This window comes from Lissotriton vulgaris, chromosome 6 (genome assembly GCF_964263255.1).
Source record: "Lissotriton vulgaris chromosome 6, aLisVul1.2, whole genome shotgun sequence".
In the NCBI taxonomy this organism is placed as follows: domain Eukaryota; kingdom Metazoa; phylum Chordata; class Amphibia; order Caudata; family Salamandridae; genus Lissotriton; species Lissotriton vulgaris.
This window is the reverse complement of record NC_141694.1, coordinates 522,330,314-522,402,402: the sequence shown is the minus strand read 5'-3', so window position 1 is coordinate 522,402,402 and position 72,089 is coordinate 522,330,314.

Genomic DNA, 72,089 nt, shown 5'->3' with positions numbered 1-72,089 from the left:
TTCTATCTGGGATGACACTTCACTTAATGTCAAGATTATTAGCAATTGCTTTTCAACGAATTACTGTTAATTGGAAGGACATTTCAGAAATTTCTTATAAGGCTTGGTGGTACAATGTTTGCCATAATCATAGGTTAGATAATGCGTTTGTGTATCCTCCTCAAATGGCTACAAAACCTGCTTACTTGTGGTCACCTGTTACAACATTTATCAATGTTTGCGCTTAAAGATGATTTTTACCTACTCCATCCCAACAGGAGGTTCCCAAACCACCCTCATGCCCTGATTGTATCACAATTTCTTCTTTTACTTACCTTATGCATATTTGCCCATTTTATGCACACTTAATATATCGCTTTTTGCATTATTAGTCCAATTCTTTACTTTTGTAAGCAACAAATTTGGGTTTAATGCTTCAAAACTTGTTTTATTCATTTTGTATGGTCACCTTGTTAACTTTTCAATAAAAAATTTGAACTCAAAGGATATGAAGACAGTTTCAAGTAACAATAACAGTGAACAACACATTATTTTTACATCAAATACCTTGAGAGATCATTTTTGTTTGTCAATACCACATCACTAAATATATTACACCTACGCATCAAATGCCACCACAAATCATTTAACGTGTACAACACACTAAACTGCATACCATATTTACCAGTTCAAAACAGCAAAGACAAGCACATGCTATTTGGTACCCTGGTCTGTGCTCCCTTGACAGCCATCCGCTCATTTTTATCCACCCTAAAAATTCCTAAAATTTTTAAGACCTCAGCCAGAAAATATAATTGAAACTCAAATTGGACTGATCTCTTAAGGTAATCTAGATAACCATATTATATGATGATTTCATTTCCAGACAGACAAAATCACTTCAGAATTCTAGCCCCTTATTTACATTCATCCAAATCACTATTGCATCATAGGCTATCGCTAATGGAAAAGGTGACAACAACTCAGACCTATAATTAAACAATTTTTAAGTGAAGACATTAAGGTAGAAGATGCAAAATTATGTTAGAATTAGAAGCCACGTTGTTTCAAGGGCATGTGGTTTATTGCTTTGGTAGCAACTGTTGTCAGTGGAGTTATGTTAACAAAGGTGGACATGTTTATGGAGGGAGCAGGTGAGCTGAAGAGTAGTATAGTGGACTGCATAGACCTACTATACTATCCACGAGTGTGACAAGACAAACATGACTCCAGTCCTTCCACTGAAGCACTGGGAAGAAACATCAAATATTAATTCTGCTATCTCAGAATATGGAACAGCTACAAAAATGATTAAATGACTTGTTTTGATATTTATCAAAACCCTAACGTAATGCTAAAGTCAGATTTTTAATACATATGAAGTAAAAGCTGCTTTTAGAAAGTTAAATTCTTCCTGCCAGAAGCTCTTGGTGGATAATTTTCATGAGCCGTTAAATGCCACCCAGAAGGTGACTAGCACTGTTCAGGTCTGAAGATTGCTGCAAGAGAAAATCCAATGACCTGGGGGTGGGGAAATGTTTGTAATATCAGTTGGGTTGTGACTAGAATAGAGTTTACTTCAAAGGTGCAGTCCCTTTCACAAACAAATATCAGATGACACCTAAAATGGAAAGAATCCTTCCTGTATTCTCCCAGTCAGTCACATACCGAAACCCAGTGTAGGTAAAGTTGCCCCCAGAACTGGATTGGAGTGACCGACCACTGGGGAAGAGATATTTATTACCCTGGCCACACCTCTGGGTGGGCATGCAGGCTCCACACAAGAGACATGTTTCTATATCTTGGATTTATTAAGTTAGGGGCACTGTGGGTAGTCACCACTATCTGCAAGCTAATGTCAAGCATAAATGAAGCACCCTCGGACACCTTCTTCAGAAGAAACTGAAACGGTGGAAGAACAGAAAAAGGACTGTATCTGCTTTATAAGACGTGAGAGGGGACTGGGCTGGATCTGCTCCCAATTGTACCGCAGTCAAAGCAGTGGATTCCAAGGGTCAGTTGTCTTACCACTGTGTGGCTACTAGGACATGACAAGCTGCAAGATATCTTATTCCTGAAGTGCCCAGATGACAAGAACCAACTGGACCTGAGCTGATCTCTCCTGGTGGCCTCTGCTTGTGTGAATCATGAACCCTCAAGAGTTATTCCCGAGATTCTGGGACCATTGCCTGTCACCAACTAGACTTCTCCTACCACACCTGAAAACCTGGGACTTAAAAAATGTTTTTACCCCAAGAACTCCAGAGGACCTGGACAAACCTGTGAAGCTGATCTGCCCAAGGCATAACCTTGTTGGCCTGATGAAACAGGTTTGTCCCCATTCAGAGCTTCTCCACAGCAGCAAAACTATTTTAGTGGACCTCAGTGAGAAGGCATCTGGCCCCGTGGAGCCCTCATCAGACACAGCCCGCCGACTTTCTCTGATGGAAGATCTTGAGCTCCCGGAAAGAGACTAAAGGCTAGATGTATCAAAAACCCAAATTGCGATTCCCAATAGCGATTTTTGCCAAATCGCTATTTGAGAATTGCCAAAACGCTATGCCGGAAAAAAATCGGTAACATTTAACGATTTGGTCAAATTGGCAATTCAAAATACAGAATCGCACTAAGAAATTTGGCATTTGCGAATTTGCAAACTAAGCAATTGCAAATTAGCGAATCTGCAATTCTGGGGCAGTTTTATGACGTCACAAGCAGTAAGTGAGACTGCCCATGCTGTTTCACAGTGCCTGAGGCTGTGAAAGAGGCTGAGAGCAAGAGCCCACCACTCAGAAGCCCATCAGGAGTGATAAGACAGGCACAAAGTCACTTCATGGCCACACCAGAGAAGGGAAAGGAGCCTGCAGGTCGGAAAAGAAAACATAAATTCAGTGAGAAGGAATAGGAGGTCTTTACTGAAGAAATGGTAAAGAGCCATGAGCAACTGTGAGGCACAAAATCACTGCACATACCAGAGTCTGAGAAGAGGAAGATCTGGCTGGCAATACAAGCCTAAGTGAATGCCTTTGGGGTCACACAGTGCTCAATTGAAGACCTACACAAGCGCTGGTACGACTTGCGCTCAAGGGGAAAATAAAATGTGGCAAAAAGGCTTGAGGACACAAAGAAAACTGGTGGAGACAACACCCCTGAAAGACTTGGTGGTGTCTACCCTACAGCTAGAAAGCATCAGTGGCATAGCAGATCTTGACAGCTCAGCCACAGATAACACCAGAGAAGGTAAGATGCATGTTAAAGTCCCCCTGAGCCATCACTCACCAAACTGCCCACACCTAAATGACCTAATGACCCTGTAAGTTTGCCACTCCAGTCCACATTTTTAAGACCCAGCAATGTATCATGGGGGATGTAGTCCCAAACATTAGATAGCAAAGCAGTGACACAGAGAAACATATCTGCAGTGTACTCACACCAGTCAATGAGCAAGCTAAGCACTGTATTTTGATATACCAACTCATGTACATTTAATGGAAAATAACAGAAAGAAGGAAACACAGTAAATGGTTCTCTTGTATTCACAGGAAAACATGTGCCACAGGCAGAAGACGCACAAATTGATGAGGCACCTGAGCAACAGCAACATGCAGGGGAGGAAGAGTCAGACACAAAAACACAAACAAAACCTGCACCAAGACCACGTAGGTACACTATGGCTTCACTACAGGAGTTGGAGGGAGGAGTGGAAGCCATCCAGGACGATCCACAGCCAAGGCCTGAAGAGCAAGCACAGCGTCAAACTCATCAGTCGTGTGTGCAGCGTAGCAACAGCAGTAGCCTCAGACGCAGAGTGAGGTCACAAGGGGGAGCAATCCACTGTCTTCTCTGGGCTGGAGGACTCTTGGTAAAGGTGCAGCGGCATCAGGAAGGTGAACAACACTGTTGCAGTGGGTCATAGGGCTAATGCAGGGATTATCAAGGACATGACTGTAGCAATCAAAGAGCTATGCACCACCAAGCAGAGGGAACATGGCTCTAGGTGCAGTGAAATGCAACGCCTATATAGCCGTATGGATAGGTACACAAAGGCAGTTAACAATCTGTGCAATACCACAGCTGTCCTTACCAGATACACTGTGTCGATGCAGGCAGAAATATCCCACTTCAGCTAGGATGTTGCCTGGGAATTTGTGCAGGTCACCAATGCTGTTGAACAGCTACAGACAGCCAACATAGCTGGCACAGGTATACTGGGTGCTGGGGACATTGAGGAGCCCTCAAGCCGTGGCTACATCACTCCACCGGTAACCTAGCCCAAACGGCAGAGTGTAAGGCTAGGGACAGCATCAGAACCCTCATCAAGGGAGGGCAGTGTGAACATTGACCATTACAGTGCTGCGTTTGGGCACAAAAAATAGTTAGTGCTATGGCCGAGGCATGCAAATGGGTGAGGTAACCGATGACATAAGATTAAAAGGGTTATAAATGTTCATGGAGTGTATATATGCCATAATGAGCAACTCAAGGCACACAGTGGTGAGGATTTGGGTGCTGTGTGCACACATAATACCTGATGTCAAGGTCCATAAACACAGTTGTGAAACAGTCATGATTTGTTTTGTCTCATTACTCACCTAGAAATAGTTGTGTGCGATCTCATCACATCTGAGTCTCACATCTGCTGCACCTACACCACCTGCCGCTCTGCGAGTTGGCCGTGGGTCATCATCCTCCTCTGAGTCAGAATCTGCAGTGTCCAATGGGATGCCATTTGTTGTTGCTAGGTTGTGTAGCATGGCACAGGTAGCAACGATTTTACAGCGTATCTCTGGCCTGTACTTTTGTGTAGGCAGCAAAACCTACTCTTAAGCAGTCGGAATGTCCGCTCCACCACATTGAGCATTGACTTATGGGCAGCATTGAATCTCCTTTCACTTGGTGTTGCCGGATTGAGATGTGGTGTGAGTATAAATGAATGCACTGCCTATGCGCTTTCACCTACATGAGAAAGGAAAAAACATTAACCACCGGCCAATTTCAACAGATCCAAGGAGTACATCAGAGTGAGTGACATGCATTTACCTAGCAGGTATCCTTCTCCAAATTCTCCCACAGTGAGACATGTATATATTCCACTATGCATAAAGATGTAAGAGTCATACGTACTACCAGGAAATTTGGCCACAATGTCAGTGATGATGTGTGAGGCATTACATATGACCTGGACATTGAGGGAATTAAATGATTTCCTGTTCTTATACACATATCCATTAGCTGAGGGGGGACAGATTGCAACATGTGTCCCATCAATGCACCCAATCACATGTGGGAATTGTGCCATCTGGTAAAAATCAATTTTTATCTTCTGTATTTCCAGTGGCGTAGTGGGAAATGTGATGTAATGGTGCATTCTCTAAACCATTGCATCCAGGAAAGAATTGAAAAAGTGTGACACTCAACTATGGGAGACCCCTCCAGTTACATCTATCACCCACTGGTAACTCCCTGATGCCAGTAGGTGCAGTGAACACAGGACCTGCACATGTGTTGGAATATTTCGGCTCCTGCGGGTCTGATGCCCAGTATTGGATGTAGGTAATCTATCAGGTCTAGTATAGTAGCTGAATCTAGCCTGTACTTCTCAAGTATTTTTTATTTTTTCTGCTGAAATAGGGTAATGGCACTCTGTAAATACTTTCCTGTCTACTCCTCCTTTCTGTACTGCTGCTTGTATCTATGTAAACAACAAAAGAGTGTTCTCTGGTGTTTGAGGTACCACAAACAGGAGCAGGAGAACAGGAAACTGGTGTCACTTGGATCAGTTAAGAAAGCCCTATCTCACCACCTAGTGGTGACAGCTTCATCATTGGGCCCCACTAAAGAGGCCGAGTGCCTCTTTAGTGTGCTTCGACACCAGAATTACTGCGGAGCAGGTTTTGTGAGTTCGGGCGTGCAGTGAACTTAAATTATATTGTAGTGAGGGAATTAAAAAGATGTCATTAGTGTATCAAAATTATTTATTATCAGATCACTAGGACATACATTTAAAATTAAGTGTAGGAAAGTAGTCCACAAATAATTGTGTGGTTGTTTCCAGGATTAGCTATTTATCGGTCAACATGTTTCTGCCTTTGAAAATGGTGTAAAGTTACCAGGCATTCATCAGGACGTATAAAAAGTGTACTAAACCCTGGCGGTATGGGCACGCTAAGGCCCACCCTTACCTAGGGACGTGAAGAGTGAAAATTTGTGAAAAAAGTGAACAAAAGGGAAGAGGGTTCTCTTCCCAATACTCCTAATTTAGGAGGCTTCAGCACTTATATGGTGTTTTCATGGTACACCATGGGTCACGGGAGGGAGGTGGAAGCGTATTTTGGCACACCGCCCTTGATGCTAGGCACCAACTGTGTACCTGCAGAACCCTCAAAACCGGACCCCGACGATATGTTTGGTGATGCCACTGCGGCACTGCCAAGCATATCACAAGTTTCCTCACCGCCAGTGGTCCTATGCGATGAAACTGTTTGTGATGAGGAAACAAAGGGAACCCTACAGGGACCCCTCTGGCACCTGTGCATGGGGGTGCATGCAGGAGGGCAAATAATGTGCCCCCATTTGCCTACACCCCGTTCCTGCATGGCATTGACTGTCAGCTCAGTGCCTTGCCCTGCTGAATAATTCTAGCCTCTACAAAAAAGACTAAGTCCTAAGGTAAAACCTCTGACTGAGTTAAACCTGAAATAATGCATAGGAATTGTCCCAAGGTCCCAGTCTACTGCGTCATCTGGCTCAATAAATTATTCGTTATTTATATAAATTGGAGTTGGATTTTAATAGCGTAGTGTTTCTTACTTTTTAACTGTTTATAAATTCTGAAAAGATTTTACATTTTCTTGACCTTCAGCCTCCCTGCACTTTGCCAGAGCCACCAGGGGATAAATTAAAGTTTAACTTATTGAAACCTTTTAAATGACCTAACAGGATAGTATCTTTATTGGGGTGTAACCAAGACTTTGGCCATTCTATATGAATTCTTTTGAGCTCTGGGTGACCCTTTATTAATCCTGCCTTCAGTTTGGGCAGTGAACACCTGCTGACTGCCACAACTAGCCTTGAGCCCTTGCATAAGCCACTAGAGAAATAGCACCCACTGAGCTGCTGGTGTGTACTACGTATCGCTTCACCTAAGGTCAGCTGTCATGACTCATGAGGCCTTGCGAGTGGGGACGAATATAGGTGACAACTTTATGACAGATGGAGGATGAAAGGGCTGCCCCATTGGTGTGGAATGTCACTCTGAAGAGATAGCAAGTGGCTTTGAAATGGACAGTGCGGCCAGGAGATGCCAGCATTTGAATTTAACCCATTTGAAGTGAGGCCTTCCTGCACCTGGGTGGCACTGGGAGACAGGTGGAGTGAGCCCATTGAGATGGGGTGTGAGCTTTAGGCACTGCTCTCAGGCCCTCATGTGTAAATGACTTACCATTGAGGCTCTCCAGTGATGCCACAAGGCCGCAGGGGCTGCAGGCACACCTTTGCTCCTCAAGGTAGAGCGTTCTTCTGCACACAGTGCTGTAGCCCAGGGCTGTAGCCTGATATAGTGATCGGAGCTCTGGATCCTCAACCTCCTCGCTATCACATAAAGGGCTGCCATTGTGAAAGATCCCGAGGCACTGTGGGCCTATTTAAATAGTGTGCACCTGGTTTTCACCTGCCTTGAGTTGGTGGTAATTTGCAAGTCACAAATAGCGATTTTTGATGGAATCGCTAATTGCGATTTTTCATGCATTTCTTTACGATTTCTTAATTGCAATATTGCAAATAGTGAGTCGCAATTTTGACTTCGTAAAGTTCTAATTCTCAAAATTAAAAATCGCAAATTTTGGAAATGATATTTTTGCAATTTTCTATTTTGTGATCGGGTTTTGCTTTCATACATTGCACACTGCAATTTTGTGATCTCAAACGGCCAAGTTCTGCGAATTTCACTTTTTGCGATCGCAAAATATATTGAGCAATCTGGCCCTAAGGTCCCAAATCAGAGATTGGCAGTGCATGCAACCATCAAACCAGTGGTGGAGGTGCTGTGGTGGTCAGCGACTGCCACACCAGCAGTCCAACCACTGTATTACAAGTATAGTGGTCAGACCTCCAGAGAACCACCGCTAGGGATCCACAATCCCTGACGATGTCATAGGGGTTTGAGAGAGTAATATGTTTGGTGATGCCACTGAGGCACTGCCAAGCATATCACAAGTTTCCTCACCGCCAGCGGTCTTATGCGATGAAACTGTGGGCGGTGAGGAAACAAAGGGAACCCCACAGGGACCCCTCTGGCACCTGTGCATGGGGGTGCATGCAGGAGGGCACATAGTGTGCCCCCATTTGCCTACACCCCGTTCCTGCATGGCATTGACTGTCAGTTCATGCCATGCAGGAAAGTGCATTGGCGATACCGCAGCAGTAACATTCTAAGGCTCACAAATGAACCTTTGCACTGCACCACCGTGGTGCCGACATTCCACCCACCTGCCAGACCACAAAGTTACTTAATCTGGTGGACAGCGGCCTTCATCTTCATCTTGACTGGATGAAGGTGACATAACTATTTGACTGGCAATAGTACTAGGTATGAAATTCACATTTTCCAACTCTTGTATTTTACCTGCAAAATCATCAGCTTCACCAGGACCTTTTCCAACATCTGCCCAAAATTGTGCAGCCTTCCTCAGATACAGCTCAATGCCTTGCCCTGCTGTATGATTCTGGCCTCTACAAAAAAGACTAAGTCCTAAGGTAAAATCTCTGACGGTGTTAAACCTGAAATAATGCGTAGGAATTGTCCCAAGGTCCCCCTCTACTGCGTCATCTGGCTCATTAAATTAATCGTTATTTATATAAATTGGAGTTGGATTTTTATAGGGTAGTGTTTCTTACTTTTTAACTGTTTATAAAATCTGGAAAGATTTTACATTTTGTTGACCTTCAGCCTCCCTGCACTTTGCCAGAGCCACCAGGGGATAAATTAAAGTTTAAATTATTGAAACCTTTTAAATGACCTAACAGGATAGTATCTTTATTGGGGTGTAACCAAGACTTTGGCCATTCTAGATGAATTCTTTTGAGCTCTGGGTGACCCTTTGTTAATCCTGCCTTCAGTTTGGGCAGTGGACACCTGCTGACTGCCACAACGAACACTGAGCCCTGACATAAGCCACTTATGAAATAGCACCCACTGAGCTGCTGGTGTGTACTACGTATTGTTTCACCTAAGATCAGCTGTCATGACTCATGAGGCCTTGCAAGTGGGGACATATGTAGGTGACAACTTTATGACAGACGGAGGATGAAAGGGCTGCCCCATTGGTGTGAAATGTGACTCTGGAGGGATAGCAAGTGGCTTTTAAATGGACAGTGCGGCCAGGAGATGCCAGCATTTGAATTTAGCTCATTTGAAGTGAGGCCTTCCTGCACCTGGGTGGCACTGGGAGACAGGTGGAGTGAGCCCATTGAGATGGGGTGTGAGCTTTAGGCACAGCTCTCGGGCCCTCATGTGCAAATGACTTACCCTGAGGCTCTCCAGTGATGCCGCAAGTCAGCAGTGGCAGCAGGCACACCTTTGCTCCCCAAGGTAGAGAGTTCTTTGGCACACAGTGCTGTAGCCCAGGGCTGTAGCCTGATATAGTGATCGGAGCTCTGGATCCTCAACCTCGTCCCCCTGTGGGAGCACATTTCTTGCCCCCCTCTTTGTATCATTCCTGGAATTGCTTCTGGGTGGATCCAAAGGCGTAGTTTCTGATGCACCGAGTCTGGCCCCGCGGTGACTGACAAACCCCAAGTGAGTCATTGTGTCCGTGTGATTTGCCCCTGGAGCGTTCAAGATACAATCTTTCACCTGCCAGAGGTGAGGTGGTGCTCCGAAGCCCCCTTCCGTGGATCATGAGGCTGCAATAAATACACAATCTGCTGTGTTTGTACTGCCTGCTTCTGACTTCAACTGGGATGTCTGTGGGGGTCGTTATTTGACATCACATTTCTGAAGGATGCCCTGCTTCGTCATAGTCAGGGTTGAATGTTAAATCATTGCTTGAATTGAGTAGAAGATTGTTAAGACTAACTAAAGGTAGCAAGTACCCCCAAAAAACAATATGGTAAGGTTGATGACGACAGCGCCCAACACTGACACCCTATGCCAAATGGAATCTACCCAGGAGAAACACATGGGAAAATCTGATAAAGATCTACACGCGGTTCTGTATACCAGTAAATTTACTTGGAGAGAATCATAGAAAGCTGGCAGATTGAGTTGATGATAATGATTCTGTGAGAACCTCAATGTGCATGTTGGGGCAGAAACGTCCTAATTGTACTGTCTAGATTTTGGTTGTCTTAACCAAATGCAGTTCCTTTGTCTGCGCCATGAAATAGGTCTGTCTCACATATTGTGCTCATGTTGGACCAGGAGGGTTGCCGGAAGCACTAGCGTCATAGCGGAGAAAGGCTACCGCCTTCACCAAGAGCAAAGCAGCCCTAAGTACCAACTGTTTACCTGTTCCCATTTGGAAGTTACAGTGGATTACATGTATTAGGGCAACCCCAATGTTATCTTATGGGAGAAGCAGATCTTGCAGTAGTGCAAAACTAATTTAAAGGACTGCCACTACCAGGACACTTAAACCGTAAAATTACATGTGGCACTTTTTAAATGCATTGGTTATGTGGGCTGTTTAGAGACTACCCTAGGGGTGAATTATGTTTATTAAAGTTGCAGATTTGAGCCCAGCAAAAGGTTTGTTTTGCCAGGTCACAATGGCAGTTTAAATCTGCACAGACAGACTCAAATAGCAGGCCTGGTACTGGGTTGCAAGGCTACTTAAGTGGGTGGTGCAAGAAGTGCTGCTGGAACACTAATATATTTTAATTTTTAGACCCTAGGTATCTGCAGTACCTCTTTATTAAGGTCTTATAAATAAATTAAATATGCCAATTGGGGATGAGACAATGTTATTATGTTTCAAAGTGTGAGCACATGCCCTTCAGCACTGCTAAGGGGTGATAACATGCATAGAGTGCTCAGACCAAGAAAACATGATAAAAAAATATGGAGAACTAAAGCAAAATGTTTGGAGAAAGAACACCCTAAGACTGACAGGTCTAATAACACCCATGAATTCTTTTTTGGGTCAATCAGCTTCAGTCTTGCTTGCTGTGACAGACATCATTTCAAGAAGAAAGAAGAACAAGGGAAGTGTACACTTCAAAAGAATCAGAACCTCAGCATAAAATGACCTAATCGCATGTTGGTGTCTAGAAATGGACTATGACACAGGGAAGTGAGACCCCAGACTTTGTCATCTACCAAGCAACCAGACAGGCTAGGTGAGAAGGTGCATGCTAGACCTGACATCCTTGGTGTACTTTCCTCCTGACTCTTTGGACTCTGTGCACTTTACTACTACTAACCAGTGGTAAAGTGCTTATACTTTCTGTTAAAAACATGGTAACATTGGCTTATACCCAAATTGGCATATTGAATTTATTTTTGAGGCCCTATTAAAGTGCACTACATGTGCCTTGGGCCTGTACATTAAATGCTTCTAGTGAAACTGCATCACCCACTTAAGCAGCCCTTTAAACATGCCTCAGACCTACAATTGCAGACCCTGTATGTACAGTTGTATCCTGCCATGGTAATCTGGCAAAAATATACATTTTGTCAGTCCCAAAATTTCCTTTTTAATACATACAAGTATCTCTTATCACATGACTGGGTGTAGTTAGCAGTTGGGCTTTATATATTCCTCCTAGACAGTCACAAACAACGGAAGTGTGACTGGTTTGGCCATCACTGGCAGGATGGGAGTGGGGAGCTGAGCCCACCATCACTTATACCTGAAAAGGCTGTGCCATGTCTCCACACAAAGGCCTGCTTACCCCCTGTATTTTCTGGAATCAGGGCGGAGGAAGACAGGGCATCTGTGCACTTCAAAGGAATGTCTCTAGAAGCTTCTCCCAACTTTAAAGGCCACATGTGCAAAAAAGAAGGACCTCAGGAACCACCACTTCAATGCACTTCTGGATCATTGGATACTCTACAAGGAAGAAGGACTGCTGTGCTGCTGGAAAGAATGCCACTCTGTTCTTAGGGAACTGCTATCCTGCTGTGCTGACCTGCTGCCTTTTTGCCTATGTGAGAAGGAGCGGACCTGCATCTCTTGAATCCAGAACAAAGTGTGATTTCAGGGGCTAGATGACTTGCCTCCTGATCGGAAGCCTCAGGGACATAACAGGCATAAAATCTCCTTGCATCGGTAGCTGGACACGTCTATTTGTGAGTCTTCCCAGTCAAGTGGTGCCACCCAAGTCCTACAACTTGGACGTGGTCTTAAGGGACTTTGACAGGCTCTGTGGATCCAGTGGAACTGGTGCATTTCCTGTGCTGCACAACCACAAGCAGAACCAACAAATCTACACTTCTGCATGGATTGGAATGTTGCAAAGACTCACATCAGCATTGCAGCCCAAATTACCTTCGGAACCACCACTGTGCAATTCACTCTCAGTACAGGCCCTCATATCGCTCATCAACGGCATCCTCAATGACAAAGCCAAACTCAGTATTGCAGCCTCGCAGTTCCTCAGAACTGACACATCCCCGACTCTGGACTTCACATCACAATTCCTTGTCAACTGCATCCCCGACATTGACACAACATGGTCTCACACTGCAATTTTGCAGCATATCAGAACCAACGCATTGCTTTGGTTATGCAACACATCTTCAACGCGGATCCATGCAATGCTCTGCAACCCATGATTTTGGGTGCTCTGTTCAATGTGACTAATTGGCTGCCTGTATCTGGCCTGCGCTCCATCGTGATCAGCCTGAACTTGTGACTTTTCCCCAATCTGGCACGACCAAACATCCACAGTTGGCGCTTTATGCCTTTTGGAGCTATTTTCCCTAAAAAAAGTTTAAATTCAATATTTTCGGGTCTACTGATTAGATTTTTATTATTTGGCCTTGCTTTATTTATTCAATTAAGTTATATTGTTTTAACATGGTGTTGGAATTGTTTTGTGTGTGATGTTTTCACTGTTTTACTGTTTGAAATGTTGCACAAATACTTTACACAGTGCCTCTAAGTTAAGCCTGACTGATCTTTGCCAAGCTTCTAGGGGGTTGACCGTAGGTTAATTTAGGATTGCCTTATCCTGACTGGATTGTGGTTGCTGCTTGAACCTGGCTCATACCCTGGTCAACCAGTAAAATTGTTTCTAAACATTTTTAGTCAGCAGTGAAGACAGGACTTGTGTTTGTGCTGTGCCGTACATGGATTTAATGTACAGTACCATCACATATCTAAGTCAAATTTGGGTGCTAAATACTCCCCGAGTGACATTTTTGCTTTTTCTAAATAAGTCTTACTCTACCTGACTTAACGCGTCTGCCATCTCATCTGCAAATATATTATTTGAGCTAGCCATCCTGGAGGGCCGCATGAATTTTGCCAGGAGAGGGGGTTGCCCACCAAGAGCACCCTAGTCATCAAGTAACCCAATTTCTAACAGGGAATCTCTGCAAGACTATTGTCTGAGATGAAGACTGGTGCCAAAGGCCCTGCTAGTCTCCCTTCTAGGTGAGGGGACTTTCCCAGGAAATGAAGACCACATAATCTAGAGTCTGGAGCACCAGTACCTGCCTGCTTGGCAAAACCACTGTGGTCTGTGAGGAAGTGGAAAGCATTGGAGGGAGCGAGGTCTGGTGGGAAGTCATACCAAGAGGACTCCCTAAGGGAAGTGTGAAGAGAAAGCCTGCACACCGATCTGGTCATTGTCCATGTTTTGGAATGGTTCAGCAAACCACATATTCCAGGAGAGGTCCAGCGTGATGTGAGCCATGTAAGAAGTGCTATGCAGGAAGCACTAGGTCTGCACTGTCTTAGTGCAGGGGCCCTAATGCCAGAGGGGACCAGAGTTGATCTTTTTGGGCCAAGAGCATTAACACTTGTGTCTGTCTTGATCGGCTACCATGTATGGCAGAAGGTGCCGCTATGGTGAGGATGATCACAGCGGAAGACTTTGCACTAAGACCATATGCCAGGAGCACCTATCGATACCACTGTGGCAAAGAGTTTGGGTTGTTGCCTGGACAAAAAAATTGTGGCTGGGACTGGAAGGTCAAGCCCACACACTAAGGCCAGTACCTGACTGATTACCGAAGGACTACTAGAGCCCCAACATCAACAGGATTGTGTTATTGCTCATGAATGTCGTTATTCCTTTGAATGTGTAGAGTTGGAAATAAAATACTTATTTTTCCTATAGAAGTAGGTATTGGACTGGACACTTACTTATCGTTAAGCCTGGACATAAAAATTATACTCTGCTTAAGGAGTTTGAAGATTTTTTCGCACTCCGCATACAGTGGGGAGCTCCAAAAAACTCCACATAGTAGCGCAAAGCAGAGTTTTTCTCTCCCGCAGCTCACCAACGTTAAGTTGGTGAGTGTGAGCGAGGACAATCTTACTCCAGACTGCCTCCTGACGAAATTTCTCAACACAGGCAGTTGCAGTTGGTCACTATCGCTTGCATTGGGAAACTTTCTGCTCACTTTGAGGTAGCTGCAGCTCAAGTAGAATATCTATCTGAGCAGCAGAAAGAAACAGCGCCCGCTAGCACAACACTTGCTGCTGTTCACACTGATTTTATAGCACTGGACATTCACCCAGTGCTTAAAATCAGCAAAAGCAGAGAGATGTATCGCACTCCGCTGCTTACAAAACTGTGCAAAGGGCGGCAGAGGTTTTTGGTCACTTCACGAAGTTCTGCATAGCAGAACTCTGCAAACTCTGCCAAGGTCTACTTATTGTTCAGACTGTGTGTAGAAGGGACACTTGGCCCTTTTGCCATAATTGCTCATGATTCATATTAGGTCACGTCCTGGGACATGAAGAGTAAAATGCCGCAGCCACCGTATTTTAGGCCATTAGCCCCTGCATGCCCCATCGTTCTTTGAAAGGGGTTCTGAAAGTGCCCAACATTGAAAGATACCAGACCCAAATACAGATATTTAATTCTGAAATGGGGGAGCCTAAACAGATCCCTCATGGGGGCACTCCCGACATAATACCATTTGTCTGATTATGATGCTAGGACACACCGAAGGCCCAAACATGGAGCAGCTCATTGAGAAGAGCTGATGGGAACAGGTCCTCTTTTCCAGCTTGCCTAGGGGCTGTGCCATTCCCATAACTGTACACCTGCATAATTAAAAGGACAGAGACCTACTGCTGCCCCTTTTCAGAACCAAGGGTCCTTGAAGAGGTGATGTGACTCCTACATGGCTTCTACTCAGCAACTAAGGGCCTGATGTAGAGGTTGGCAGAACTGCAACGGAGTGGGCTTTTTTGACAGTCTTCCCTCTGCCTACCTGGCAGTCCATCAGCCTGATTTAGATGCTGCATTTCATTGCCCCAACTCCACCAGAACTTGCTACCCACCCCTTCGGCGGGATGAGCTGTAAGAGGCTGCAGCCAGGATTAATGCATCTGTATTTGGTTCTGGCTTATTTCGGAGGGAATTTCAATGTGAATCCCTATTACTTTGAGTTGGCAGAAACGTATGAAAAGGTCTGTGGTTTCCTCCTTTTCTTCTCCTTCGTCCAGATGTCCCATGTCTTACTGCACCTTGAGCTCGATGGACCTACACCCCATTACAAGGACAGGAAGGTAAGTGTTAGTGTTATATGCTAGTATACATTGCATGGTGTGTGTGTGCTGGTGGGTGCAGTGCAGAATGTACACATAATCAATCAGCCAATCAATCAGTATTTATAAAGCACGGATACTCACCCATTAGGGTATCCAGGTGCTTGCAGGCCTGGAGTCTTATCTGAACAGCCCGGTCTTAAGGGCCATTCGGAATTCCATAAGTGAGATGATGGTCCGGAGGTGTTTGGGGAGGCTGTTCCATGTCTTTTATGCAATATGGGAGAATTAACGTCCTTCAATTCTGCTAAAGTAGATGCGGGGAGTATGGGAAATTGAAAGGGAGACAGAGCATAGTCTTCTCTATGGTTGGCACTGGTTAATATAGGTGGGTCCTTGGTTGTGTAGAACCGTGTGTGTTATAAGCATGAGCGAATTTTGCGGATCTCGCGTTCGCGAATTTTGCGGATTTGCGGATTCGCAATCCGCAAAATCCGCGAATTCCCGCGAATTTGCGGATTTTTTTTTTTTGTGTTCGCCCGTGTTTCTGCCAGTTCGCGAGGGTTTTGTACACTTTCGCAAATTGCGAACTTACCTGTCGGGTCGCAAGTTTCGCGAACTTGTTGTTTCTACGTGTCCAGCCTGTTTGGGACACTCTTCTTCATCACTGCCACTCTCTGTCACCACTGCCACTCTCTGACTACTCATGCCACCCTCTGGCCCACCCATGCCACCCTCTGTTTCATCACCACACCCTCTGGTTGTCCAGTGTACATTATTTTCGGCAAAGCAAAGCACACCTTCCCTGCCTCAAGTGACCTGAATTAATTTGGGGCTGATTAATGTGTCACAGAATATTTTTTTAGCTGGCACCTGCTTCCTTAGTGCGCCCTGATTAGTGATCTTTTGCACTTGCTAAGTGCTTTCATTGTTGCAAAATTAGTTACAACACCTGCCCTGCCCCAACTGACAATAATGAATTAGGGGCTGATTAATGGATTTTAACTTCCAGCCTGGCTCCTGCTTGTCTCCCTTAGCTGTAATTCAGGACCTTTGTGGCATATGTGTAACTATTCTGAGGTTCAGAGCAGGGTCACATAATAGTTTCAACTGGCAACTGAACTCTGGAGGGGCCCCTCAGGAAGCACTACAGGAAATGGCTACTAATGATGAGCCTGAACTTTTGAACCTGGTAAGTAGTTACTTTCAGTTTTGCTAAAATCGTATTTCTGCAATTTTGCACTTATTCGCGGGGCGCGAACTCACGCGAACTCACGCGATCAGCGCGAGCAGTGCGAGCAAAATCCGCTGCTCGCGGATTTGCGGATTTTGCGGGAGATTCGCAAATCTCGCGGATTGCGGATTTCCCGAAAATCCGCAAAATCCGCGAGCGGAACGGATTTTCCGCCCACGCCTAGTGTGTTAGCAGCTTGAATTGGCATCTCTTCTGTATGGGGAGCCAGTGGAATTTACTTAGTTAGGGTGTGATGTGGGCACGTTGGGGAAGGCTGAGGATAAGTCTAGCCGTGCTATTCTGTATGGTCTGAAGCCTCTGTAGAAGGTGCATTGCGATTCCTATGTAGAGGGCATTGCCGTAGTCAGCTGGTGATGTGGGCATGTGTCATGGTGCATCTTGTGTTTGGGTACCCATTTGAAGATTATTTACAGAGTGAGGAAGCAAGCGGAGGTAATGGTGTTGATCAGTGATTTCATGGCGAGCTTGTTGTCAATGATGATTCTCAGGGTTCTGGCGTGGTTGGAGGGAGTGGGTGCTACCACCACCAGAAGTCATTCCATGTGTTTCTGCTGTTCCCAAAGACCAGCACTTCTGTCTTGTCTGTGTACAGCTGTAGGCAGTTGATCTTCATCCATCAGCGATGTCTGTCATGCATGTGTAGAAGTTGGTTCTGGTGGTGGTGGAGTCATCAGTGAGTGAAGGAGTTGGGTGTTGTCTTCACAGGAAATTATGTTAAGACAAGGGATCTGACGAGGTTGGCCAGAGGGGTTATATATGAGTTGAAGAGTGTTGGTCTGAGGGATGAGCCCTGGGTGACACCGCAGGCGATCTCCTGGGGTTCAGAGGAAAAAGGTGGGAGGTGGAACCTCCAAATTCTTCTGATGAGGAAGAAGGAAATCCATCTGGGTGCGTCCGCTTGGATGCTGACACGGTAGTGTGTGGTGGGATACTATATCGAAGGCTGCTGAGAGGTTGAGGTGGATCAAAGTTGCTGTTTCTCCTCAGTTGAGGAGGGTTCGAATGTCATCAGTGGCTATGATCAGGGTTTGGTGCTGTGATGTTTCAAGTAGCTGGTTCTGCTCCCGGTGTGTCATGAGTTGATTTTGATGATCTTTTCCAGTACCTCTGCTCGGAATAGGAGCAGGAAGATTGGCCGGTAGTTTTTGATTCGCTGGGGTAGGCGGAATGGTTTTTAAGTAGTGGTCTAACTTTGGCATGTTTCCAGGTGTTGGGAAATATTGTGGTGGTGACAGTGTTGTTGAGTAAGGTGGTGAATTCCTGTGCAATCCTTTGATTTCTGAGGTGGAAGGTGTAGTGCAGGAATAGCACTTGTTACGATGCATGCCTTTACAATTCATGCCATTACAACGCAAGTCGTTACAACAGCGGGTTGTTACATCGCATGAGATTACAACGCAAGTTGTTACAACAATTTGCTGTAAGGGGGGCGTTGGAGTTTGGAATAGTATAACTTACTATTCCAATTCCAGTGTGTGCAACAGTAGGGAAGGTGGTGGATTGAAAATCCAACAATCCAAAACCTTCTGCCCCCTACAGCAAGTTGTTGTAATGACTTGCGTTGTAATGGAATGCAATGTAACAACATATTGTTCTAACAACTTGCATTGTAATTGCATGCGTTGTAAATGATGCATTGTAAACATTGTTTACCATAATGCGGGCATGGGTCTGTGGGAGCTCCCAAGTTGAATGGTTTTATAATGGAGGTGGTGTCCTGGCTTGAGAGGGTATTCCAGGTGTCAGTGTATGCAATTTGTGTTGGTTGCGATGGTGTTGTATCTGTCAAGTAAGTCTGTAGGTGTGGGTTGAGGTATGAAGTTTCTGTATATGGTTGGGGGAAGTTGTAGCACAGCTCCTGTAACTGTGTGATGTTTTTGCTGGCAGCGCGGTTAAAGTATTCCTTCACTATGTCAGAAAGTTCCTTGGTGTTGCTGACGCTGGTTTTGATGCATGCAACAAAGGCTGTCTTCTTTGTTGACCTCGCAAAAACAACAGTTGATGGACAGAATGCAGAACAATGTCATACATTCACCCCAGTACAGAGATCTGGGCCTAAATCCATCATTTTTTTGCACTCCACACCACCCCAGTTCAGACATGGCCATATGCAAATCAGCCTTGACCCTGTGCCTCATGGGAACAGTCCAGCCCGAACTGCCAAACCATGTCTTTCCTGGACCAGAATCAAGCATCCTAGGACCAGTTTCTGGCTATCAGCCGTCTTCAGCCAGGATAGCTTGACTCCAGTGGTGTGTAGAGCACGGGACTCACGTCTGAGCATACCATCCCACTCGGGGTGACAATGCAAAAACAACAGTTGATGGACAGAATGCAGAACAATGTCATACATTCACCCAAGTAAAGAGATCTGGGCCTAAATCCATCATTTTTTTGCACTCCACACAACCCTAGTACAGACATGGCCATATGCAAATCAGCCTTGACCCTGTGCCTCATGGCCTCTTGGGAACAGTCCAGACCGAACTACCAAGCCATGTCTTTCCTGGACCGGAATCAAGCATCCTAGGACTGGTTTCAGCTATCAGCCGTCTTCAGCCAGGATAGCTTGACTCCAGTGGTGTTGAGAGCATGGGACTCACGTCTGAGCATACCCATCCCACTCGGGGTGACAATGCAAAAACAACAGTTGATGGACAGAATGCAGAACAATGTCATACATTCACCCCAGTGCAGAGATCTGGGCCTAAATCCCTCGTTTTTTAGCACTCTACACAACCCCAGTTCAGACATGGCCATATGCAAATCAGCAGTGAACCTGTGCCTCATGGGAACAGTCCAGCCCAAACTGCCAAGCCATGTCTTTCCTGGACCGGAATCAAGCATCCTAGGACCAGTTTCTGTTTAGCAACAGTCTTCAGCCAGGATAGCTTGACTCCAGTGGTGTGGTGAGCATGGGGCTCACGTCTGAGCATACCCATCCCACTCGGGGTGACAATGCAAAAACAACAGTTTATGGAAAGAATGCAGAACAATGTCATACATTTACCCCAGGTCAGAGATCTGGGCCTAAATTCATCTTTTCTTGCACTCCACACCACCCCAGTTCAGACATTGCCATATGTAAATCAGCCTTGACCCTGTGCCTCATGGGAACAGTCCAGCCCGAAAAGCCAAGCCATGTCTTTCCTGGACAGGAATCAAGCATCCTAGGACCGGTTTCTGGCTATCAACCGTCTTCAGCCAGGATAGCTTGACTCCAGTGGTGTGGAGAGCATGGGACTCACGTCTGAGCATACCCATCTCACTCGGGGTGACAATGCAAAAACAACAGTTGATGGACAGAATGCAGAACAATGTCATACATTCACCCCAGTACAGAGATCTGGGCCTTCATCCATCGTTTTTTGGCACTCCACACCACCCCAGTTCAGACATAGACATATGCAAATCAGCCTTGACCCTGTGCCTCATGGGAACAGTCCAGCCCGAACTGCCAAGCCATGTCTTTCCTGGACCGGAATCAAGCCTCCTAGGACCGGTTTATGGCTATCAGCCGTCTTCAGCCAGGATAGCTTGACTCCAGTGGTGTGGAGAGCATGGGACTCACGTCTGAGCATTCCCATCCCACTTGGGGTGACAATGCAAAAAACAGCAGTTGATGGACAGAATGCAGAACAATGTCATACATTCATCCCAGTACAAAGATCTGGACCTCAATCCATCGTTTTTTAGCACTCCACACCACCCCAGTTCAGACATGGCCATATGCAAATCAGCAGTGAACCTGTGCCTCATGGGAACAGTCCAGCCCGAACTGCCAAGCCATGTCTTTACTGGACCGGAATCAAGCATCCTAGGACCAGTTTCTGGCTATCAGCCGTCTTCAGCCAGGATAGCTTGACTCCAGTGGTGTGGTGAGCATGGGGCTCACGTCTGAGCATACCCATCCCACTCGGGGTGACAATGCAAAAACAACAGTTTATGGAAAGAATGCAGAACACTGTCATACATTTACCCCAGTACAGAGATCTGGGCCTCAATCCATCGTTTTTTGCACTCCACACCACCTCAGTTCAGACATGGCCAAATGCAAATCAGCCTTGACCCTGTGCCTCATGGGAACATTCCAACCCCAACTGCCAAGCCATGTCTTTCCTGGACCGGAATCAAGCATCCTAGGACCGGTTTCTGGCTATCAGCCGTCTTCAGCCAGGATAGCTTGACTCCAGTGGTGTGGAGAGCATGGGACTCACGTCTGAGCTTACCCATCCCACTCGGGGTGACAATGCAAAAACAACAGTGGATGGACAGAATGAAGAACAATGTCATACATTCACCCCAGGTCAGAGATATGGGCCTAAATCCATCTTTTTTTGCACTCCACACCACCCCAGTTCAGACATGGCCATATGCAAATCAGGCTTGACCCTGTGCCTCATGGGAACAGTCCAGCCCGAACTGCCAAGCCATATCTTTCCTGGACAGGAATCAAGCATCCTAGGACCGGTTTCTGGCTATCAACCGTCTTCAGCCAGGATAGCTTGACTCCAGTGGTGTGGAGAGCATGGGACTCACGTCTGAGCATACCCATCTCGCTCGGGGTGACAATGCAAAAACAGCAGTTGATGGACAGAATGCAGAACAATGTCATACATTCACCCCAGTACATAGATCTGGGCCTTCATCCATCATTTTTTGGCACTACACACCACCCCAGTTCAGACATGGACATATGCAAATCAGCCTTGACCCTGTGCCTCATGGGAACAGTCCAGCCCGAACTGCCAAGCCATGTCTTTCCTGGACCGGAATCAAGCATCCAAGGACCGGTTTATGGCTAACAGCATTCTTCAGCCAGGATAGCTTGACTCCAGTGGTGTGGAGAGCATGGGACTCACGTCTGAGCATTCCCATCCCACTTGGGGTGATAATGCAAAAACAGCAGTTGATGGACAGAATGCAGAACAATGTCATACATTCACCCCAGTACAAAGATCTGGACCTCAATCCATCGTTTTTTAGCACTCCACACCACCCCAGTTCAGACATGGCCATATGCAAATCAGCAGTGAACCTGTGCCTCATGGGAACAGTCCAGCCCGAACTGCTAAGCCATGTCTTTCCTGGACCGGAATCAAGCATCCTAGGACCAGTTTCTGGCTATCAGCCGTCTTCAGCCAGGATAGCTTGACTCCAGTGGTGTGGTGAGCATGGGGCTCACGTCTGAGCATACCCATCCCACTTGGGGTGACAATGCAAAAACAACAGTTTATGGAAAGAATGCAGAACAATGTCATACATTTACCCCAGTACAGAGATCTGGGCCTCAATCCATCGTTTTTTGCACTCCACACCACCCCAGTTCAGACATGGCCAAATGCAAATCAGCCTTGACCCTATGCCTCATGGGAACATTCCAACCCCAACTGCCAAGCCATGTCTTTCCTGGACCGGAATCAAGCATCCTAGGACCGGTTTCTGGCTATCAGCCGTCTTCAGCCAGGATAGCTTGACTCCAGTGGTGTGGAGAGCATGGGACTCACGTCTGAGCATACCCATCCCACTCGGGGTGACAATGCAAAAACAACAGTGGATGGACAGAATGCAGAACAATGTCATACATTCACCCCAGGTCAGAGATCTGGGCCTAAATCCATCTTTTTTTGCACTCCACACCACTCCAGTTCAGACATGGCCATATGCAAATCAGCCTTGACCCTGTGCCTCATGGGAACAGTCCAGCCCGAACTGCCAAGCCATGTCTTTCCTGGACAGGAATCAAGCATCTTAGGACCGGTTTCTGACTATCAGCTGTCTTCAGACAGGATAGCTTGACTCCAATGGTGTGGACAGCATGGGACTCACGTCTGAGCATACCCATCCCACTCGGGGTGACAATGCAAAAACAGCAGTTGATGGACAGAATGCAGAACAATGTCATACATTCGCCCCAGTACAGAGATCTGGGCCTAAATCCATCTTTTTTTGCACTCCACACCACCCCAGTTCAGACATGGGCATATGCAAATCAGCCTTGACCTGGTGGGAGGTCGTACTCCTCCATGAGCTGTTCATATGGGCAAAGTTGTCCCTCTGCGAACAACCCCTCCGCTTCTTTGATCTCAGACTCTGTCCATGCACACAGCATTGCGCGTGTGAAATAAGTGTCCCCCTTAAGCCAGCCGACCAGCGGTAGTCGCAGGCAATAGCATGGAGCCTTAGCCTCAATTTGATGGATCCGTTGCATACACTGGCAGGCCATCGATACCTGCAATGGGTACATCCGGCGAGGTTTGGTGCTAGGGAGCAGCAGGCGACGAAGCTCGGGAGCGGGGACAGGGCCCTGTGTTGTGCAAGTCTCCCCGGTATGCCTGCCCGCCGTCCAATACGACATCCACTGAAGCTGCGCTGCTAGGAAATACGACTCGAAGGCGGGGCGCCCAGACCCCCCTGGGTGGTGGGCAGCTGCAGTTTGTTGAGGGCTATTAGATGGTGACCAGTCCCCCACACGAGTGCACGAAGGAGCATATCTAATTCGCGGAAGAGGCTTCCAGGTGGGATCACTGGCAGATTGGTGAAGTAATACAATACTCTGGGAACGATGATCATTTTTGCTATAGCCACCCGACCGATTGGTGAAAGCGGGAGGTTTTTTCAGAAGCCCACCCATGACCTAATGCTGGCTAGTACCTTACAGTGATTGATCATGTAGATGTCAGCAGGAGAATGGTAGAGGCAAACACTGAAATAGCGGGGAGTGCCCGTGTCCCAGGGCAGGTTCTGCACGCCGATTCATATCTCCCCTGGTTCGAGGGATTGGTGTAGGGGATAAACTGTGGATTTATTCCAGTTGACCTGGAGGCCAGACGCCTCTGCATATTCCGACAAGACTGTCCATATGGGGGTCAAGTCCTCAGTGATATTTCGGATATACAGAAGGAGGTCATCCGCATACATGGAGATGCAGTGGATAGTGTCCGCTATAGAGATGCCCCAGGCGGTTTCCTCCCGGCGTAGGCGTATCGCCAGGGTTTCCACTGCCAAGGCAAAGATCAAGGGTGAAAGGGGCAGCCCTGTCTGGTACCACTTTCAACCCGCAGTGGGGACGAAATGTACTGACCGAGTCTGACCCGAGACGTGAGAATGGTGTACAGCAGCCGAGTGTATCGTAGCAGGGTTGGTCCTATTCCCGTCCGGCGAAGGACAGAAAATAGGTATGGCCAAGTCACAGTATCAAAGGCCTTTTCAAGGTCGAGGATGATGAAGGAATTTCACTAGCAAAGGACGAGGTTCGTTGTCGGGTGGTGGTTTACCGGCTGGGACCCGATGGGCTCCCCCTATGGAGAAAAAAGCAGTGAGGTCCTTAGTTGGGGTGAAGGATTTTACCCAGGCCTCCACGTATTGGATGGGGTGTACCCCTTCAACGCCCTCTGAGAGACCCAGCATGCGTTTGTAACAGCGCCAAGAGCGTCCTTCCAAATCATCCATATGTTCCTCCATGGTTATCAAATGATCCAGGGCTGTTCGAAGTGTTTGCTGCTGCGTCTTCAGGGTGGGCTGTATATCCGCAAGGGCCCTCTCTCCCTCCCTCACCTTATCGGCTAGTTTCGGCTGGTCATCGCGAATGGAGTTTATGTCCGTAGTGAGAGTGCCCAGGCGCTCTTCCATTGAGGCTTTGGAAAGTTCGATGGCCGCTAGGACCCGGTCCAGCTTGTCAGAGATAGTTGGGTCTGGCTGGGGCGTGGGTGTTTTAGAGAGGGTGCTGGTTCGGGGTTGATTTTCTGGTGCCGTTTCCGAGACCGACGTCTGCTGAGTGGCCCTTGGCTTCCCCATGTTACTGACCCCAGGTGTCTTTCCCACTTTCGGCAGGGTCGATCATGGGGGTGAGGCCCAGGTATTGCGCTCCTGGGGGTCAATCGTCCTGCTCGTAGCCTTTTTGTGATGGGGGCCTAGTGCCCCCGTAGGTCTCCAGCACCCCAGCGGGGCCCGCTTCGCCGCACCACCAGCCGTGGTACTTTGGAGGTGATCACAATGCACAGTTGTTCCCCGTCCAGTCTGCCACGCAACCACGCACGTGGGGGAAGTCCACCAAGGAACGCGGTAGCGTTCGCTCCAGCAACCCCTGAGGGAGTCAGCCACAGAGAACAACTTGGTCACGGCCTGGTGGTGTTTGTCCTGAGTGTGGGTAACCTGGGTGCCAACTCACTGAGTCAAGGAGGGAGGTGGAATCTCGGTGCTGTCCTGTTCACTGGGCCTCGGCCGCCATATTAAAGTCAGGCAATGGTGGGCTGTGGTCTGGCCCCCCAGATGGTGTGACTGAAAAAGGGGGGGGCCCGGAGGGTAGCTCGGAGGCCAGTCTCGCGCGCCGCTCACCCTCTAGATCGCCGCACCTCAGATCCCTTGGGTGATCTGGCTGCTGTGCGCGGGCGTCGTCACTCCGCGGGTGCCACCTTGGAGTCAGGCAGTCCTGGGCACACAAATCGCGCCGCTTGTAGGGCAGCTGGATATGGGCTCTCGTGCTATCTGCCCCCGGATCCGCTGCCTGTAGATAGTGGGAGACGATCACTGTCCCCGCCGAGGGTGTAAAGCCTCGCGATGGTGCCGCCACTGCAGGGCCGCCTCCGACAGCCCCGTCCCCGGTCTTGGTTACAGTTCGTGGCGGCAGGGGATGAGGGGACAACAACAGGTCTAGTCCCAACACCGCGCACCCATCGGGTGCACTCGCAGCCAAAGATCATCTGGGCAGGCTGCGCTCCGCAGGTCAGTCTGGGCTAGGAATGGGTGGCCACCATTTTGAACCAAGGTCTGAGGGCTGATGTCGTTGGCTGTATCTACGTGGGTATCGCAGAGTGCCACTGTTTGCTGGCTTCCCCTGGTGCAGCTGCGTTTCCGCTGTCCGGGGGATGTTTTTCCCCCCTGGTCGACGAGATTTGATGACCTTCTGGGCCGCCTGGCTGTGAAGCCTCAACAGATAGCGGCCGCCTTCGTGGCTTGCTAAGCCACTCCCCTTCAAGACTTGATTCGTGATGTAGGCCTGCATGCAGAGTTGCAGACAGGTTGAGTTCTTGTTGGTAATATTCCTTTCAGAAGATCTAACCTACAGATTGTTCGAAAGTTTGACTTTATATCATGGTACATTATGTGTACTTGTAAAGTGTACTATCACCCCTGTGAGCAGTCTGGCGCTGAGCATGTGTTCATGTGCATAGCACTGCATATGGTACATGGTTAATTGAAAAGCCAGGTCTTCAGTTTCTTGTGTAATTCAAAAAGAGAAGAGGAGGCTCGGATGTGAACTGGCAGGCCATTCCATGCATAGGAGTGATGTAAGGGAACACCTGTCCTCCAGATCTGGTTCTGTGTATACATGGAATGTGTGAGCCCTGTGAAGCGGAGGCATCTGAGTGGTTGATGGAAGGAGATATGACTATTAATGGGGTATAAATTGTGTAGTGCCATGAAAATGTGTGAGAGGAGTTTGAAAGTAGTCGTTTGTGTATCAGGAACCAGTAGAGCTCCATGAGATGTGGTATGATGTGAGTTCTGTATAAGAGAGTGAGGAGGAGTCTAGCAGAGTCTGGACAGTTTTTTTATTTTTCTAATGAGTTGTTTGGTGATCACAGAGTAGAGGGAGTTCTGTAGTCACACTTGCTGGGAACTAGGGCATGAGTAAAGGTGTTTCATGTGTGCTTGGAGTCATTTGATGATCTTCCTCAGCTTCATCTGGAAGTGTAAGCAGGATTCAGTGACAGTAGTGACTTGTGTGGGCATGTCCAGTTTGCTGTTGATAATTATTCCAAGGTTCCTAGTGTTACAGATTGCAGGAATCGCTGTTAGCATGAGCTAAAAGCCATTTTGTTCTTGGCAGCCATTTTAGTTAGCCATGTGCCTTTCATGTGCTTCCTCCCTCTTCTAGAGCCATGCACATGCTCAGAAAGTCCTGTAGCTGCCAGAATGCACTTTCTCCTAGTGTAGAACTGTCAGGCTATTCTTACTGAGATAAGCAGTTTAGTCCCTCCTCCCACTCTGTTGAGTGCATCCATATATGAATCTATGTGCACACTTGCACTGCCTCCTTTTGAGTCTTCATGCAAACTCAGCAATAAATTGGTCATAGGAGGCCCCTGTTCTCTGTATTCCTTAGACTGTCTCCTACAGTGACGTAATTGGCTCCCTCCCCAGTGGCAAGGCTACTGGTGAGGATGGGCTCCCTGCGGAATTGTTTAAAAAGTTTGATGGTATTCTCCGCAATGAGCTCCTGCTACTATCTAATATTCTATTACAAGGAGGACCCCCTCCGGACTCTTTTCGCACTACTGTGGTTGTTAGTATTTTAAAAAAAGACAAGGATAAGAGAAACACGAACTCATATAGGCCTATAAGTCTTCTTAACACAGACTATAACATTTTTACGAAACTCCTTGTGAACCGGCTGAATAAAATTAGAGGGCCTCTTATAGGTGTAGATCAGTGCGGTTTTATAGCAGGAAGACACCTCCACACCAATACTAAATTTCTACTGGAGGCTTTGGACTATTTTAAGACTAATAAGGTGGAAGCACAGATTTGGCTTTTAAATGCCGAAAAGGCTTTTGATCTAGTCTCATGGGATTGTCTTTTTGCGGTTTTACACAGTTTCGATTTTCCGACAGTTTTTATTTTCCTCCTGAAACAATTATATGAGAACTCTAAAGCACAGATTATTATTAATATTATGAATGTTGGGACCTGTAAAATTAACAGAGGCACGCGTCAAGGCTGCCCCTTGTCGCCAATTTTATTTGCTTTATTTATTGAACTATTGGCGATTGCAATCAGGGGGAAAATGACTGACACAGTACCCGTAGTCGGCATGACAAATATAAAATTATATGCCGATTACATTGTCTTGTTTCTAAATTCAAAGCCTAAAAGTCAAGTAGAAATTTTAAAAATCTTTTCTGAATTTCAGAAGTTAGGGGGGTATAGAATAAATGTTAATAAAATGGAAATCCTTTTAGCCAACTGCACGGTAGACACTTTATCATCAGAATTTAGGCAGATTTTTAATAGTAACCCTAAGAGATATTTGGGAATATTCATCTCTAAAAGTTTGGAAGACTTACATACGCTTAATTATATACCCTTGTTAAAAAGGATTGGTTCAAAATTAGATCGTTGGAACCATTTAACCGCTATCAATAATGGGACGTGTTGCTCTTATTCGTATGTCTATTCTACCATTGTTTAATTTCCTTGTTAGTGCAGCCCCATGTCCAATTTTAAATTTCTACTGGAGGCCTTGGACTATTTTAAGACTAATAAGGTGGAAGCACAGATTTGGCTTTTAGATGCCAAAAAGGCTTTTCATCAAGTGTCATGGGATTGTCTTTTTGCGGTTTTACACAGTTTCAATTTTCCGACCGTTTTTATTTTCCTCCTGAAACAATTATATGAGAACTCTAAAGCACAGATTATTATTAATAATATGAATGTTGGGACCTGTAAAATTAACAGAGGCACGCGTCAAGGCTGCCCCTTGTCGCCAATTTTATTTGCTTTATTTTTTGAACCATTGGCGATTGCAATCAGGGGAAAAATGACTGACACAGTACCCGTAGTCGGCATGACAAATATAAAATGATATGCCGATGACATTGTCTTGTTTCTAAATTCAAAGCCTAAAAGTCAAGTAGAAATTTTAAAAATCTTTTCTGAATTTCAGAAGTTAGGGGGGTATAGAATAAATGTTAATAAAATGGAAATCCTTTTAGCCAACTGCACGGTAGACACTTTATCATCAGAATTTAGGCAGATTTTTAATAGTAACCCTAAGAGATATGTGGGAATATTCATCTCTGAAAGTTTGGAAGACTTACATATGCTTAATTATATACCCTTGTTAAAAAGGATTGGTTCAAAATTAGATCATTGGAACAATTTAACCGCTATCAATAATGGGACGTGTTGCTCTTATTCGTATGTCTATTCTACCATTGTTTAATTTCCTTGTTAGCGCAGCCCCATGTCCAATTCAGGTCTCATTTTTTAAAAAGGTGGATGCCATGTTCTCCTCTTTTCTATGGGCAAATAAAGCACCGAGACTAGCACTTAGCACTTTGTATCTCCCGTCCGCACAAGGAGGGTTGTCTCTACCAAATATTAGAGATTATTATTTTGCTACTTTCGCACATCACAGTTTCATGTTTTTTTTTTTAGAAGATCATGAAGCAGACTATTTTTTTATGAGAAAGATGTTGTTTTAATCTAAAATCTATGATCCAGTAAGAATTACGAAATACCCAAAGAAGGTACGTTATAAGTCTTTATAGTGGTTATTTAAACAGAGAACCTAGCTCCTGATATATTATGATATTTTTGGAATAAGTAGCTTGACTAACTTGTTCAATTTAGTTTTTGGGGAGATGGGCTGTCTGGATAAAAATACTGTATGACTTTGGAAGGAAAACAACTTTGAGACAATTGAGGATTTTCTTACAGGTAATAGATGGAAATCTTGGGAGGAAATTTCTGGGGAGATTCACCTCTCGAATACAATTTCGAAATGGTCCTTTATTGCTCTCTATGCTGAGTTCAGAGAGCTAGACATATGTAATTTATTTCATGAAAGTGCCATAACGGAAGCGCTGAATATCGTGAAGCAAAGGAAAATTAGTGTCTGGATAAAAATTCTCAAGGATGATGCTTCAATTGTATTATATAATGAGGCCAGAGATAGGTGGAAAAAGAGGGAAGACATTAAAATTAATAAACTCAATTGGGATAAAATTAATAAATTTAACAAATGTATTTTTCGAGGTGCCAATTTTAAGAGAATGTAATTTTATAGCAAATGGTTAATTTACAGAACGCCCTCGTTTCTTCATAGTATATACCCCCAAGTTGAGGATAAGTGCTTCCGCTGTGAGGTAAAGGGCACTTGGAAACACATAGTCTGGGAGTGTTCCAAAATACAGGAGCTTTGGAATGAGATAGGAAAATACCTCAGTAATTTGACCAAAGCCAATATTACTTTTGATGAACTAACTTTAGTCTTCGGCTGCTCTTTGAAGTCAACTTCCCATGATGAATCCTTGTTTATAGCATCATTGGTAGCAAAATCGCTTATTTTGAAGTGTTGGAAATCAGAGAAAGTACCATCGCTAAATGCATGGAAAGTAAAATTAGCAAGGATTCAGGGAAGGGAAAGAAAGTATGCATTGAGATCAGGGGCCCTTAAAAAATATGATAAATACTGGAGTATGTTCGAATGTTAGATTTAATATTCTGGACATAGATTTTTAATCTCTTTCTTAGTCTGTTGTACTGTCATTACATTGCACTATGCACATTGCACTTTTTGATGTATTCTTAAATTTTAAATTTGAATATGATTCTGTATTTAAATGAAGTTACTTAGTTTGTGTATTGGATTTTATTTATATTGCACTAGGCACTTTACTAATCTTATTGCTCAAAATTGCCATGTATTGTCTATTTATTGTCAATGAACTCTCAGTAAAAAAATAAAAAAATAAAATAAAAAAATGCATTGTCCTGTAAACATTAGTAGAAGGCAACACAGTCTATTTATTTTTTTAAAATATAGGATAAATGAAGGTGGAGAAACTTTCTTTAATCCTGTTATTAAACACAACTATTTTGCCCAATACGTTTCAAGTGAAGGCTCAAATTGGACACATATTCTCATTGACACATTTGACAGATGATTTGTTTTATCTGTGTGCTAGCTGTTTCTAAGTATACAATGTTTTATAGATAAATCTGCCTCTCTGTGCAATAGTAGATAGTTCAATATTTGTCCGCAGGCCAAGCGTAAATCAGAAAGGATTACACATGTAGGCTTCACTTAAGGTAAAGGTATTTCAAACTACCTGTCCTAAAACGTGTTGTTACCTGAACTAAACATCTCACATCCCTATTTTGTTACCTAACAAAGTGCACCCAGATTATTGTTTGTAGGCTTATCGTAACTTTTTCTTACTCCTGGTGCTTGCTGTGCTGCTCTGCTGACTCACACTTACGGCAGGGGCAGAGGTTCACTTTCAGAGGGAGGGATGCGCAAGTCAAATGAAATCATTCAAGGACACAGCTAACTGCAGGCATCAGTCATCCCTCTGTGACAGTAGTCACTGCTGGTACTCTGCCGAGGGCTTCATGCTAGGCAGAAACTGCAGAGACATTTCTTTTGACTGGGCCTGGGGCTCAGGAGAGTGCGCCGCTTGTATGCTGCCTCCGGTGCTGGTTTATGGTGGCTGCAGAGTCTTTTAATGAGGGCTAAGGTCAGTGCTCCCCCCTATTTTCACCAGGCTGCAACCACTGTCTGCCAGGTTGGCCCCAGGAAGACTAAATCATATTCCGACGCTTAATCTATGCTGCACCAAAGAGCACGGCTTACTCTGTCCCACATAGCTAAAAGGTGACACTTAACCCTAGCAGCTGCAGGCACTCGAAACAACAAATTTAAGCTGCTGCCACCAGTGTTTGCGCACCCTGTGTGGTCATGATAGCCAGGCATGCCTTGCCAGGAATAAGAGGAAAGGCACCGCCCCTCTAAATCACATGTGGGCCCTGCAGGGTGATGGTCCCTCAGGAATGGAGCTAGTTTAGTTATTGCTGTGAAGCACGCTGTGTCAGGCCACGTGGTACCTCTGAGGCGGCAGCAGGGCAGAGAGTCTCACCTTGATTGAATCACGCACTGCTCACAACGGGATGACGTCACCCACTTTACTAGAATGAATAAGAGACCAAAAGGTCTACAAATAAACATAATAACAATGATAGAGTACAAAAGCAGGAATCAGGATGCGAGCTACTGGTAGGTTGTTGACGAGCTACCGGTAGCTCGCGATCGACCGGCTGGAGACCCCTGGACTAGGTGGTTTTGGGATTTGCTTTCTGCTTAGGGTTGGAAAAATGTTGATAGTTCTGTTTGTAATAATAGTCATTACTCTCTCCTACTATCTGTATGACCCAATGCTCTGTTCCCTTTGTACTCCTGCTTATACCTTATATGTATATATCCGCTTAACAATGTTTAGAATGTAAATGCCCACCTAGCAATGGATTAGGATATTGATGAATTTATGAGAATAAATGTGCAAAATATTTTCTATGTTCCTTCTAGGTCATAGGAATGTCTTTAGCTTATGCTAATAGGACCATCTGTTAAATATTGCAAGAATCGCTGTTAGTGTGAGCTAAAAGCCATTTTGTTCGTCGCAGCCATTTTAGTTAGCCATGTGCTTGCCTTGTGCTTTCTCCCTCTACCAGAGCCTTGCACGTGCGCAGAAAGACCTGTAGCTGCCAGAATGCACCTGCTCCTAGTGTAGAACTGTCAGGCTATTCTTACTGAGATAAACAGTTTAGTCCCTCTTCCAACTCTGTTGACTAAGCAATTCTTATGCATCCATATATGTAGCAATGTACCCACTTGTACTGCCTCCTTTTGCGTCTTCATGCTAACTCATCAATAAACTGGCCATACAAGGCCCCTGTTCTCTGTACTCCTTAGACTGTCTCCTACAGTGGCCTGAGGGTACTGTATGACGCAGTCTCCCTCATGTGAGGTTATTAAATATTTCCTTTGATATTGCAGCTTCCGTGCCAATTTCTTCTTTGTTGGTTTAAGGACCAGGTGCATCAGCGAACCCCTTAAAAGGTTTCTATTTCTTCACTAGCATGGGTTCTAATTGTGGGTGTGGGCCCGAGTTCAACTGTTCACCTGTCAGAGTCTTTTGTCTTGTCAGTGTTGAGTTTATACAGTTGACTTTCTTCCAGTTAGTGACTTCAGTAAGGCACAATTTGAACTTGTTTTCTGTGTTGAAGGTCTTGTCTGAGAATTGGAGGACAGGATGTTGATGTTGGGTGCACAAATTATGTTGGCAAGAGGGTTCATCTATGCATCGAAGAGGGAGGGACTGAGTGATGTACGCTGAGATGCTCCTCAATTGAGTTTGCAGGCTACCAAGGAGTAATATGCCCGCTACCAGCTTGTGTTCTGTCCATTGAGTTAACTACTTTCATTTTAGATATATATCATTTATCCTCTTGATTTAATGTAAATCATCTCTTGATGTGGTACAGTAAGGGGGGTGGACCCAGTGGAAACACAACAATTGTGTCACTGTCAACATCACCTGATAAATTGATTAAGGACAATATTTTGAAGTATATTTAGAGTATTTTAATCATACTGAACATATAAAGCATCATGTTCAAACCATAGTACATTGGTCAAAAACCGTTTAGTGTGTAGGTGTCCTAAAGAAAACGGGGATGAAGGCGGAAGGGGTTAAGTGCATCAAGGTGCAGAAGTGAAAGTAAGTGATGGAAGGAGCATCCAACAACATAAAAAGCCTGTCCAACTTTTTGGTTGATCTGCCAGAGGACGGCCTATCCCTGATAGACGAAGCATAATTAGAAAGACGAAGAAACTGTATGATTTATTCACACCACTTAACAAACTTTAAATTTAGCCAAGTCATTTTTGACCCTTCACCTTCATGTAATTGTCCCTCTTTGAGACTGGATCCTCCCTTGCTGTCCTCTCCACCACAGTGGTTGATGAATTTAGGGTGCCCCCCTGTAAGGAGCAGAATGTTCCTACCACTATCTTGGCTCAAAACGTCGACAATCTTTTATGTTTTGTACTAAATGTGGACAATAGTGATGTTTTCATCCTCTCCTCCTCGTCTGTCATTAGGTTTTTGTAAATAATTGAGCCTTGCTTAAGGTTGGACCGGCTTTTTATGTTATTGAATGTATGCACTACCCATGCCCTCCTTCCATCACTTATTTTCATTTCTGCACCTTGATGCTCTAAATCCCTTCCACCTTCTTCCCCTTCTTCTCTTGGGCACCTACACACTAAACTGTTTTTGACCAATGTACTATGGTTTGAACATGATTCTTTACATGTTCAGTATAATTACAATACTCTGAATATGCTTAGAAATATTGTCTGTAATTAATTTATCAGGTGATGTTGAATAGTGACACAATTATTGTGTTTTCCACTGGGCCCACCCCTACATTTTACCCAGGTCCCAGTGACTGTTTGGGTCTACCCCATTATTGTATAAAACCATCTCATGATGTCAGGTTCAATAACTGGCACAACAGCTCTCCCTATGCTGAACTGTATATGCATTTGTTTCCATCATTCCAAGGTTTTTATCAACTATCCTCCCTATCGGATGTTGACAATCATTTGATGTCAAGTACTTTATCTGTCACAACAGATCTCTCTACAATTAGTGATGCTGATATTTGTTTCTGTCACTCCTATTCTTATTTTTATTTCTTCATTATTTTTTATTTCAATCTATTACATGGTTGACCACAAAATATTTCATTACACATACCCATCGAACAATGCATAGTAAAAAATTCAATATTTCATCTTAATCGAATGGGTGCAAAAGAGATAGTTAAAATGATCTAATAGGTATGATACATAGGGATAAGTTACATAAGCCTAAATGTTACTCTTTCATATGCTCAATCATAGGGCCCCAGATCTTTAGACCCAATTTCCGTCTACGTGGCCACTTGAGAGAGTTCAGACTATACTTGAGATTATAAGTAGCATAAAATCCAATTGTTATTGGCTCATCCCCTATACCTAATAACATTGTTATTGGCGTAATGTTAGTTTCCGCCCCCATCACTCCTATTCACTACAATTCGAAATACCCGTTTAAGGATACTTGTGACACCAAGTTCTATTACCACTGCTATTCCTCTGTCTATTTGTTGCAAAGTATGAGTTGATTGAGGAGAATTACTTTCTTATTTATAAAATGTATCATATTACATTTCACAGCGAACTTTTATTGAGTAGTTAATAAGTTCTCATAGCCACAGATTAACCAGTCCAGCTTCCAGGATAGGTGATCATTGATTGATAATGTCTGGTCAATTGTAGTAATTCGTAGTGGATAATATCTTTTTAGTATGTGCAGGTTCTTCATTCTCAATAATATTATAAGCAGCAGTTCTCATAGTTGGTCTGAAACTGTGATATGATTCATACATATGACACTTAAAATCAGTGTTTTCCAACCTTTTACACCAATCTTTGTGTGCTAGTAGCTTTCATATTTCAGTGAATTAATCTCATTTCATTTGCGCAGTGTTGATGTTTAGTTACCGGATGCTAGACGCCCAACTTATTTCTGTTATTGATTGGCAATCTCTGGATTTAGCATATATTTTCAATATGTGCTAGTCATTCATCCCCAAACCCCATACGCAGCTGTTGTCATTGTTCTTGCTGAACAGTGATGGTTCATACTTGTGGCACTTGAAATAAGCATTTTTAAACCGTTATACCAATATTTGTGTGTTAGTAGCTTCCATATTCCAATAAGTAAATCTCATTTCATTTGTGCAGTTATGATGAGATTGTTCCATTTTAATTACTTTAGTTTAATTTGACTTTTGGCCTACACTCTCTGTGACCAAATGGAAAATGTACCTTTTGATATTCACTAAATATTCTTAAAGATTCATCTACCATCAGAATCACGGTATTCACCTTGCTCTATATTACACTGTAATATACCATTGTGTTATGTTGTTGTCAGAGATGCAAATGTAACTCCACATCCACATTGTTTCCCCTTGACCCGTCTATACCGAACAACACAACACAGTTTGGATTTTCAGCTCCTCAAGAGTAAATCCTGGTTGCTCGTCTTGGACATTTGGGGACATTTCATAATAATTTAGACCTTTGTTTCTCCTCTCATGGATATGTCAGAAGTAGTTGATCACAGAGTAGCCGTCACCCTTGTTTGACATTGCTGTCAATTGTTGTAATACTCTCCCATTCACTTGCTTGGTAGTACTCCCAATGTACTTTTACCAGAATGGAATTCCAAAACATAGATGGCAAGGTCAGTGCCACAAGTGGTTGTAGCTGTGTAGTTGCAGTTAGGTCTGTGTTTTTTAAGGAAGAGCAGTTTGATAATATAATCGAATGTTTGGCAAATCTTCACAAAAGTTCCCAGATAAAAAGTTTATTCATCTCAGCTCCTTCCTGAAAACCTTTAGGGTGAATCATCAATTGGGGGACAAGGAAATGGGGGTTCCATAACTTTAATTTTGAATTTTAATTTAACTACAACAGATTTAAAGCAGCTACAGAAAAAAAGCCGAACAGAATTACATCATATTAGATAAAAAGTCAGAACCTTACTCAGAAAGCATGGTTCTCATTATTTGGTGTAAATCCATTCAGTCGTTTTTGAGAAATTTGTTTTTAAATAGGTGCTTGAGTGGTGCTATTGGGGTTAAAAAGTTAGGTATATCTGGAAGATTGACACTGTAACTTAAAATAAAAAGAACTTGGGCCCCAGGTGGCAGCAGGAGCTTTTTTGAGGGCTTGGTCCCTATATCCTGAAGAAAAAAAAAGGTATTAAGGGGCTCGGTATGGAAACACTGACCATCTTGCACCTGTGGATTGATTCCCTGCTGGGAACAAAAATGCATTTTATTTGTGCTGCAATTAGTGCGGTAATCCCATGGGATGCAGCGCAGCCCTCCCGTGAGGTACTGGAGTGCTTCTGCTGTGCTTCCATGGTAGCGGCACTCAAGCTTCATCCCCATGGTACAGTAGAACTAAGCAACATATTTGGGTGGATCTTGGACTCTCCTGCTGTACCATGGTTGTGAAGCTTGAGCTGCAGGACTTTGGTACTGTGACAAAATTTCAAAACATAAATATGTAATATTTTGGCTGTGGTCCACATGGAGATTGCCGTTCTTGGTGGTTTGCGTGCAGGGCTTTGTCAGAGGTCAGGCCCACAGCCAACCTCGACTGAACACAACCAAATGGCATAAAATAAACACGCAAAGCGGGAGATTGTCTGCCCTTGGGGAGTTGGGAACATGCTTGGCCTCAGTGGCCAACCCCCTGTTGTGCAAAGTCAAAGGCTGTGAGCAGTCTAGGGCTGGGTGCTTATGAGTGGTTGGATTCAGGGCCTGACCAGGGGCCAGGGCCTGTAGCCAACCTCTTACTGTGCAAGGCGCTTCTTGATTAACTTTCTGCCCTGGCTCCTGCCCTGTGTTCTCCAAGTGTTTGCCATTATGCTGTCCATGTATTTGCCAGCCATGCACCCCATTGTGATCTTGCTGTCCTTCCACTTGCTGTCTGTTGTCTTTTTGCATGCTACTGCCCCTCCTGCTTGTGCTCCACGGTCAAGTTGCTATCCCTTCCCATGTTGGAATTCCCTAACTGGTCTTGTTGAAGTCCTGCACAATTTTCTAAGCCCTCTTTTTTCCATGTGCGATCCTCTGTCCCTTCCTTCCTGCTCTTCATGGTCTGTTGTGCTGCCCTTGCCATATGCCCTCCCTGGCCTGCTTGCTGCACCTGCCCCTACTCCCACCTGCCTGCCACATGTTCTGCATGTGCATTTCCTTGTCCCTCTGTCACCCACCCTCTTCTCTCTGGTCAACTTTTGCCAATGCTCCCCTTCCTCGTCTTCTGTTCCCTGTGAGTGTGCCCCTACTCCCTCCCTCCTGCCTTATATGGTCAGCTTAGTTTTCCTGCCCATTCCACACTGTCCCTTCGATTATGTTGATGTGCTTGCCCCTACCCTCCTCCTGTTTGCCCTCTATTCACCATGTGCCTGCTCTTGCATGACCTTCCTGCCCACCATGGCCCATCAGGCTATCACTGCCCCTACCACTAGCCTCTGATCAGCTTGCTACGAATGCCCTTAGCCCCCTCCCACTCTTTCCCCTCCATCCTGAGCTACATCAACGATTATGCTGCTACTGCTACTCTCACTTGCCCTCCATGATTAGCTTGCTGTCGCTACCCCACTCACCCTGCCCTCTGTTTTCTGAGTCCATACCCCTGACTCTTCTCTCCTGCCTTGTATGGTTCATTGCATTGCCACTAACCATACCACATGCCCTCTATGGTTAGCTTGTTGCCCCTGCCCACTATCTTGTCGCCTCCCTCTTGTGCTGCATATTCTGTTGTGGTTCTACTGTCCCTCTCACTGGCTCTCTATGGCTAACTTGCTGACACTGACTCTGCTCCCTACCTTTCTGACTCCATTGTCCAAGGAGACCGTGGCCAGTTGGAACCAGCCGGTAATCCAAATGAACGGCCGTTTATACAGTATGGATTACGACACACAGTTTCTGGCAGGGTTTCCATGCCGGCCTTTCCGATGTGGAAACCCTGTTGGAAAGAGTGTTTGGAGGCCCCTAGCAGGGCCACCTTTTCCTTGTGGCCTCTGGGTAGGGCCCCTATTAATCCCTTCACCCCATGTCAGGAACCTAGAGGATAAACACAATCTCACTTTTCCCTATGGGAGCATGTACTACAGCTGCTAAACAGCTGTAACACATGCTCCCATAAGGAAATGAGGGAAGGTGATCATCATAATCAGGCAATCGGGACTGCCGACCTGAAGTCAGTAGGTCGCGTTTCCGCCACGGTGTCGGTCGGAGGAAACTTCGACCCACAATGCAATAGACCCCTTAGAGTTGAAATGGTGTCTGTAGTCCTCCCTTTTATTTTGCTTTTGCTTGTGCGACAATAGTGAATGTAACCTCTAAAAGTCTAGCTCAGTATTTTCCCTCCTGTTGGTACAATTGGAGTGGGAATAATAATTCTATCCTCTTCAAGATCCAACAATTTCTTTACAGTTGTGTAGATAAGAATAGTAACTTCAAAGTGCAACACTTTCTCTACTTGCCTTAGGAGAAAATGGCTGCCTACGAAACACAAACACACTGACTCCACAAAATGGTGGATGGTGCAAGATCAGCAAAGGAAGCATTGAGAAGAAAAGCTAAATGGCCACATATGACACACATACACACTGATTCCACAAACTGGCTGTCACACATGGCCAGCAAAGAAGGATATATGGAAAATACACAGAACAAGGCTGTCCTACCATGGCTGGAGCCTCTCCCCCTCCACCTACAAAAACATGCAGGATTATGGGGAAAGAATAGCACAAATATACAGCCTAAATATGACTAGGCCTATCAATGGGCTCTGCTACACTACCAGTCAAGCAACAACAACAATGTCAGCAAATTCAACCGAACACCAAAATGGAAACTGAGAAAATATTACAATAAACATTAAAAATTCCTCAAACGCAACCATTAGGCAACATTTACCCCCATAATATACTTCCAAAGGCTGTAAAAAACAATTACTCAGCCATCTCACACCAACCCATGCACACAAAGGTGGTGGGCAAGCACATGGGGAAGTATAAAGGGAAATTCCCAGCTACATTGGTCTCGACCTGAGAAGATATTCTTCAATGATACACCAACAAGATCATACAAATAAAAAAGTTCCTCAGTTTGACTCAGCCATAAATATGCCTGTAATATATATATATTTTTTCAATGTAATGTACCAAATACATTAAAAAAACATCCAAGGCCTATAGCAGACTAAGCTCCAAAAGTAAATTACATGACAGTATAAGAAGACATCTGGCCAAAATCACAAAAACACAAGCAAGAAGAGGAAACACCATCACCAAACGTCCATTATTCCCGAATCTTACAGAGACCTCCCTGTAACCTTCCTATCTTAAACTCCAGGTCATCAGCAAAAAAGAATCAACAAATGAAAAAAGGAACACAAATAGTGGTTCCTGGCAATAGAAATTTTTTGCAAGAAACTGCACTGATATTACTTCATTTTCCCAAAAAGTAAAGATTCCTACTTTCAAAGTTGAATGGATACAGAAGGGGTTGCAGAGATTACAGAAGCAGGAAAAAGAAGGGTCATGCCTTCCCTCGTAAATCCAAATCCAAAATGATCAAGACAGAGGTGGACAAAGCACAGGAATTAATCTTAAGGAAGAGGAAGCTGTATATGTGTGACTCAGTCATGGGACATCATCTGTGTAAAGCAACATAAATACCTAAACAATATGCATTTTGCACTCAAACATTACTGGAATGGTCTGCTCATGTGAACAAGTTAATGAAAAATGACTTTCAAGTTATATGTGATCATGCCAATGTTAAAGGAGCGTGGTCGCTTGTATGTTAATTGTGTTGTTGCTATGATACTTTTTTTTACCAAACAGTAATCTCCTTTACAAGAAATTGTATAATGGTTTTAGACCAGGTGCCATGTATAATTATAGCAACATGAAGATCTTGAGATTATGGTTGGGCTTAGTCAGGAGCAAGAAAATAGGGGTTGATACAGAATATAGGGATAATTCTTCATAGATGGCTTAAGCATTTTAACAATTGTAGAATTTGTCTGCGACAGGAAAATTCACATATCAACTGATATTTAGTGCAAGAACAAGTTTAGCTACGGTCTGGTAATTTTCTAGCAATATCAAAAGTTGTAAGAGAGTGGATTTTTGCATTCCCCAAGCAGAGTTACCATAGCCTGTGTGGTGGTTAGCAACTGACTTTATGATATATAATATGTAAGTGCAACACAGCACCCTGAAGTTCTCACAAAGCAGCATGGTTTACACAAAATAAAACATTGAAACAATTGTTAAAATATGTCACATGTGCTGCAATTCTCTCACTAATAAACTCACCATCTCTTTGTTAATAATTACTTTTGAGTTAGGGGTGCTTGTTTTTCTATGAAAAGGCTACAGGAGCATGTTCTAAAACTATAACTGCCAACAATATCTAGACTTCAAGGTATAAAAATATCACTTACCTTGTCCCTTTGTTTTTGTTTCCAGAAGTGCTAGAGTATTTTGAAATCAGATTATCTCGTTAATGCCCCATTGTTTTGTTAGGTAATTCGACATACAGCGAAAACTGATACTTCATGGTGCAGCATTTATTGAGTGCAGTATTCCATCCTCATTCAGAGTTCCAAACCTCAGAATGGGAGCTAATGCAGGAAAACCCACATCATTTTCTTATCCAAGTTATAAAACTCTCAATGCTGGCAAGTGATTTCACCTAGTAAAATATGTGTAGGGAACGACTGTTCTATTTTCATACAAGTGTGAATGCCAGTGTGAGCATAAGTGCAAATTACCCATGATATGGATGGTGACAGCCTTTCAATGAGGCTCTATGTGTATCGAAACCAGTAAGGTTACTAGCCCAACTAGATGTTGACAATGATCTACACAGAAAGGGGCCCTTTATGATAATTTGCTTGAATGACCAGTGGTGTTTATTCTTTGATCAGATTATTGGATTCACTACCATTCCTTCAAAACTCAGGGCCTGATTCACAAAGGGAGTTATGACTCATAAAGTTACAAGTGCAGAATCTCCACAATTTTGTCGGAATCTCTGCACTTATGGCAGAATTTACGCACTGCTGTGCTCAGAAAGGAGATTTTCCCACAAGTATGGTGATTCCTGCACAAAAACAATCCTTTGGGGTGTTATTCTCTGTCTAAGTGTGCTGCTTAATGCAGCGCACTTAGAAGGAGAGAAAAACAAGACGAAATAAAGAGAAATCTCCCGATTGTACCTCCATCAGGAATGCGTACAATTTTTACAGATTCACAGGTTTATTTGTCTTGGTTACTCCAGAGTTACCTTACATTACTACAGATTTACTATGCCATGCATTGCCACACAAGGTGGCTTTGCGTAACAAGGTAAATTTGAATTAAGGATTGTGTTGCCCTTGTGCCACCCTGCATAATGTAAGGGAAACGCAACCTTTGAGAAATCTGGCCCTTAGTGCTTAGTGGGAAAGGTTATTGTATTGGAAGCAAGCAGAGCTCCTAACATTCAGCTTAGATGTGTACTCTACTTCATAGTGGCTTCTCTAAAAAAAAAACTCTACCCCATCTCAACCCTAGACATTACAGATCCCTCGCACTGATCACCCCCAGTGTATAAAATTTCATCTTTAACAGTTTAACATTTCCTTTTGTGTCCTTACCACATTATCTTCTTATTCATGCACATTCCCACACTAGGCCCATGCAGCTACACCCTTGAGTAAACATGATATCTCTGCTTCCACTCTTCTTAATCTTATGATCCATTTCCTGCCATGCCCTGAGCTTTCTTTCATCGCCACCAGAAAATAACTCCCCTGAAGTGTTGTTTCTACCCTCCCTCTTCCACTGAATCTGTACTTACCAGATCGCTTCCGTTCTTCCAGCGCTTCTACCAGGCATTGTAGAAAGCTGGCTCTGTACATACTATACCAAAGTAAGGTAGTGTGCACAGTGTCCGGTGGATTCCCAAAGACTTACAGAGGTAAAAGGAGATAATACCTAACCCTCTATTGTGGTAGTGCGGGCAAGCAGTAAGGCTTTATCAGAGCGTATTGTACACACTCAGGCAAGAAATGATATCACACACTCAAAGAATGTCTCAGACCAATTGGTTGTATTAATAATATTCTTTAGTTCAACCAAGCAGGACTTGGTACATGGAAATAGAATCTTACTTTTTAAGACAGATTGATCAACAAGCAAGCTGGATGAGAAAGACTTTTGTTACAGGTTTGTCAAATATTTAAATACAATTGAAATTACTTTTGGATTACTTTATAGAGTACTTTTTAGATTACTTTTTCTTCTCAGTGTGATAGGCCGAGTTATCACACTGGGACATTTCCAAGAAAAATGGTATGTAAAATAGTTTTCATCAAAACACAGTTTCTTATATTTCCATACAAACACCCTCAACACAAATGTTTTTCACAGGAAAAGAGTCAATGCAGTCCTATGGAGAAAAATGAGGTTATCGGTTTGCTGAGAAGTAAATGGTCTTGATGATCGAGTATCTTGCGTTAAAACTAGGGTATCCCCGGGTCAAGAATGCACTCAAAAAACACCCTCAGATGCACTGGGGAAGCTGGGTGCAGAGTACTGAGGGTCAATGTTTGCCAATTGGGCTAGGGGGCTATTGTGTGGTGGCTGCTCTCGGGCAAGCCCTAAAGTTCAGGGATCAAAGCTCCTAATGTTTAGTTCAGAGCAAAGGAGGATCCAAGTTAGCACACAAGATGCACCCACAGTGGCACAGGGGTGTCCGGGTAGAGAGTGCAGGATCGGTGTCAAGTGCCCCTTTTTTGTTTTTATTGGGAGATCTCCGGTCAGAAAAAACACTGCAGGTGTGGGTAAGGAGGCTTCCTGGAGGTGACCCCTGGTTGGAGAGGTAAGTTGGGATGCTGGGGGTTGCCAGTACACCATCGGTTGGGTCACCCTTGGCTGTGGGGTGTCAGTTCCAGGGGCGTCTTGAGGTTGACGGGTTTTCCTTACCAGCTCCGATCGCAGTCGGGGAGACTCTCCAGATAGAGGCTGCAAGTGTCATTGAGAGGCTTGAGGTAGGTCAGGGGCCACCAGGGCCCAAGTCAGGATCACTGAGAGGGACCTCCTCATGCTGTTGGGCCACTCAAACTTGGACATGGGCCTCAGGTGCAGAGTGGTGCAGATTTGGTCAGCGTCTGAGTCTGGTTCTTGATCAAGCCCGATGCTCATGAGAGACAAAGCATGTGTAGGGAAGGCAGGGCAGGTCTGCTGGGTCCTGCAGGGCTGCTGGCTGCAGGACACACCTGGATTTAGCTAGAGCAGGTCGAGGTTGGGACAGGCCGATAGGCAGTTGGTGTCTTCCTCTTCTTCCTTCAGTACGGCTCTTCAGTCCTTCTTCTTCTTCTTGCTAGTCTGAGAAGGCAAGGTTCGGGGTTGCTCTTAAATACTAAATTTAGGGGCGTTTCAGGTATGTACATGTTGGGACCAATGGTTCCCTACCTTGGAGTGAGTACACCCCCATTATGCCATCTTCCAGTGGGAGGGGGCATAAGCCTCAGAATGGTTGCTGGATCTCCCCATCTTCAAGATGGAAGGGACTGAGAGGTGTGCTTAGCATCGTCTCTCCCTCCTGAGGGGTGGGGTTGGCAAAGGTGGGCACACCTCTCCTATCTTGGTTTTGCCACAGATTCTCCCAAAGTGTGGGTTAGAACCAGTGGGGCCCAGTTGCTGGAAGCAGAGAATGGCTGGGTCAACTAACAAAGGCAACAAGCCTTAGAAGCTTCTCCTTCATGGACCCTGCCCACCCTGGGGGAGGAGGCTTGGCACCTCCACCCAGGATGGGAGGCTCTTGGCCCAGTGCTTCAGAAAAATGTCTGGGGTGGCAGCTGGCAAGCAGCCAGTCAGCCAGGACACTAAAAGTAGGTTGTTTTCCTGGGGGCATCTCTAAGATGTCCTCTGAGGGCAGTTGGCATTACATCCCACACTGGTATCTGTGGGTTTAATGTCTTCTCAGAATTCACTAAAGCCATTCTGGTGCTGTGGAGTTTATAATGACAAACTCACAGACCATATACTCTTCATGGCTTTACTGCACTTACAATGTCTACGAATTGACTTAGACACTTTAGGGGTACAGGGCTCATGCACCTGTACCCTCCCCAGTGATATAGTGCACCTAGCTAGATGGATGATTTACCTATGCCATAGGCAGTGGATTGTAGGCATGGCACACAGGCATGTGTTCAATGTTGACTCTTCAATTTCTCTGCACCAAAAAAAACAGCCTGTAGGGGCAGTGTGTGTGTGTGTTAAGGTACATGGCCTCTAAGGGTGCAACAATAGGTGCAGCAGTCCTTAGAGGCCTTTACTGGTCACAGTGCCCTTGGTACCCATGGTACCTTTTACAAGGGATTTACATGTGGCCAGAGAGGTACCAATTGGGGTTGCAAATGTACAGTTTTAAGGAAAAGAACATAGGTCCCAGGTACCTGGATAGTAGTAACCCAGGGCACACTTAGTCAAAGAGCGTCAACATCAGCCAAAAAGTGGGGTCAACCATGCAAAAAGGGGCACTTTCCTACAAGTATGCATTATACCCCAACACCGGCAAATGAACATAGTCTGGGAAAAACAACATTGCCAATGTGTAGGTGAGATCCACGTCTCACTAAACCTATTGCCTTTGTCTTACTAAACTAGACAATTCTCAGTTCCCCTAATTCTCGTCTTTCTGAATAACTGCCTAGTTTATTTCTCCCTCCACATTTTCCTGGACAATAGCTGGATCGGTATGAAATGCCCTTTACTATTGAAAAATACATCTTCACCATTTTAAACAATTCCAACACCAGCTATTGTATCACAACATTCTCCCTCAGATACACTATAACACTATACACTATAACAACATTCAGCCATGTACAGCATGTTCAAATGCTCCTTAAATCCCACAACATGGAAGACAGCTGGCCCAATCTCATCCTCTGAATTCATTTCTACACCACCACGACCTTCTCATCATCCAGCCCCAACTGCTGAACATGGCATTGCTTCTTTTTTGTACTCCCATGCCCACTTCACAATGGAATGGCAACAGATACGTTCTTCTCTTTTCTCCCCACTTTCAAATTAATTCGTCAGGAAAAGTCAAAACCAGCACATTGTTACTCCTTTCCACAGCCAGCTGGCCTCACATTACCCTGCATACTGTCTGAATGACACCTAACCTCCCTTTTAAACCCCTCCTTTCTCCATGCCATCCGGAATACTACTGTTACTCCCCTATTCGAAAGGAGTGAGTTTCATACTCCTGCTCCATCCTTTCTTCCAGCCTAGGGCACTTCCTCAGTACTACCAAAACCCTGCCATCCATTAACCCTTTTCCTCCCTAATGCAAAAACAACAAAACATGGTTGTCACCTTTAACCAGAGGTATTCCTTCACCGTCCATGTTGGGTAAATCTTCTTGTCATCTGCTCTGTGAATCCTCATCCAATCTTCACCTATAACCTGCAGTCCTTCTGGTGCGTTGTACTATTTACCAAATGTATCTGCACGTAATCCTATGATAATCTCACATTGCTCCATTGCACATCTTGGTAGTTTTGGGTTTCTGCCACCTCTAAAACCCTGTCAGATCTAAAAACATCATGACAAAAAAGGCCCTGACAAACCTCACCTACCAGGTAGATGAGCATGTAAATTCTCACCTGGTTCATGATTAGGGGTGGGCATAACTTGTGCAATCACCTAAGAATTCAGAAAGATTGCACTTGAATTATGCAAAAAGAGTAATTCTGCATTAAGCATGATTTCTTGGCTCAAATATTCTGCCTCGTTCAAGAATGGACATGGGAATGTATTTTGTACTAAGAAATCAAACTAAATGCAACAGAACACAAATAGTGAGCAAGAGGGGCTGCTCGTGCCTACAAAATGTGCTCTTGTGGCTGAATTTTGCCCCAATTTATTGCTAGCATTTAGCACTGTTTTCTTAAACTAAAATGCATCCTTTCCTTCAAAATGAATGTGAGGATTCATTTTGCTCTAAGAAACAACGCTAAATGCAGTAGAATATGAGTGGAGAGTGCAAGCAGCCAATAGTGCTTGCTAAATATTTTCTCTCTGTAGGATTGTCCCCTAAATTACTCATAATCATGTGAGGAGGCGTAATCACGTAATAATCCGTAATTCTGTGTCGAAGAGTAATGTGCCAGATGAGTATGCAGATTCTCCCCAGGTTCATAATTAGGGGTGGACGTAACTTATGTAAATCTGTGTAGCATAATCACATGGAATTAACAAAAATTTCAGCGAGTTTACGCTTGAATTATGTGAGAAGAGTAATTCTGCATTTAGCTCTATTTCTTGGCGTGAAAATGCCACATCATTCCAAAATGGATGTGAGGGTGCATTTTGCTCTAAGGAATCACTCAATATGCCACAGAACACAAATAGCTAGTGCAAGTGCCTTGAAATGTGCTCCTGTGCTAGAATCTTTCCCCAACTTACTACTAGCATTTAGCATCATTTTCCAAAATGCGTCCTCGGGTCTAAAATGGATGTGAGGATGCATTTTACACTAAGAAACAATGCTAAATGCAGCAGGACATGAACAGCGAAAGCAAGAATTTGCTCATGCTTCCTAAATGCGCTCTTGTAGTAGTATTTTCCCCCGAATTACTCCTAATTATGTGAGGAAGAGTAATGGCATATTAATCAGTAATTCTATGTCAAACAGTAATATAGAATTCCCAACATTTCTCAGAAACTGTGACGCATTTTAATGCCAGCCAGGCTTGGCCATGATGCCGTCAATATTATATGTTCAATTATTGTAGAAGTATAGGTTTGTGACATGGTTTTTATATGTTTTTCAGTGTTGAATGTAATGTCCAAATGCAAATGACGGACTCCTGAAGAAGGCAAATGCCGAAACGCGTGTAGAGTTTCCATCAACCGCTTTGCTTACTCCACTAGCCCCACTTAAGATCATTGTCAATTGTTTAACTTCTTTCTTTTTCCTTCTTTGTCGTTGTGGTTTAGTATGCTTTCATATATCTTCTGAAATATAATATATATGTGATTGACTTTTTAATGCAAAATATGTATTTTTATATAAGAAATGTTTAACAAAAATGAAGAAAATAATTGAAATAAAATCAAAAAAATCAATTTATTCACAAACAATTTGCTCAGTTTTGTACATGTCACAATATTTTTGATTAATTGTAAGGTTTCCTTGAGGATCCTGGCCTATTAATTAAGTTCACTACTAGCTGCTTTACAAAATAGAATTCATATTATTCCCTACAAGTAGTGAATGCATTAGTAGTAGGGGTCCCCTTCTTTCAAAATTGGTCATGATGCTCTTCAGAACCTCTACCCTACACTCATCTCTCCCTCATCCCTTTCCTGTGCCTAATGAGAACACATTCTTAAATTATAGTCCTCCCTGAGCACCTAGATTATAAATAGAGAAAATAGTGCCATGAGTAATCACTAATTCAAATTCCGGATAGGTACAAGCAAATAGTCAACTTAATCAACACAATTCATATTTGATTACAATATAACCACAAATAACTGGTTATATACTATAGTCCATACTTCTTATCCATATGTTCAGTACTCAGTAGTCCGTAAAAAAACAAATCCTCTTAGAGTCAGTAAAGCACCAAACGTGACAAATGTTCCGAACGTAGGTCTTCTTTATTCCATGAAACACAAAACGCAGCCAAACACAGCCAACATCTTTAAACTAAAAGGCCGATGGCGATACGGACATTGAAGCCACGATAGTGTGCTACCAGGTCGCTAATGCCATTTCACAAAAGGCTGCAATTATTGAATTACCGCTATCTTCTCTGACCACCGGGCGACACGTGCTAATTCCGGGGTAAAACTAAACATTAACTGCTGCAGCAAGAAAAAGGAAAACATTATACAATAGACATTTTGTTCTATCTCAACGATCACGGAGCTAGTAAGCCCTAAAGCTGTGACGACGGAATGAGGAAGTCATAGAGCTGTGAGCCATATAACTATCATGACCTTAATATCAATCCTCTCTGCACATAGCGTCTGTCAATTCAAAGGATACTACGAATAAAATTAAGTAATCTGCGGCTATTCCTGAAGAAGGCGTCTAGTACGCCAAAATGCGCGTCGACAATATTTTTGCCACTAGTTATGATATTCAATTTTTACCTGTTTTAAAACAATTTTTTTTTTAAATTATTCCAAAATGAAATGTTATGATTTTTTTGTTTGAAATATTAAATACACTGTGTTTTTACACAATTTTTAACTGAATTGTATAGTGGGTTACTTCCTGTGATTGGTTTCTGTGCCGATTATCTTAATACAGTGATTATATGTAAAGCCCTGAGGAAGTCAAAAGCATATACAATTGCTTGACGAAACACGGGTTGGCTGTGTTTTGCTGCGTTTTGCGTTTCATGGAATAAAGAAGACCTACGTTTGGAACATTTGTCACGTTTGGTGCTTTACTGACTCTAAGAAGATTTAGTTTTTTACGGACTACTGAGTACTGAACATATGGATAAGAAGAATGGACTATAGTATATAACCAGTGATTAGTGGTTATATTGTAATCAAATATGAATTGTGTCGATTAAGTTGACTATTTGCTTGTACCTATCCGGAATTTGAATTAGTGGTTACTTATGACACTATTTTCTCTATTTATAATTTAGGTGCTCAGGGAGGACTATCATTTTTGACTTATAAGGCCCACAAAATCTCTATTTTGTGAACTATTGGGGCTGTCTGGTAACCACCCAGCTCTCTCCCTTTGAAGCACCCCCTGATACATTAGCTAGAGGTTGCACTACTATACCCTAAACTTAGCTGAACGCCCCCGCTAAACCTGGTTACCAGGGATTTTCCACGAGAAAAAATTCTTCTCACCAAATCTCCCCCTGTTGGTTCATACCCCAAAACTATTTTTTGTAAAATGCCACTTCTTTCAGTTTCCCTCCTTTTTTTAAAGATATTTATTGAAGAGGATTTGCAAAAGAAACAGTTCCATCATTACTTCATACTTATATACCTTATAGTATCTACCCTATGCAACGGTTGGCATTTACATATATTATAGTATTCACCTTGAGTCACATAAACAAACCATTAAATATAATCCCTGCATAGAAAAAAAATAGAAAGGAAGTAAGAAGAAGACGAAAGGAAAAGAAAAAATTAAGCAAACATTATTGTCATTCTGTTCCTCCGTGCATCTTTAATATATCCCCCCCAAAAAATATATACTCCATTATATATTGGTTTGATCTGCAATCCATCTCTTATATGGAGCCCATACTGCTCTGCCTCGTTTTCGGGCCGCTTGGCCCTTACATTTATAAAGTTCTTTTTCCAGATGATATATATAGCCAATAGTCGACCGATACATGCTTGAAAGCGTGGAGGATCTACGTCTTTCCAATGAGTGGAAATTAGAAGTCTCATTACCGCTATCGCAATAAAAACAAATTTACTCGCATAATGACAACATTGCAAACTTTCATCACATCCTAATAGCATTAGGGTAACAGATATTTTAACAGGACACTCCACAGCTGCTGTCAGAAAAGATTCCATGTGCTTCATTACTTTGTTTAATTGATCGCAGCTATAGAACATGTGTATACTATCTGCAGGTCCTTGCTTACATCTAGGGCACTTATTGTCCTCTCTTTTACCACAATGATGTAATTTTTCAGCGGTATAATAAAGATCATACAGGGTATAATAGTGCTGGGCTTTCAAATTTGCGCCAACGGCTGAACAAACTCCACCTATTACTTAAGGGACGATGCAATATCTTAAAAATGGTTATGTTACGGAAAACTTTATATCTGTTCAGGTCAATACCAGTGGCTATTGATGAACAATTTTTAAAGAGGATAGATAGTATCTTCAGCTCTTTTGCTTGGAAATATTCTAAAATCTGCCGATCTTTCAAACATTGCCGCAGGAGCTAGGTGGATGGTCTGCCCCGAATATCAGCTATTATTACTATGCATGTTTTTTGCATCAGATGTCATATGTAATTATGTCAGGTAGTAGTGGTAGAAATTATAATTTAAATGGGGATCTACCTTCAATCTACGAGCTAGCCCTAGGGAATAATGCTCAAGTCATACTTCTTAAACAAATCGAGCCTAGCTACTATAAAAAAACTAGGTTCAAGATAATGCTCACAATCTGGAAGATTTGGAAAAAGATGCTGATCCTATTTAATATACCTACGTATAATAGATATACTCTGCTATGGCGATCTCCTTATTCTCCTCTATTATTATATGATAGAATGGCTAGGCAATGGGAGGAAAAGGGAGTATTGACGGTTGGTGATCTACATGCTGCTTAACGAAGATTGCCTTTTTTGGAACTTCAACAAAAATATGGTCTATCTGAAAATTCAATTTTTAAATATAACTAAATTACAAGTCTTTTGAATAAGGTAAAAAACATGGGATTATTGCTTCACAAGATATCCCAAATCGAAATCAATTCCAATCCACATGCTAGAATTAAGAATATATATAAAGTAATAATGGACATGCTCCCAGATGATTTGGAAGCGGCAGAAGCTAAGTGGGCTATGAAGACTAGGGATTACGATACCGATATATGCAGATCCCTGAATCTATCTAGGGAAACCTTTCTGGCGGCAAATTTGAAAGCCCAGCACAATTATACCCTCTATTATCTTTCAGTTTCCCTCCAATGATCACTGGTAATTTTCCTTTTTCTACCATCAACATCACAAATGAGACCACATTGTCTTACATGTTCACCATCTCCCCCTGTTGCTCCCTTTCCTTTCACCCCACTCTTTACAAAAACAGTAGAGGCCTCTCTTTATATGACTTCCTCCTGGAGGTTGCTGGCTTCCACTCTCATCTCCCTAGGTGTCACAGCACTTTTGGCAACTTCTTACCTTCATGTGCTGCTTCTAGTGCCAAACCAGGAAACCACATCCACGAAACCACCAAAATTGGGACACAACATGCTCCTCCTCAGACATCTCAACACCATCTCTCTCAGCAGTCTCAGCACACAACGATCAGCTGGAGACATCCTGTTAATTACAACCACAATTACCTCATTTTTAATCATGAACAACACACTCGTATTCACCAGCTCTGCTCCCTACAGCTCAATGGCCAGCTTTACTGGAACAAACTTCAGAATACAATGCTGTCTCTCTGGGCTACACAATGATCCAGCCAATGTCAGCACACCTTCGCCCCTCCCAGTACAGTCCAACCACATTTGCTTCCAATGCATCAGAGAATATCCTGGCATCCCATTGGAATGCTGCGGAGGAAGACACATTGTCACACCATAATACTTATTCGGGAATCTCAGCCAGATATCCATGTCCTTGCTCACCCTATCAATTCTATGCACCCTGGTGTGGTGTTGTTTTGTGTGGTTTTATTGCTCACTTCATGGCCAGGGACTGTGCTTACAGAATACCACCCTCCATGCAAAGAGCAGATGTCCTAAAACCCATTGCAGTCTCTACACCACCACACTCAACAAGTTCTTTGATGTCATCAATCTGATTGCTACTAACCCAGACATAGATCTGGAGTCCTGTCCTATGCCAAGAAAAGTCACTGTTATGGAAGGGCCCCCTATTTTCTCCTCTGCTACTCATGCATGATTTCCACCAACCTTGATCATTTCCACTTACAACCTGCCAGGCCCATAAAGAAAAGATCATCAAGGCGGTCATTCACTTGCTCGGGGTCCATTCTTGCTCTTATTACCCATTACTGGATTGTGCTCAAGCATTCAAAGGCCTCACTGGCTTTCAACAGTGTTTGGATATAGCCTTATGTACATAGTAGTGACCTCTGAAGTGGACCCATTGAAGTGAGAGAAGCTCTAGATGTACAGGCAGTAAGCAGAATGGTTGGGCTTTCCAATTGCACCAGAGTCACTGCTCTTACAACCCTCCATAAATCACAAGCACTCTTTCTTACTTATGTTGACATTAACAGACTCTGCCTTTGGACACAAGAAGTGGTGGATGCATTAAAAACAATCCTGATACCTCCTTTAAAGGACTATCTCTAGGGGGCACCTTCAATTTCTCTAGAAGTAAGTCTAGAAAAGGTCCCACAATTCTGTATGTCTGAATTTCCTGGAACAATTTTTACTGTACTGCCTTATCTTTTCCTTTGGTTGACCTTAGGTTGTCTGCTCAGAGCTGTTTGTATCCCCATGATGTGGTATGTTGAACCCTTCTGAGAAACCCAGCTCCAATGCCCTCACCACTAGCCTATTTCACATGGACCACAGACAATGATTATCAATTTAAATGAAGTATTTGTTCTTTTCCACAACCCCTTTCAGACCCCCTTTGCCTCATCCTGCTCTAGAGACCCTTGCTTTGCAAAAACGTGTACTAGTTGATGTCTGCCCATGCACCAGAACAATCTTGCTTAAATAGGCTTAGGGACCAGACCGATTTTGCCATTGTTGTACAACTCTATGCCCTGGTGAACCAGCACCAATACATATTATATCAGCAATTGTCACGTTGGACTCATTTAAGTTTGGAACTCTCAATCAATCAATCAGTAATGTTATATAGTGCAACTACTCACCTGTGAGGGTCTCCAGGTGCGAAGGGTGGCGGGGGCGGTCTGCGGTTCAGTTCACTAGCTAGATCTTGAGGTCCTTTCTGAATTAGGGCAGTGATGGTAATTTCCCGAGGTGTAGTGGCAGGATGTTCCAGATCTTCGCAGTGAAGTAGGAGAAGGATCTTCCTCCAGCTGTGGTCTTGTGAATACATGGGAGGGTGGCTAGGGCAAGTTGGGTGAAGTGAAGATGTCTGGTGGGAGTGTAGAAGGAGATGCGGTAGTTGAGGTAAGCAGGCCCGGAATTGTGGAAGGCTTTGTAGGCATGCATGAGGAGCTTGAAGTTTATTCAGTGCAGGTCTCTTAGGTGACCGATGGTGTGGTTGCAGCCTGGGATGTTCAGGATGAGTCTGGCAGCGGTGTACCAGACATTCTGCAGTTTCTTTTGGAGTTTCTGGGTGGTCCCCGCATAGAGTGCATTGCCGTAGTCAAGTCTGCTGCTGACGAGTGCACAGGTGACCGTTTTGCTGAACTTTGTGGGGATCCACTTGAAGATGTTACGAAGTAGGTGAAGCATGTGGAAGCAGGAAAACGAAACAGTGTTGGAGTCCAGAATGATGCAGGGTTTTTTTGTGTGGTCCGTGGGTGTGTGGGAGGGGGAGTCAAAGCGTTGCAGGCCACCAAGAGTCATCCAAGGTAGATGGGGAGAGCCCAGAATGAGGACTTTGGTCTTGTCTGAGCTAAGCTTGAGGCAGCTGTCCTTTATCCAGGTAGTGACTGCCTTCATCCCATTGCAGAAGTTGCTCTTGGTGGCTGTGGGGTTAATGTGCGAGGAATAGAATCATCTGGGTATCATCGGCGTAGAAGACAATGTTGAGTCTGTGTCTTCTGACGATGGCTGTAATCGGGCCATGTAGATTTTGAAGAGGGTGGGGCTCAGGGAGGATCCCGGAAGCACTCCACAGCTGATCTCTGTGGGTTTTGAGTTGAACTGCAAAAGAAGGAAGGAGAGGATATATTCTAGGGCTTTCATGCAGATGCTGGCGTCATGGAGTCTTGCACAGAGGGTGTGGTGGGACTGGGAGATGGTGTTGAAGGCAGCAGTCTCACCTTGGTCAAGCCCTCTGAATGATTTTAAAGAATCCATAAATTAATTATACGTTTTAATGATCATCACTTAATGTTCGTTATGAATAGAAAGCGAAGGACAGACTGTAGTTTCTATCAATGTTATGAAACCAAGTTCATATGCAATGATGTGTGAGAATGAGATTAGAGTGCAGACACGCAGTGCTCAAATTGTGAATATCTTCATAATATATATGACATAAGGCACTGTACAAATCCCACTGGTGGTGTACATAGTATGGACTAGTTCACAATTGGGTTGTGTGAATTAGTACACACAGTCCCTAACAAGTTACTTCAATCAGTGAACCAAGAAGGAGGATTGTTGATGTATCAGCCCTGTCCAGTTGTTAGGGTCTCTTCCGGACAAAGTCATCTACCTACCGCACTACAACAGTGTGAGTCCCAAAGTAAGGTTAGTACTCTCCTCCGTATCACTCAGTGTATGTGAGATACTTTCACAACATATTCTCTTTGGCTTCTACTGTAATTAGCGCCACTAGAGCATACTGCAAAGATATTCCCTAGTAGTCAACCAGAGCCAGAAAAGAATTGTATGCACAAGCCTTGAATGCACCCACTGTCTCCTACGCTACCTGGCACGCACATTGATTATGGTGGCCCTCTTTGTTACACACCTCCCTGTGAAGGAGATTGGATATGTTAACATATTCACCGGCCCATATCTTGTCTTTTGGGGTGCTTAGCAAATGGTTCTTCAATGGTTCACCTATCCCCATGTACTTTAAATGAATTGTCTCCATCTATCTTTGTTTCCACTCTCACACCAGTCCCATTGCCATCCCCGGCCCCACTTTCCCCTTCACACAACTCTCTTTCACCCACCTGCATTACAGTATCTTGGGTTACACTCCCTTTTGCCCTCCTCCCAAGCTTGTTATCCATAAACTTTTCTTAACTCTGACATCATTTATCCTCTAACCTCTCCATCTCCATTCAGAAACTGTCACCCACTCTACATCTCTCCCTTTCCTCGTTTCCAGCTATTTGGACCCTTCTTTCCTTTTGCAGGCTGACCAGCATACTCCACCATGCTCAATTTCAGACTCATCATGCCAGTGTTTACGGCTTTTGCTTGCCTCTGCATTTTTTCCCTTGTGCCTCTTTTCTCCTCTAGTGGTCCTAAGGACAACTGCCTCTTTGCCTTCTCTGGTGCTGACCTGTGGCGTCTGTGACTGTAGTCTTTTCCTCACTCCCTTTTTCCCTCCATGTTCCCCAAGGTCCTCCCTGCACTTGCCGCTCATCCCTTTTTGAGCTTACTGATTCCAATCTCATACTTCTTTCTGCTGTTGGCTGGTGCATCTCTTCCTCTCGCTGCTCATCCATTCACCCTTCTTCATCTGAAGATGTACCCACCTATTTTTCCATACCTCCAGTATCCCTTTTTACTCAAAAAACTTCTTCCTACCCCCTTCCATTATTTGGTCCTATTCGTTAATCTCCGCTATTGCCCAGACGCATATCATCACAGACCAGACCTACTTTGCTCCCGGCCGTGCAATTGCCCTTTCCTCTTCGCCTGTTCTCTACCCTGCCATGCCACTCAAGGGATTTTGGGATGCTCTATTTCTCCACCCTGTTCCACCTGCTTGTGGGTTAAACCACTCCTTCCTTTCTCCATCCACCCTTTCCAAATGGATATTCTAGATACCCTACCAGCACACTCTCTCCTCTAGGTACCTGCCCAGACTCAGAGTCTGTCACCTGCTACGACTGTCCACAGCTCTGCTGCCATCCTTCTCCCTTTCACCCTTGCTGTGATGAGCCAAGCCCACTCCTGGGAACTCCTCCATGGGGGCTTCCTGATTCCCAGGGGTGGTTTTCAATCATCGTACCCTAAGGACCTTTCCACAGCTGCTCTGCTTCTCTCCTCCTGCCTATTTTTGTAAAGGTAGTGACTCTTCTGTCACCCAGCCTGACCATCTCCCTTGGTTTTCTTCAAAGGGGGTCCCAGTTTTCCATGAGTTGCTCCCACTCCTCCCCCGCTAGGGAAGAATTATAGAAGCAGAATTACTACAGAGACCCCAATGATACTGCTCCGTTGGACCTCGTGTACTTTCCCTGTTTTGAGGAGTTCTCCTTTCCTGTACTATTGAGACATGCATTCACTGCCAGTACTGCCTTGGTGACCAGCAGCTTCTCCATTCTCGGAGCTGAGGTCATGTCTGTCATCCTCTTCTTTATTGGGCAGAGGGAAAAGTTATTTCACTGTGCATGCTCTGTGTTTGCGTTGATGTGGCGGCCTCATGCCCACCAACCTTACCCGCACTCATTATCCTCTGTGGCTTCCCTCAAGGTCCCCAGGTGGAGAGCGGTTCCCTCTGGTCTGCACGAGGCCCTTTTTCTGTCTCCTTGATCAGTCAGGGATCAAGGAGGCACTGGTATGCAGATTCCAGTATGTTACAGCACCCAGAGCCATGATGAAACACAGAACTATAAGAGCACGCATGTTGAGAAGGGTGTGTCACTGGCAGATGAGTGTTCATCCAGATCCTGTATGACCATATTTGTGTACTAAAGACACTGCATGAAATGGAAATTTAGAAGTGCAGATTCTCCCAATCGAAGTGCCTGCTTCCTATTGAGAAGTGCTGGTTCTCTTCTAATAAAACATGTTGCACCCCTCTGAGAGATGCATTGCATCCCTGCAGAAATGTGCAAGTACTCTACCTCTCAAAATAAAGAAGGAAAGTTACTCAGTACCTGAATGTACCTGCCCATTTAGAGCAGTATGAACAACATGAAATTGATGCCACGTTCAAAAGTAATTTTAAATGAATAAATATTCAATTGGATTATTTTGTAAATGCATGGAATGTTTAGCATCAAATATATGTTGTCATCTTTAGAATCATTAGTGCAGTTCTCGTGTTGGCAACCAGCTAGGGTTTTATTAAATCAAACGTCTGATAGGGTTGAGGAAGTTTTTTGTTTTGTGAAAATAATATTATGCTTACTTTATAAGTCATTTTAATCTGCTCATATGTAATTCAAATTTTAATGGAGTCGTTTTAACACCAATAGACTTATTGTAAAGGGAACAAACAAAAAAGAAATAATCCTAAAATGAGAGATTTTTAGGGAAATAAAGTAAATACAATGATTTTCTTTCAAGCTTTATGCCCGAGATTCAGGCAAATGTTCGGTTTTCTCTATAGTTCCTATTGACTCTGCAATCTTTCGGTGTCAATGGAGCTTTCGCCAGCTCTTTTATGAATTGTGATTGTGAAAAGTGATAGCTTTGCTCGACCTACGAGGAACGTGTTGTCAAGGTGACCCGGCAACAGAGAGCAAAACAAAAAGAAGCAAACAGTGCCAGTCCTTCTTTGCAAAACCAGAGAAACGCATTCATTATCCGAGTGCAGTGTCGTCTCCCTGTTAATTACGAAAAACACATAATATGCTGTGAATGAAACAATCCAGGTAGGTTAAAATAAAACCTCTCCATTTTCCTTTGAAAGATGAAACAGAAATATTAACATAATGCCTGCACAGCCTCAGGAAAACCTGTCAAAAAATGCTTATACCCCGTTCTGAGACTCGGAATGAAATGTTTCTGAAGCAGAAGGAAATATATTGCTCAGTTCAAAACCTGCAGGTCAGCATCCCAATCACAAACAAATAATAACATCAATATGTAATTCCGAGTGAAATGCGAGGTGTCAAGCAGGTGTGTTGAGCAATGCTTTTACAGGATCTCACAAACCTAGTCATTTTCACTCTCCTCTCTAAGAATACTGCTAAAATAAAAAAATAAAAAACATCTGTGATTACATGTTCGGGTTTAGAAATTAAAATATGACCCATATTTTTTGAGTTAAATGCAGCTAGCAATTTCCCCCAAATATTGATGTGCTTTATATGTCAGTGACACATGAGTCTGCCTTGGACTAATTATGATAAGAACGTTCAAAACACTGCTCTCTTATAAATATGTTTGCAGAACTTTATCAAAACAAAGGTGCCTAATACAAGGAGTACCAGGTTTGAGAGAATGGGTCTCCTCAAAACCATTACGGACTTATCAGGGCCAGCTTCAGCGCTGGTGGTGCCCAATACCATAGCCTTTGTAGGCACCCCCCCAAAAACCTCCATCTCCATAAATTCCCTCACTTTCACGCTACACCAATGCCCCTCATTTCTCCATAGCCCCTCTCTCATATTTGAATTATAGTGCTACTCATACCAGTGTAGTGTGTCAGAGCACTTTACATTACAAACATACAGAGCCAGTGAATCAGTGCGTAAATCAGTCTACTGGAAATGTTACATAAGACATTTTGGATTACAAGGTCTAGGAGTCACACATCAACACTACTAGTAGGCAATATATTTGAGGAGTGTTTGGTCTGTAGAATCTACAACAGTGGTTGGGGTTACTAATAAGAACCACAGCACCGAAACGGCACTCCTCATAGCAGCAGATGAGACTTGCACCCTCCTCGACAGAGGGTACACTGCGGCCCTCATCCTCCTTAACCTCTCTGTAGTCTTTGACACTGTCTCCCACTGCACCCTAGCTCACAGGCTACACAATTCAGGAATCCTGGACAAGGTCCTCAACTGGATTCTCTCATTCCTCTCCGGCAGAACGCAATGAGTCAGACTCCCTCCATTCCTCTCAGAACCGTCTCCACCCACCTACGGAGTCCCACAAGGATCCACCATCAGCCTGACCCTGTTCATCATCCACATGACCCCACTCACAACCATCGTCAGAGCACACGAACTCAACATCGCATCCTATGCAGATGACACCCAAATCATCCTCTCCCTATCCAACTCACCCAACATCACCAAACACAACTTTCAAGACTGAATGGAGGCCGTCCCCAGATGGATGAAGAGTAGCTGCCTTCAACTCAACACAGAAAAAACAGAGATACTTGTCATGGGCCCACACACGGATGCCTGGTGGCCTCCTGCTCTTGGGGAACCCCCCATGGACCACGCACACAACCTCGGAATCATCCTGGACTCCAAACTCAAAATGGACCACCAGATCAATGCCCTCAACTCCTCCTGCTACCACACCCTCCGCCTTCTCAGCAAGACCTTCAAGTGGATTCTCCCCGAACACAGGAAAATAGTCACCCACGCCCTCATCAGTAGTAGACTGGATTTGGGCAACGCACTCTATGCCGATATCAACAAGAACCTCTCCTGCAAACTCCAGAACGTCCTGAATACCGCCACCAGACTAGTCCTCAACCTACCACGCCACTTCTACATTGGCCAACACCTACGGACCCTACATTGGCTTCCCTGCAGCAGACGCGCCACCACCACTTCCAGCATGCCAGGAGGCACTTAAAGGCAGCTGGGGGCTCATGCAGCTTGGGCGCTCTTCATTGCTAGTTGGAGACTCTATCTCCCATCAGGCCCTGCAGCTGACGCTCCTCCACCACTTCCAGCATGCCAGGATGTGCTTAAAGGCTGCTCGTGGCTCCCGCATCTTGAGACGCGCGTGGACGCGCCCAGGCCACGTCCAGGCCATGCCCCTAGTGAAGCCAGGGCTAATGGCAGGCCCGTCTGTGCCCGTCCACAGCCGCCAGAGGCTGGGCTGAGCCAGGTCTCTTGGTTCTTCCATCGGATACAAGGACCAAGGCACTGTCATTTTTATTCTATATTTGTTCTTCACTTAATTTTATATTTTATTGAGCATCTACAACAACTAACTGAAGCGCGCCCTCCTCTCACTTCAATACTTTAGGAGTTGGTTCTGCATCGCCGGGTATTGGTTTGGGCTGAGCCTCCCTTTTTCCTTTTATTAAGAGCAGCTAAACTCAAGCCAATTTAACATGATTAAAAGAAAAACTACTGCTGGAGAGGCAGGGTGTAACAATACAGTGATCATTGACTCGTTTTTAACCAGGGCGGCCATTGTTATCTTAAAGAAGATAACCCTGACTGAAAGGAGGCTAGGGAAATCTGTTCCGGACCAAATTGTAACAGATAACCTTGGAGTGGAAAAGGCAAATTCCGGGTTGGCATCATTACATCCTGCTACTCCATCCTTGGTGGCTTCTAATTTTTGACATTGCTGGAAGATGACTCAGTTCCGGCTAGCCTCCCCTCCAAGAGGAAGCGAACAAGTTGCAAGAGTCCCCCAGAACACAAAATCCAAAAGGACCACAATGCTAAGTACTACTGACTCTGAACTTTTTATTGAGTCACTCCTGCCAAGACTGGAGTCTATGTTTGATAGACTTTTAGCGCCCATATTGCAAAAGCTGGAGGGTTTAGAGGCGAGTTTTGATGCTACTCTCCCGTTAACATCCTGCCATTTCTTCACCAGGGAGTCCAAGGGGGCAGATGTATTAGCTTCGCAAGGCCCACTATTTCGCAACTGGTTGTCAGAGGGACATTAGACACAGTGGGTATGCCAGTAGTGAATGGTACTGTAAATCAGGCGTCCCCTGAAACTCAACATACGGGGAAACTTCGTCAAGGGGTATCTGAAAGGTTAAGGGGCGCCTGTGCGACCAGCAACCTTCCTCACGTGGAGCAGGTGGTGCAGGTGGCACAGGCGACACCATCATGAAGGGTATCACTATCAAAGGGGCGTCCAACTGACACACCGGTTTCAAATAATTTTACCATGACTCAAGCCGGTAGCCACAAAATTATAGATCTGCCCCCGGAGTCAGTATCTTTGGCTGTAATCTTATTGGGAGTTCTCTCAATTACACTGGGTGTTAAGGAATCAACTTTGGACCTAATTCATAAGGTCACTCATTGGTGTAATGCTAACATTGTCAACAGTCACTACTTATCCGCGGATATTATTATGGATAGAAGAGTGGGATGAGTGGGACACAAGCTGGGAAAAATTATTGAGGGGGGACTGTGCTATAGTTAATGAGACATCCCGCCCAAGCTAAAGCACTTATTGAGCTCTAAAACAATGATTAGGATCCTCCAGTATTTTTACACCGCTAACTTTTCTTTAAATAATGCCTGATATCTGTCACCTAGAACATTTAATCCAACTCAGATTAGTATTCTTGGACCTGTCCTACCTCTTTTTAATAGATTTGAATCCTTGCGAAGTTTAATAAGGCTGGATGGTATTGACTGACAATTAATAGTCCAGGCTGAGCAGCTGGGTATATGATCCCAGGACCCTGCTGCTAACACTATTTCCTCATCCTTGAAGCTAGACCCCGCCCTTTCATCTACTCTAGCATCTATTGGAGAACTTCCATTCAGACCAGCACTTAATAGAGCAAATAATACTCCCTCATCTTGGAAACCAGAGTTTGCCCTTTCTTCCAGATCAATACCTATTAAAGCTGGTTCTGCTTGCCTGAAGATACTTGCATGGAACATTGCAGGTTAGGGGTCAAAATAGATGATGTCTCTTGGTAGGAATGTAGTTAGTTCCTATATTCCCAATAGGCTCTGCGCATTAGAATAATACATCCTATAGATGTGACGTAGATCTTAAATTGACTAGGTCTCTATTGAATATATTAGACTTAATTGTGAGTGCCAGCTAGCTCAGAGATCACTAGAAACTTTCTCAAATACACAAGAAGGGATTACTTTCTGACAACCACATAAACATCACAACTTTGTTTCCCCAGGATAAAACGTATCTACAGAGTCGTGGAAACAATAGATAGATATTTCACTCAGTCAATCGTGCATGCTTCATTTCATCAGAGGTGCAGAGAAATCGAAAGACAGGTGTTTTCAATAAAAGTATTTATTGAACAGACTTCTTTCTCATGCAGAAGAAATGAACTGCTACAATCGTAATACTGGCTGTAAAGTATAATGCACACAGCAAGAAGAGTATTATAATATAATACTGTAAAAGCATGGTATGGTTTCTAAGCCATAAAATAAATACATAAATAACAAAGGCTAAAAGTACTCAACTGGTGCTTCTAAATTACGCCTACCCCGATGTACCTAACCTAAGTTTAGTACGAGGGAAGAAGTTAGTATGTGTTTAGTTTCTTTGCCAAGAATGTATCCAATATTTCTTCTAGGGTCTAATCAGCTCCATTCCTTGGTTTAGATTGAAGGAGGTCTTGTATCTCTGTCTCCAAACTCGATTTCCCAACACCCCTCAAGGGGAGCTTGGAAACACTGGAGCTGGATTCTCAGCAAGAGAAAGGCAGCCTCTCTGTCAGTGCGTCAGCTGGAGGGTCAGCTTCCTTCGGCACCTGCTGTAGCGAGCTGCGTCGGGCAAGTAGATAGTCGAACTGCTCCAAACCACCGTGTGATTGCTAGGGCAAGTGTGGGCATAGTTATACCTTGAAGGTGCCTGCTTTGACGTAAAGTCGGACATAATAACGTCACCTAAGAACTCCAAGGGAATGGTAGTTCTTTGAAAACGCCATGATTTCTAGGACAAATCAATATTCAAGAAAGCGGATGTCCCTGACTGCTGAAGCCGAATTTTCCAAGAAATCGTTGTGGCTTTTTGGAACTGGTGAAAGTAGCCATGCCTGTATTTGGACTGCATGGGCTATGTCTAAATATGAGTATGATTTCTATGCCTATATAAGGGTATTGTGAATTATACCTATATTAGGGCATGAATCGGGAAAATTACACTATGGCCCTAAAACGCTATACAACAGGAATATATGATGTTACAACACATGCATTTACAACAAATGATTTTGCAACACAGTCTTTACATCGCAATTACAATTACATTGCTTGATTTTTCAAGACATGCCATTACAATGCATTTTTAAAACAACCATCACAACGCATTCCATTGCAACGCACACCATTACAGTGCATACCATTACACGCATAATACTTTTAGGGCAATAGTAGGGTAAGTGTTGGATAGTGTAGGAGTAAAAATGACTATTCCCACTCCAGTGAGTGCAACAGTAGGGTAAGTGTTGCATAGTACAGGGGTAAAAATTACGATTCCCACTCCAGTGGGTGCAACAGTAGGGAAAGTGTTGGATAGTATAGGGGTAAAAATTACTATTCCCATGTACCCCAAAACCCATTCCCACCCTATTACAAAAAATCTCAGTTACTTACCTTATAATGCATTGTAATGGCATGCGTTTTAATGGTATGCATTGTAATGGCATGCATTGTAGTGACATGCGTTGTAATGGTATGCATTGTAGTAGTATGCGATGTAAAGGCTGGTCCGTTGTAACAGTTGTGTTGTAAAGGTAGGTCATTGTAATGACTGCATTGTAATGGATGTTATCCCTTGGAAGAGGACCCTTCAGGGTTGCCACTTAATTGTCTTACAAGAAACCTGGGGTACCAGTTAGAGCTTTTTTTTGTATGGGTTCACCTCGTTTTTTAAGCATGCAATTCCTTCAAAATCGGGTCGATCGAGGGGGGCCTTCTTTTATTGGTTTGACTTGATTTAGGATGTAAGATAAGTCGAGTAGAGTGCCCATATGTTAGTAGTTGAGTTGGTATTTAAGAATCATTTCCCAATGCTAGTATTCATTTTTAGAATTCCTTCACTAGATGTTCCAAGACAGAATACTTAGTTGCCCTAGAGGGTTTCCTTGAACATTATAGAAAGAGGAAACCCTCCTATTTTGGGATTATAATTCTAGATGAGGTATTCTTACTGAAGGGTTTCTCTCAGCCAATAACTTGTACTGTCTAGAGCAAACTGGAGAGAGAATCCCTATTCCTACTTACATCGGCAGGGGTTGCTCTAGTACCTTCGAGTTTATAATGATCTCCCCATCATTAGTCTCGGCAGTTTATAAACTATAAACTGAGTGCTCTCTGCAGTAGTCACAGTGATCATACCCCCTTAATGCTTGAACTAAGGTTTCAGAATGCATGGACATCAATGCGCAGGACCGAGTTGTTCTAGATGCCTTTGAAATGTTAACTATACAGATAGCTATCAGTCTAACCATTCCGTATAGGGACAAAAGCCCCAAGGGTAAGAGGTGGTTGGACTGCACTTACTCCACTGCTCATATTAAGTTACTTTTGGCACTTAAACACATCCTGAGAGACAAGAGTGAAGATAGGACTTGCAGGAGGGTTTATATGCATAATGTCCTACTGGGGTGATCTTGCACAAGGATGGTCCTGGTGCTCATAGCCTTACGTCCTGATTCTGTGGCAAAAGGTCCCAATTAATTGCAGTGCTCAAGGGGAGGGGAATCACCCTAAACTCTCCAAACTATGGGCCCGATTCACAGAACTATCTTAAGACAAAATCCTCAATTTACTAATTTTGGTATTCACAGAAGTTAGGATTTTGTCTTAAGTTTGCCTTAAGACAGACTAAAGACAGACTTAAGTTAGGATTTTGTCTTAAGTCTGTCTTAAGTTTGTCTTAAGCCAAACTTAAGACAAAATCCTAACTTCTGTGAATACCAAAAGTAGTAAGTTTAGGATTTTGTCTTAAGTTAGTTCTGTGAATCGGACCCATTGACTCTAAGGTCTTTCCCAAAATAACTGCAATCCTTAGCACACACATGCATCAACAAAACATTACATTTATTAATAGTTGCACAAAATGGAATGATTTGTTATTTTCAGTTCTTTGTCTTTAATTCTATACGCCCAGCCAACATTTTGTTGATGCATGCGTGTGTTAAGGATTTCAGTTATTTAGGGTGTATAAGCATGCAATTCAAGAGAGGAAGAAATCCATCGGGGAAAAGGCATGGGAGGATCAGGGACAGGCAGGCAAACTCTCAGATAGTAATACGTTCAGGCTGTTATTAACAGCCATTTATTTCCGGATTCTGCAAATGCCAGAACAGATTGCACTATAGCCCCAGATCGATGGGTTCAGCATTTTGGGGGTGTGTGCAGTGGCAATGAGTTGGAAGGGACGGAGACGAAACGGGACTACAGCTTAGTCATACACCTCTTCATTTTAACCTAGATGAGGTCTATAGAGCTATTCTTCCTACATCTGGGGAAAAGGCACCGGGCCCGGATGGGGTACTGGCTGACCTGTACAAGGCAGACGCTTTGGTCTTAGCGAGAAAAATGGCTCAGGTTTTTAAGGAAGTTGGCACATGCGGCTTTCCTCCCTGGTGGGGCAGGGCCATTATTATTCCCATTTTTAAAAAGGGGTCAGGGGATGACCCTGCTTGTTACCGTCCCATTTCGCTCTTGGACACAGATGCCAAAATCATGGAGAAGGTGATTTTGAATCGGTTATCATCGTTGCTAGATAATTTTAATTTTATTAATGATCTACAGTATGATTTTAGGCAAGGCAGAGGGACGTTCGATCAATACATTAATTTTAACCTGGTGGTTGGGAAATATACAATAGCAAAGACGGGTAACCTGCAAATGGCTTTTATGGCCTTTGACAACGTAAATAGATCCAAACTGTGGACAATCCTGGGAAAGCCGGTTATGGAGCTCGACCTGGTGAACTTTTTACATTCCACCCATAATAACACTACTGCGGCTGTAAGGTTTAATGAGGATGGTGGCATGACAGACCCCTGGGAGGTTAAGCATTTCTTCCCCTCTGTTCTTCACACTCTATATTAATAAGCTAGGGGATCTTATCTCAGCCAGCAGTAAAGATATTCCAAGAGCAGGGTCTAAACTGATCCCTGCACTTTTGTACGTAGACAATGCAAAGCTGTTTGCCAGGACCATTGTAGGCCTAAAAAACGTTTGCATGTTTTTATTGATTTTATGGAATCACTTCACTTAGCCACACATTTTTCAGAATCCCACATCATGATGATTGGCAGTAAAAATGCTGCTAGGTGCAAGCTTTTTTGTAGGGGTCAGAAAGAACAAAAGTGTCTACCTTGCCTTAATTGGGGGTGTTGTTTGATGATCGAGGGATCTGGGTTGCACAAAACCAGCTTAAAAATAATGTATTGGCAAGAGCTGTAGGGGCTACGTGGGACTTTGCAAAACAGCTAGGGGCAAAACCTGTACCTGCCCTCCTTAAGGAGTATATAGAAACATTTATTCATATGGCCACATACAAGTGTGATGTCTGTGGCTACAAGGATGTGAGTGACAATCAGGGCGGTTGAAAACAAATTCATGCAAGGACTCCTTGCCACCCCCTCTGGCAGCCAAGTCTTTTTTTTGCACGAAGAGCTCGGTCTACATTTCTGACCTTATCGCTGTTGCGCCCCTGACACATTGGCTGAGAATCTGGTTGAGTCCCACCACCACCTTGAACCAGCTTGTTATAGTGGACTGTATTGCCCACAAGGGTGCCCTACATATTCCCTGGCTAAAAGACATCATGGACCCAATGAAATGAAATGGTTAGGCTGCCCTAATATGTATACTAAACCTAGACCTCTAGGTCTGGCAGCCATCAGGGACATTAAACAGAAGTTTCTGGCTAAGAAGCAAGCGATCAGGGAGAGTATGGAATTAGCCAAGCCCTCAGTGAGGAGGTACTTCACCTTGAGTGCCTGTTCACAGATACAGCCTTATGTGTGCCCTAAAGAATGACCCTGACACAATTATAAGCCAGGCCACATTATTATATTTACAAATGCTTCCCTCCCCTATGGTGTGCTCTGGGATTGCAAGTTTTCTGTCAGGGACCTTAAGACAAAGGAAGAGGATGCTGAGGAATAGACCCCCCTTGAGGGCAAGGGAGGAAGGTGTCCCCAGCTACAAGATACTAGTAGAGCGTGATTACGTCTCCAATGGATACAATGAGGAATTCACTTTGTACAGGTGAGAAAAAAGTACATAGACAAATTACAAACATACATAGATAGGCAAAATATTGGATACAATAAAAAAGGATTTTGTTTTGAAAGAATGTTAATAACTCTTATGAATTTCTAGATGTGAACAACGGAGTAAAAAAGAGACAATATACAAAATATACAATAAACATACAAAACAAATAAGCCTGAAATCAAAAGGATATTTGGGCTAACAAACTAATTCTCCCTACTCACAGAATAGAGCTGCATACAATGAAACAAACACCAAAAAGCAAAGACATGAACATATACTTCCACCAATCTTACCATTCATACAATCCACATTCTCACAAATGTCAAGTAAAACTGATTATATACAAGTACAAAGAATATATATAAAAGGCAGAACCAAATACATCTAAATGGTGCTGTCAGGAGTATGTCGGCCAATGGTTTCTGTCTTGCATGGTGCAGAGGCATATTTCGGTGCTGGGCTAACAAGTATTCAGAAAAGGGGGTGGTGATGAACAGAGTGTCTGAATTAAGCAGACCACTCTTGCCCAGTCCAAAGATCAGGGCTTGATCCATCACCGTTATTTATCTCACTGCCCCATCCCAGCTCAGAACCTGGCTATATGCAAATCAGTCTGTCCCTGGCCCAGTGCATCATGGGAACAGGGCAGACTAAACTACCAAGCCAATTCTTCACCAGAAAGGAGACAAGCTACCGGGGACCGGTTTCTGGCATTTCAGCCGTCTTCGGCCCGGCTTGCTTGAATCCTGATGGAGCAGTGAGAAAGGGACTCATGTCTGAGTATACCCTGCCACACCTATAGTGGCCAAAAACGATTCAGAAAAGGGGGTGGTGATGAACAGAGTGTCTGAATTAAGCAGACCACTCTTGCCCAGTCCAAAGATCAGGGCTTGATCCATCACCGTTATTTATCTCACTGCCCCATCCCAGCTCAGAACCTGGCTATATGCAAATCAGTCTGTCCCTGGCCCAGTGCATCATGGGAACAGGGCAGACTAAACTACCAAGCCAATTCTTCACCAGAAAGGAGACAAGCTACCGGGGACCGGTTTCTGGCATTTCAGCCGTCTTCGGCCCGGCTTGCTTGAATCCTGATGGAGCAGTGAGAAAGGGACTCATGTCTGAGTATACCCTGCCACACCTATAGTGGCCAAAAACGATTCAGAAAAGGGGGTGGTGATGAACAGAGTGTCTGAATTAAGCAGACCACTCTTGCCCAGTCCAAAGATCAGGGCTTGATCCATCACCGTTATTTATCTCACTGCCCCATCCCAGCTCAGAACCTGGCTATATGCAAATCAGTCTGTCCCTGGCCCAGTGCATCATGGGAACAGGGCAGACTAAACTACCAAGCCAATTCTTCACCAGAAAGGAGACAAGCTACCGGGGACCGGTTTCTGGCATTTCAGCCGTCTTCGGCCCGGCTTGGGTGAGAGTATTCTGTTTAATTCAGAGACTCTGTCCCTCACCACCCCTTGTTGTAAAAAAGGGCTAACAAGTAGTCATCACCTTCATCAGGGCACTGGGAACTTGAAGATCTGGGGGAGCACTAGGGTAGGGAGAGGAAAAAAGGTACTGATACGGACTGGGATGCCAGATATGCTCTCCTCATAAACAGCAGCTCCGTAAAAGTAGGGGTCCAGTGGCACACAGGTCCTTAGAGGTTCCTATACAGGCAAGAACCAGTACTGAATGTCCGCAATGGATAAATCAATGGAGCCACATGGTATAGGATGTCCAAAGCAAAAGCGACTAAATTCGAAATTCAGAAGAATCTTAAGGAACTAATCCAAAAGAGGATATCAGAGGGCCCGGATAGGCCGAAAACTACATGCAACAAGCGTCCTCCACAAAATCACGCCTCTAGTCAACGTCGAAGTAGTCAAACCTCTCTGGTAAGGGTGATAGTAGTGCTATCCGGATCGTCCCAGTGCTGGCTTCAACAGGGCTTGGCTGGCGCAAGAGACGGTTGTGAAAAACAAGGGGGGACAGCTGCAAAATTCTGGCGTCCCGGGCTTCCGTATGGATGATGGGACCCGCCTTTGCTGAAAATGGAAGGTGAAAGGAAGAGGATGCCTCAGAAGTAGTTTTCCGGCATCTACCTAAATATGGGCAGGCGTTATATGTATCACAGAGCTCTTCTTATGGTGTAATTAGGTTGTATATTCATTACAAACTTGTCATTACTGTATGTTAATCACTTTTGGTATTTGCTGCCAGCTTCCTCGTAATGAGTGCTAATTCTTTTTGCCAAGTGATTATTTCTAGTGTACTTAATATTTAAATGTTGGGACCTCTTTCAATGAAACCAGGAAATACGTCACCCAGGCCCTCGTCACCAGCCGTCTGGACTATGGAAACGCCCTATACGCAGGGACCACAGCCAAACTTCAGACTCGACTCCAACCCATACAGAACGCCTCCGCAAGACTCATCCTCAACATCCATCGCCACAGCCACATATCTGCCCACCTGAGAAACCTACACTGGCTCCCTGTTGGCTGAGGATCACGTTCAGGCTCCTCACCCACGCACACAAAGCGCTACACAACAAGGGCCCTGAATACCTCAACAACCGCCTCTCGTTCTACATCCGCACCCGCTAGCTCTGCTCCGCCAGCTGCCCTCCGCCAGCTGCGCCCTCGCCACCGTCCCACGAATTTGCAGAACCACCACCAGAGGAAGATCCTTCTCCTACCTGGCAGCCAAAACATGGAACTCCCTCCCCGCGCACCTACGACTGACCCAGGACCATCTCACCTTCAGAAAACACCTCAAGACCTGGCTCTTCGAGCAGTAGTGACTCCCCCCCCCCCTCCCTTCAGCGCCTTGAGACCCTCACGGGTGAGTAGCGCGCTCTATAAATGCACTGATTATTTGATTGATTGATTGATATGTGCAATTTCTTTATTTCTTCTAATGTACTGAATTTTTCAAATGTATTAAAATCTTTTTACTGTTTGCTTTTATGGGTTTTATCGGCCGAATGAAGTATTTTGGAATTGGAACCTTTTTTTATCAACATTAGGATAACGAAAGACTGGGGAAAAATGATAACATTCTAACCTTTTAACATGCCGTTTACATGCAGCTCTTTGATAACAGTTCACAGCTCACTGGGCTATATTAGAATGGTAACTTGCAACAGGCATCTTAGCCCTCTGTGCTACCTCATCAGGAGACAACACTCTGATCTCTCCAGCAGGAACATTAATCACCAGAGATTTTTATTATTGCTTGAAAACTGCTAAACACACAAGGAACTCTGCTACAGATGCTTTTTAAACCTGTATAATTTCCAAACACACCTCCTCCCAAGGTCAGAGCAAAGTGATGCTGCACCATTCCCACCTCACTATAGCCGAACCTGGGACTGACCAAAGAGGAGATACCATTAGAGACAAAAGAACCAAGAAATATTTGGGACCCCGACATGAGTCACAAGTACGATACCACCACCCCTTAAAGGATTTTACACGTGTGTATACTGCAACATGAGCAAGTCCGAGTTAATAAACTAACCAAATTTAAATAGAATTCACATTATAAAATCAATCAATATATCAAGTATAGCAGTACTTAGATTTACTCAAAATCAGAAAACAAGAGCATTGCAGAGCCTTAATGGAAGGTGGCACGATGTCCACTGGCCACACATTTAAGGAATCCCCACCCTAACTACTGCTATTTTACATTTCATGGCATTCAATCTGTATTATGTAACCCCAGGGGAGGAAATAAACAGCTAGACCTAAGACAAACCTAATACATACTGATGGATATGTCGTCTGCAGGGAGCACAGAAATGTTGCACCATCGAAAATGGGTTATACAATTTCCCATAATGAGAGTCCTTATGGTCTCTATTACCACCCATCGCCAGTCTTCTACGTTGCCACTTTATGCAAAATGAGGTAATATGCATTTGTTAACTGCTAGCACTTCTAGCGTGTAGAGAGATGAGATCCGGACTGTATTTAGCATTGGATTCATTATTCTTTTTGTCTCTCACTGTATGAGGGTTTTTTATTTTGTCTTCTTCCTTTTTTTTGGGCTTACTAAATCTAAGTATTTTCGATGGTTTTGATAATACACTACTGTAAGAGTGCTATGGCTTTTTGTGTAAAGCAGAGCGTATAGGTTTCAAAAGGGTGCGTGGTTTATCACCAGCACTTACACAAAATTCTCTTTTTTTTCTAAACAATTTACTAAGCCCCAATCTTTACTGGCATAACAATACTGGTGAATGTATAACATTACAAGGCATACCTTTTTTCAAGAATTACTTTTCCAAGGCAGTCTTTACCATACATGCGTTTTCCATGCACATCTTTACAACACATTTCTAAAAATTAATTCAACAACAAATTACAAAAATAATTAAGTTACAAATATATGTTATCAATAGTGTAACAAATAATAAAAATTGCTTTTGTGATGTAATTTAAAAATTCCCCTACCAAGATGGCAGACCACATACATAAGAAGGTCACGATTAATACCCAATTGCCAAAATACTTTCCTCAAACCAATACATCAACCATTTTGTGAGGAACAAACGAAGAATAACATTTTTGATAGTAACTAGGGGGCCGATTAGGATTGCAGTGATTCTGCATCCTCCAGGCCAGCGGAAGCCACCGCCGGCCCGGAGGATGCAGAATCACTGCTGCGGCCCTACAAAACACCCACCGCCAGATTAGGATGGCAGTGGGATCAGCGGCGGACGGCAGGTCCGTCCGGCGCTGATCCTCCGGGTGTTGGCCATAATTTGGTGGCGGTGTCTGCAAGACACCGCCAGCCAAATTACAATGTGTGTAAAAACATGCTTTTCCGCGGCGGATTTACCGCTGTGGAAAAACATGTGGAAAATAGCTTCTGGGGGGCCCTTGCGGGCCCCAAGGGTGTTGGAGGGTGGGGGGTGCACATGCAGGGTACCTAAGCAAGCAAGCTTTCCTTTGTGTGTGACCATGACGCAGGGCTGTTTATACAGTGGGAGATGCTCCCACTGCTGTGCACCATCCCTGGCAGGTGGATGCGATCGGAAGACTGTAGTCCTTTCATATATACATATTTATAGCCTTTCTTTCATGCATCCATCAATCATTATATCCATGGATCAATCTACACATTATTTGAACTATTCATCCTTTACTCTTCCCAATCTATCTATTTTTCACCCTTCAATTCATTCACCCTTAAGAACAATTGATCTTTCATTCTTCTTCAACATTCCCTCTATCAATTCTTCCACTACTCTATTCATTAATTCTTTCATCATTCCTTTCACCCTTCCATCCTGCCTTTTCTCCCTTATTTCCTTTCATGTTTCTTTCCTTCCAGTCTTTCTTTCTGTCTTTCTTTATATACCCATCTGCTATTTCACATCCTTAATTTTTCTTTCATTCATAGTCACTTTTTCTATTTGTACCTTTATCAAGGTGTTTCCCCTAATTTTTCTTTCTCTATTTCCTTTCTCCATGTCAGACAACCACCTACACCCTTCTCTCATGATATTGCCTAATAGTATTATTCATGAGAACCTTGTATGTAGGGCTGAGAGAAGAGGCCCTGAAACCCA